Source organism: Xenopus laevis, chromosome 8L (assembly GCF_017654675.1).
Source record: "Xenopus laevis strain J_2021 chromosome 8L, Xenopus_laevis_v10.1, whole genome shotgun sequence".
Taxonomy (NCBI): Eukaryota; Metazoa; Chordata; class Amphibia; order Anura; family Pipidae; genus Xenopus; species Xenopus laevis.
Window position 1 is genome coordinate 71930406 of NC_054385.1, and position 72089 is coordinate 72002494.

Consider the following 72089-nt stretch of genomic DNA (forward strand, 5'->3'; position numbering starts at 1 on the left):
CTCACAGAGGAGTTACATACTTTCAGCCGTTAAGACAGACATTTTTTGGGACCCCAGAAGAGAACATACCCTGCCAAGCCCACCAGGAGCTGTAAGTAGAATGTGGATGATGATGTACATGACTGAGGGAAAGTAACCGCTAGAATCTATACACGTCCCTATAGATCAGCTGCTGGAAGCATACACAGGAAATAACAGTGCATGTCATTCAAATGATAAATAGACACCAAAAATTATCTTAAAAATATGTCTTTTATTCTTCTGTCAGGAAATGCCAAAGCAGCAGGTATGGTAGAAACTGGATGCTGCATTTCTGACATCTCTCCGCTACGGCTGCCAGTATAAAAAGGATGGGACACAGATTGTTACAGACTCCCTTATCAATAGGTCAGCAACGTTTTGTTTTTTTCGTATTTTTTTTTTTTTAAGTTCAAAGACAAGAAAAACTGCAAATATAGGTTCTGCTAAGTGAATATATATATTTTATCATAAACCCCCTAAATTAAGTAAAAAGTAACCCTCTTCAGCTTTTCATTCATTTCATTATCGTTTTTGGTCCTTAGGGAAAACAGGAAAAAGGGGGGGGGAGGAATCACAAGAGACCTGTATTTTTAAATGGATGATGTGGAATGTAACTCTTCAGCAGCATCCTAATCTACATGCAAAATGATTAGTAGTAACAAGATGACTGTTTAAAACAAGCAAGGGCTAGCAGGCAGTTTGTGGCCTAAATGCCATTCATTTACAGCATACACCCCAATTGTAACTTCTATTAAGAGTGACAAATTAGCTTTAGTTATGCCAGCTGCCTCTTGCAGGCAGATCTCTGGGCGGTGATACAAGGCTGTTTATAAGACAGCTCAGTAAAGCATGCTTGTTATGGATATCTCCCCTGCCTGCAGTTTGGAGCCCTCTTGCACAAGAAGAATGCTGCACTGACCTCACATAGGGAGGTAAAGGGATGTAAATCAAACTGTGATAATAGGGAAAAAATAAGCAAGCAGACAATATGTTGTATAAGGGTCCCACACCTCTCGGGGTAAAGAATCTACCACTCCTGGGTATAAAAGCTAGGGTGCTAGAGGACTAGGAATAAATAACCAAGGGAAGTATGTAAAGAGTTGTGTGAGCTTGTTGCAAAGAAATAGCAACTACCCAGAAGCAGAGTATACATGCCAGTTGTGTGTGGAAGAAGCATCACCCGGCCTTTCAGCCATTGCATAGATAACTTTGCAGAGGGGGTTGTGGTTAAGTAGCTAAATCTCCTCATCCTCCTCACACCCTGCAAAGATAATGGAAGTGTGATTCCCCATCTTCTGTTGGGGAGGAAGGTGGGGGATTAAGTTTAAGCCCAGTGACACCCACACACCTCCATAGCTTTGCCTTTACTGCCAAAATGGCACTGGTTGCTAGAGGGGAGTGACAGGGCAGTTGTAGAGAAGGCCCCCTAATCTATTTTCTGTGACTCCCTCACAAGTCGCTCTCGCCATACAAAGCAGTAGAGAAAGACATATAATCCAGTGCTCCAGGCACTGCGTCAGGTCCCTGGTAGGGTGCCATGCGAGCAATGCAGTACTCCGCCTGATCTGGGGGAAGTTCTCTACGCAGCTCTGCTGCAGTGATGTAATTCTGGAATAGAATGGAAGTGAGAGGAGCGATGTTAAAGGATATAGCATAATAAAATAAAGGATTCAAAAAGAACAATCTCCGATTGAAAATAGAAAAAAAAATTTGAAACACTCTCAGACATATCTCAGAGATATTACGATTATAAAAGACATCCAGGATACAGATGTAATGATGCTTGTAAAACTTACTTTATCTCCAGCCAGGACCTTAAAAGAGGCTATGACTTGGTCAGCTGTGTCGGTGTCAGTTGTCTCTCGGGACATAAAGTCAATGAATGCTTGGAAGGTAACCATGCCAGAGTTGTTGGGGTCAACGATAGCCATGATCCGGTTAAACTCTGCATCTCCCTAAAATGCAGAGAGCCCAGCAAAGGATAAAAAGGTCAAGGGCGTATTTTTTTTTTTTGAATGGAGAGATTGACAGGAAGAGCACTAGACAGACCAGTGGGAGGCACTGAAGGTAGAGAATCACAGAGAAGAAGTAGAGGCGCATACCAAGCTGTATCCAGTAGAGATAAGGAGAGCACGAAAGTCATCAGCATCCAGTGCACCGATTCTCTTCTTTCCCAGCATAGAGTGACAGACAAAACAGAGGAGAAAGTGGAGAGAAAGTGACAGGCCCAGCAGTGGATTGGAAATGAAGTTGAAATTATCATGAATGTTAGATATAAATGTAAAATGAAGAAAGCAGGAGGGAGAGAAATGAAGGACAGAAGATGTATGAGGGAAAAAGAGAGAGAGAGACAGATTAAGGGTTAGTTGATGTCAATTTTCTTTGTGTAGGAGGTCTGTACCTGTCTGTCATTTTCCACATCATATCCCAGACTGATCAGACATGCTTTGAATTCTTCAGGTCCCAATGCACCTGTATGATCCTGTTACAAGTGGAACAAAGAGAAAAGATACATTAGGGGATACACACATGAATTGGGGACATACGACAAATGGACTAAGTCAACCTACCCTTCCCCTAAACACACTGAATCGAGCATATTTATACATCTAATCAAATATCGTCATCCTTTATCTGTCACACAGCAAAGCCAAGATTGATGTATTCTGCAGGGATATCATTTGTAGTATTTTGCCATTTACATTTCTTGTTTAAAACAGTGGCTAATAACCAAACTAGGCATAATGTACTCTTTCAACCTTTACATAAAAAGACAAAATGCAAACTGTCTCCAAATGTTAATATTTGATCGCTATAAGCAGTCAGGCCTCTATGGTATGCAAGTAAAGTTCTATACATTATGAACAATATGTAATTTAGAGTACATATGACTGGCGCTACAAAAGTTACTCGTTCTTCTGAATGTAATGCACATGTAATTTGCATCTGGTTGTGAGCATTCACATGCGTGATAGCACTCAGTGCTGATAGAATGGCGGCGCTCAACTGCTTTTGAGTATTCTGGCCAATGACACAGGTATCAGAAAAATTTGGATAAATTAAAAAAAAAAAAATAGATCATACAGCTGGAAATCCTGCAAGTTATTATATAATATTGAGGGGTGGCAAAGCAGCAACAGGTTGTTCTTGGGTCTTTTTTCATGAGTTTTATAGACAGTATGTATAAAGCCACGTGTGCTAGTTTTTGGGGTTTTGTAAGATGTATGCAATGATCTAATATAATGCCTAATTACCTTAAATGCCTCTTGTCTGCTCCCTCAAGTTTGGAGGGACTTTTCTTAAAGAAGAACTAAAGCCTATGGTTGAATATGGCTGTAAATGCTGTATTTAATGTACAGAACTTACTGAAGCAACTTAGAAGTTTGGCAGTCCATTAATAATGAGACAGACCTTCAAAAGATGTTGACAGGAGCTCGCCATCTTGGATCTTTTTAGTCCATCTTTTGAATGTCAGTGACACTCACATGCTCAGTGTGCTCTGGGCAGCGGTTAAGAAGCTTAATATGGGTCATTAGTAATCATCAAGCAGAAAGGCGTGTCATAAAAACTGATGCTACAGCTGTTACATAGTTAAATTAGGTTGAAAAAAGACCATCAAGTTCAACCCCTCCAAATGAAAACCCAGCATCCATACACACACCCCCTCCCTACTTTTAATTAAATTCTATATACCCATACCTATATTAACTATAGAGCTTTGTATCACAATAGCCTTTGATATGATGTCTGTCTGTGATGTTTATATTATACCTATAATGTATATTTTGAAGCTGTTCCTAAGATTAGGCAATCCCAGCAGCCCAGAGCATGTGTTCTTAAGCCACAGAAAATAATTGAGAACCAATGGGCACCTCACACACGTTTTTGCCTTTTGTTAGTAAAGGAGCGCGAAACATACTTTGGAACTGTTTTCTTCCCAAACTCCCACACCTCCCCTAAACACACAGAAACACATTAAATAACTGTGTTGTGGCCATACCCAGGCGAACCAGGTACAATATCAGTTAGCGAAAAGATTGTATGAGGGGCCGTATAGGAAAGGCTGCCTTTTATTGTTCTGCTAATTTAACTGGATACTGGAACAATTAGAAGAACAGAAAGTTTAGATGAGCTGCAGCTCCTGCTCACTTCCTTATCTGCCAATGGTCCATATAATAGCAGATATGGTGAATCAGCAGATAAGATTTTCCAGACAGGCATGATATGCAAACCAACAGACACGGATATTGGTTAGCATTGTGGTGCCACTGTACATGCACCAAAACCAATATGAAACTACATCTCTTATGATTTAATTGAGAAATGTATGACCATCCTAAGTAAAACATTATTTATCCACTGCAAAAAGCAACCTACAACATTAACTATATATATATATGGTTTGATCTATAAAGATCTTCTCTGTATAACTTGTTTATAGAAACCATGTTTATAAAGATAAGCAAAGTTAAAAAAATACATTTTGTATCTCTGACATTCAATACAGTACATAAAGATCTTAAAATATAAAATAGTTGATTCTATTTTTTTTATTCTTTGTAGCCCCACCACAACCATGTCATTCTTACCCTATCAAAGTGATTGAATGATGCCCGGAATTCATGCATCTGCTCCTGGCTGATACCCTTGGCATCACGGGTAAGGATCTGGTTCTCCACCTCATTAATTGTGCGAGCTATTGTAGTAAGAAGATGTTCCCAGCCTACGCGGATGTGCTGAAAAAATAAAACAGTCAGGCCCAGATTTACTAATCAAGCGCCCCTAGGCTGGCTTCACTCGTCACCCCCTCTCCTTCCCCGCGTCCTTCCTTTGCGTGCGCGCATCTAACTGGTTCAGCTCAGCACTGGATTTGAAAATCTCCCATCTCCAGTGCTCTTATCAAATTTGGATGTGGCTTGGTGGCATGCCGCCCCTGAAATTCTGCTGCCCTAGACCTGGGCCTTTGTAGCCTTGCCTCAAATCCTGGCCCGACAACAGAAAAGGCCACCAAACATTATTTCACAAAAATGTGATCATAAAAGTCCATTTTATACATGTTTCTAACCTCCATAGTATAGTTAGTATGCTTGTTATCAAAGATCAGCGCTTCCTGGATGAGCTGATGCTGCTGCTCCAGTTTGTCGATGTTGGGCTGGTAGTTTATGACACTCTGTTCATACTGCTTCAGGTGGCTCATCTGGTCTTCTAGAGTACCATGCATCTCTATAGCAATCCTGCCAATCTCCTGCAGAAAGCAAAGCCATTATTCAATTACACTGACAAAGAAACATTGCAATGTTACAGAGATAATGTGCTAGAGACCACAATTGAAGCCTGACATTTTACTGTTTTTATCCATTATGGATCTAAAAAAACAAGACATGTTTAAACACATAAGTGAACTCTAGTGCTTAAATCTGTGGTTCTAGATAAGCCTAAACATTACTGTAACAATGCATAATATAGATCATTTAGTGGGCATAGCAACAATGCAAGAAGTTGTTTTGGACTGGGTTAAGTCCATAAAGCCACAGTATGCACCTACCTCCATCTTGGCCTGTAACCAAGGTCCTACCACATTAGCTAGGCCGGCAAACTGCAAGCGCAGGTGCTCATTTGACTGCTGTTTGTCCTGCTCTCCCTTCAATGCACCGTCCCTCTTGGGGACAAGCAGCTGAACCTGCAGATGTATACAGCATAGACAGACTTGTTATTTCCCCTCAAAAAATAAAAAACATTAGATGCTGAATGTTATAGTTTCTCCTTGAAATCTGTAACCAACCTTATCCCATTTTGAGTTAATAATTTGTGGAGTTACAGATGTATAAGGATTCCCACTGGCTAGTTTGATGTTGTTGTAATCCGCAATTTTCTGAGCTTCACTCTGAATGCCAAGAATGGCTTCTCTCTCGCGGTCCGCATCTGGAAGAGTGGACTTGAACTGCTCATGAGCTGCAATCAGACCCTGCAACAAAATGCTCTTATTTTAACAATATACAAGAAATAAGTAAGTAAATATCCTACATCCTATCTAGAACTTGACACACTGTACACATGAAGCCCCATTTAGTTTAGCCATTTCAACTAAAAATGTGCTTCTTTTTACAGCTAATTTGATTAAAACTAGATTGCACACGACAGCCCTGTTATCCATGTCTTGAAGATCCCTTTAAGCCGTAGCTTGCTTTGATCGGCCAGGGCTCCCCCTTGATGGCTGCATACGAGGAAGCCAGCAAAGTTTTAAGCTGAAGAAGTGAGGATGGCAAACTACCATACAACTGACACCGCAGTCTGGACTACCTTGGCCACTTCTGGGGTCTATTGTACTCCACTGCCTTTAAGCCATGTATGCTCACCTCAATCTCCTCAATGGTGTGCACAATAAACATATCTTGCAAATCTTCCATAGCTCCTTCCATCCAGTTGTTGAATGGTGCTGCTCGCTTGGCATATTCCAAGTACAGCTGGTCAATTGCTTCCAACTGTTTCTCTGTTACCTGTTTGCACACAAGAATTAATCAGAACACAACCATTACTTACAGTGTTTTTACAAATGTTATACAGATCATATGAGAAGAAACCCTAACCTCTAGGGCTTCTCTCCTGCTGTGTGTTAAGGAGCCCAGTAGATCCCACTGGTCGCATATCTTCTGGCAACGAGCGTTGACGCTGGGGGAGTCATAGTAATCCAACTCACTGGAAAAACAAATCTAAACTGTAAGGCACTCTTTTCTATAGAACTCATATAGACACACATTTACAAATAAATCGCTATTATTTTTCTATATCTTTCAGGAAAACCTGCATGTCTGTGCAAAGCTCCTCACACTGTGTCAGATATACTTCATATTTCACAGATGCTTTTTTTTTGCAATATGTAGAACATTCACATATAGGAAGAAACCATCCACTGATAAAAATACTTTTGGCTACTAGTTTATCATCGGATGGTTTCTTCCTAAACTTGAATTTTCTACATATTGCAAAAATGATTGGCAAACCTTCAAAAAACGTTTTCTTAATTTTTTCACTTTTTGTTTATTTTCTATTGAAAAGGAGACACACACCATTAGCTATGTGCTTTTCTTTGCACCACACACACACCATACAGCTAATAATAATGCAGTTTTGAGTTAAACAAATGGGTGAATAATGCTTATTTTTTGTAAACAACAGCTATTTTAGACAAATTGTATTAATAGCGAAGTACTGTTAAACACACACACACACACACACGGGAAGAGCTACTCACTTTAATTCTTGTGCAATGGCTGCTATTTGTTCTACACGGTCCTGGTGGGCTGCAAGGTCACTTTCAAATGCTTCGTGTTTTCGGATAAGTGCCTTTATGTCCGCAAGGGTGGCACTTTCATAATCTTTCTGCTTTAGCATTGCCTCCTTGCCTGCAATTAATGTATTTGTTAGAGTAGGGAATTGATCAAGCAAAATATCAAGCAAAATTAAATAGTTTAAGTTATAAATTGTTGCTTGAACAATAAACAGAAAAGATTGACAGAAAAAAAAGTAATACATTGATATAAAGTAAACTGTCCTAGCCCTAGGAGTTCTTCAGTCTGAACTACAAATTAAATAATCACTGCTGAGAATTGTTTCCGATTATATTAGTCCAGCCATTCGTATTTTAATGTATGACTTTTTAGGTACTCTTCTTTAATGCTGTAAGGCTGTGCTATCCAGCTACAGGAGTAGTTTGCATTTTGTATGCATGGAGCAGTGGTAGTTGGGGCTCACATCAGTTAGAGTGAGATTTGGGGATGGTGCAGATTTGCTATTGTAGATATGCTTAGCAGCCCCATCTTTTTGCTTCCCTAGAGGTTATTGGAACTATTGATTAATAACTGGCACTTCAATGATTTGTCTACTTATACAATATACAGGAACACACCTTCTGTCCAGGCCTCATGGATGGAGGCTTTCTGTCTAAACTTTTCTGCCAAGTGGTCCAGCCTCTCCCATCGTCTGATTTCATTCAAAAGCCACTCCTCATAGCCTTTCTCAGCCTGCTCTAAGTGCTGCCATCCATTATTAATATCCTAATGGACAGAAAAAAACAAGTAAGACAAAAGACTTCCTCACACCAACTTTTATTTGTAATGTGACTACACCAAATAAGAAAACATAAAAACATAAAATGGAACAATCCAGTGATAGTGTTCAATTTCTTTTTAAATGCTTTCTCACCGAAACCATCTTGCCCTCTGACGGCATAAAGGCAGGGCGATTGCTGAGCCTCAATTTTGTTTGCAGGGTGTTGAAGTTGATCTCTAATTGGCACTTCTCTTGCACCTTAGGTGGTTTGTGCACACGACGGTAATCTCTGAAATCCTCCAGCTTTTGTTGCATGTCATGCATAGTCTTTTCAGGTACACGATTCTCCAACCAGGGGATTGTGCGACTAATCCACTCCAAAAGCTAGACAGAAGTTTGTGAACAAATTGTTACATTTGATGGCACCTCTGTATTTCTATTACAAAGAGATGTTCATGATGTATCCTATAACCTCATTAGGACTGTTCCAACAAGATGGAAAAAAATCCTTCATTGCAGTCACTGCTAGAGTCCACTGAACTACTCTTTTTGAGATCATCTCAGGTCACAAAACCAAGAGGTTAGCAACTAGATGTATGCTACTTAACCAAACAGACTTTAAATTCATACCCATAATCGGTCATTACATTACGTTTTTAATATGTATAAAATGATTGTGACCTTTGCAAAAGAAATACATTATTTGACAATTAAAAACAATAGGAAACAATGTATGTACCTTTACCCGATTTGTTTCTGAGCCCTGTTCCTAACAAAATCAGTTCACAACGATTATCAAAAAACTTACATCACTAGCCAGCTTTTCATAGTCCTCCATTAGATGCTCATTTTCTTGATTTACAGCCAGTACTTTACAAATTCTGTTAGCAGCTGTCTCGGCCTATGAAAAAACACAGGTTAGTTAGAAGGCTGATTACACTTGGCAAAGAACCATTAAAGAATATATAACCCACTTCTCATTAGTGGTTGTGATTGTACTAATATAAAGTGAATATATTTTCAACTTATTTGAGAATATGCAAGACCCTCCAAGATGAAACATTAGAAAAAACAACAAAAAACCAATCTACTTGGTCTAAAGGGCAAAAATGCCCACCAGAAACTCAAGTCAGTGTTGGTCTGTTACAGACCTTATTTTTTGTGCTAGTGACAATTCCTTCTGACCGCTGACAAGTTAAACTTACATTTCTAGACACTGGTTACAAATGTTATGCTTACTGGTCAGGACCCAGATAAGCCTCAAAATGTAGTTTACCTCCCTGAAAATAATTTGAAAAGCTATATAAAAATATAATTCTCTTTACAAAAAAAACAAAAAAAAAAAACTGACAAGCTCAAATCTCATTTCAGCTGCTGGATATAACATAAACCCAGCTGAAGTCTGCCATCAGAACAACTAGTTTCCTCAATTATGATTGAGATGGTTCACTTGAGACCGTAGTACACTCAGTATTTTTTAATGTGCTGTGTAGTTAAAAAAAAAAATCACTACCTGCTATAATAGGGTTCTACTCTCCTGACCAATTATATTTTTTCCTGGTTTACCTAAATCCATTTTACTAAATTTACGCAATAGATGTTTCAATCAAGGTGTCTCAGTATGAAGCCACAAATCTAAGAAGTGTCCATGTTTGCATGAAAACAATCATTTTTTACTCTGACAGAACAATTGTTTATATGATGTCTGCTCCCACTGTAAGACTGTAAGGGTGGATGATAGGCAGAAACTTCCAGGCAGCATAAATGATACAACAAGCAGCAGCTCACCTTCTGAGCACCAGAGAAAGCGTGGTAGAAGCAGGAAACGTAGGTCATTATGGCCTTCTCATCAGGCCTGAGAGTGCCCACAATATCTGTGCACAGAGAGAGAGAGGGAAAAGAAAAGGAAAACAGGGAAGTGAGAGGGAGCAGGTCAAGCCAGGACCCAGAGGAGGGGGGTTTCCTGTCCTAGATCTGCACCTCTCTAACCTATGTATATGTCTGGAATGTTGTAGGATTCCCTGCACATCTAACATTCCTTTGATCTTATAGTGACTGTTGCACATGCTGGGATAAAAACCTAAATCCTCAAAATCTCTGCCCAATATTCAATCCAGACATATAGTAAGGTGAGAGCACACCAGGCAGCTGCAAGTAAAGCAAGAAAACGAGGCATGCTGAGGAGACATAGGGCACAGGTGGAGGCACTGCTGCCCTCCACAAACGCTACCTTCTGAGCTCCAGAGAAGGCGTGGTAGAAAGAGGACACGTATGTCATGATTGCCTTCTCATCAGGACGAGCAGTGTTGACAATGTCTGGAAATGAAGGAGATAAACTGAGAGATGGAAAAAAAAAAAACCTGTAAAGTAAGGTGTTGCACCCACGTCAAATGTTGCAAATTTTCAATGAAAAAATGTTATTTAAAAAAAAAAAAAAAATTAAAACACCTCGTTTCCAACAGACCGGGAACAAACATGCTGTAAAAGAATTAATGATTGTCCAAATCCAATTTTCTTTGTTTATGACAGAAGACCCTACTGAGCGTACAACTCACCTTCAGCATCCAACATCTTAGGAATGTCAAGATATCTTTCTGCTACTTCAAAAGCATTGTTCAGGTTAGTAACTGGGTCATCCTAAAAGAGAAACAATGGTAAACAAAAGTCTGTTCTGAAGACAAACAAAGCAGGTATAGGTACAGACATAAGCAATGCATAGGAAAGCATGAATACATTCACACATACTAAACTGGAAAGGATGTATATCGTTTAAAGAGAAAACTACAGTGAAAATGAAAATTGAATCTAAACTTCATTACACATAAATAAGAAACTTTATAAATATAGTCAGTTACATTTATACATTATTTACAATAATTCAATTATTGAATTCATTATTCACTATCCCTCTTAGCAATCTGTCTTTCTTCATTTTCTCTCCATACAAGAGTTGAAGTTAGACTGACTGACAGTTCGGTGGTTTCCACTTTTGCCTAGAAGATGCATCAGAGCTGCCTCTCAAACTAATGGATCCCATCCTAAATCCAATCCAAATCCCACCTATCTGTAAGTAGAATTTGTGTTGGGGCGATTTATTTGAAATTAATTAGCTCTAATAAAGTTCATAATAAATATTAATTTTCCCTATAGTTTCCCTCACTTAACCTTTAGTATGTTATAAAATTGCTAATTCTAAGCAACTTTTCTATTGGCCTTAGTTTTTATAGTGTTTGCATTATTTGCCTTCTTCTTCTGACTCTTTCCAGATTTCAAATGGGGGTCACTGACCCCATCTAAAAAACAAATGCTCTGTAAAACTAGAAATGTATTGTTATGACTACTTTTTATTACTGATCTTTCTATTTAAGCCATCTCCTATTCATATGCCAGTCTCTCAAATCAGTGCCTGGTTCTAGGGTCATGTGGGCCCTAGCAACTGCTGAACTTGCAAACTGAACACTGCTGAATAAAAGTTGAAAACTCAGAAACCACAAATAATAAAAAATTAAAACCATTTGCACATTGTCTCAGAAAATCATTCTATAGTTCATTCTAAAAGTTGATTTAAAGGTAAACAAGACCAATGTTACACAAATTAAGTTTTACTGGCCAGTAAAATAAATAACTTTAGTAACAGTAACAGATGGGCAGAACAAGTCCACCAGAAAATGGACATAGTATTTAAGATTGCAGTTCTGCTGGTTTAAGACCAAGCCCCTTCATTCACTGCCTTTAGCAGAGGGGATGGCTCGACAGTTTAGGCAACCCTCTTGTGAAACTGCTTGAACACAGTTGGCAAGCAAACATGAACATTCAAAATAGCAATATTGAAATATTTTTCACTGCAGAAAAAAGCATTCCATGACTTTTCTTGGTACATATCTGGTGTAGGGTGAATGGGCCAAGCAAAACTGTTATATATGATGTTCATCCAATGCAAACTCCAGGATGCCACACCAAAAGGGATAACATGTCTGATGACTTCCTTCTAGTAACTGCACTGCTAATTGATCTTTGTACTGCACAAAGCAATATTGGCACACAATATTTTGTGTATATGCAAGCAGAGATGCACACAGTTTTAAAGTTTTCAAGTTTATTAATAATGAAATAGATGCAAGAGGACAACTTCTGGTTTTAAACGGGGGGGGGGGGGAAACGAGTCAAAATGATCTATTCTGCTTTGATGACAAAAGAGAAGACAACAAAAATATCAACAGTTGTTAGAATACCAGTGCAATGAACACATTGCATCAATACTGTTGTTCATTGCACATGTAGTGAGTTTCCCTCTGGAAGAATGAAAACTTTGAAAACTAAAAGTTATGAACTACATCTCTCTTAAATCACAATGTGATTAAACCAGATTCTCATGCAGCACAGCAAAATAATTTTCTGGGTTCTACCAAATGAGCAAAATCTAGAAGGTTAAAAAGAAGTGCCTTTGGAAACATTAATTTTGCTTTCTACAAGCTTCTTATATAATATAACCCTCACATTTCTCAGTGGTTGTTATGGGTCACTGTACTGCTTAAAGGGATCCTGCCATGTGTTCAATTTTGAAATCTGACATGGGGCTAAACTTTTTGTCAATTTCCCAGCTGCCCCTGGTCATGTGACTAGTGCCTGCACTTTAGGAGAGAAATGCTTTCTGGCAGGCTGTTGTTTTTCTTTCTCAATGTAACTGAATGTGTCTCAGTGAGACATGGGTTTTTATTATTGAGTGTTGTTCTTAGATCTACCAGGCAGCTGTTATCTTGTGTTAGGCTAAGGGCACACTAGGCGATAGCGCCGCGATTTGACTCGTGGCGACTTTTCGCCGCGACTTTTAATCCGCAATCGCTGTGGAAACTTTGGCGCTGGCGTCTATGGGGAATCGAGTCAAATCGCCAGCGTAAAAACACACGCGGCGATCTTTTTTCTATTGTCGCTCGAAATCGCCTAGCGAGGCGATTTCGAGCGACAATAGAAAAAAGATCGCCGCGTGTGTTTTTACGCTCGCGATTCCCCATAGACACCAGCGCCAAAGTTTCCACAGCGATTGCGGATTAAAAGTCGCGGCAAAAAGTCGCCGCGAGTCAAATCGCGGCGCTATCGCCTAGTGTGCCCTTAGCCTTAGGGAGCTGCTATCTGGTTACCTTATTGTTCTTTTGTTTGGCTGCTGGGGGGGAGAAGGGAGGGGGGTGATATCACTCCAACTTGCAGTACAGCAGTAAAGAGTGATTGAAGTTTATCAGAGCACAAGTCACATGACGGGGCAGCTGGGAAATTGACAATATGTCTAGCCCCATGTCAGATTTCAAAATTGAATATAAAAAAATCTCTTTGCTCTTTTGATAAATGGATTTCAGTGCAGAATTCTGCTGGAGCAGCACTATTAACGGATTCATTTTGGAAAAAATGTTTTTTCTCATGACAGTATCCCTTTAATGTTGTGCCCATGTTAGTAAATAAGGCCATGAGTGATCAGCAGGCAGGTGTTATTATATTGCGATATCATTTTATTACAATTTTTTCACCTAAACCAAGTTACACACAGGCCAGGTAAAAGAAAAAAAAGAGCACACAGTTTAACACTCACCTTTCTCAACTTGTCATACTCTATCAGTTCTGGGCGATGTCTATGGATAAGGGCATTGAAAGCGAGCCCATCCTTCCAGCTATTAAACAGGAAAACAACATGTGTGGTCAGAGGTTGCTTTATAAGGCTTGTTTTAAAAGTCGTTTGTTCAAAAGTCTGCAACATAGTTGCCATATTTTAAAAGAAAGGAAATGAATACTACCTGATGTGGAAGTTCTGCACATTGACATTCTTATATGGGGCAGTCTTCCTCTGGCACCACAAAAGAAGTCCTTCCTTAGCGGAGGTTTCTAGGGAAGTAATAAAGAGAACTGAAGTAGGGATGCCAGCTAACAGAACAAAAATTCTAACAGATACTAGAATGTATTAAAAAGCATGAAGACAGCATCAAGAGATTCAACAAACCATATGCACTGGTTATGGTTTCCCTAGAAATTATTTCAATGTATGGGAAAGAATCAGGGTTTACAGAAAAGCTTATATTTTTTAATGTAATGGTGTTTTGAAGCATGTAGACATAAAATCACTTGATTGTCATGACAAAATATGAAGAGATGTTGCCAACACACAGGAGAATTTACCTTCTACAGATATATCCTGAATGGCAAACCGTAGGATAATTGTCCAGATCATTCCTAATGTCATCTTTGAATTGCCATCGACAATTTCTAAAAGGGGGGGCAGAGAAAAACTAAATTAGGGAGTATGCAGCTTAAAAGAAGAAGCTTGAATGCAGAGATCTGTACAATAAAACTACTAAAAATCTGGAGAAAACACATTATCTTTTTGAATTGAGCTTAGAATAGGATTCCTAAAAATCTACAGCTTTAAAAGTTTCCCTAGTAACACAAACACTGAATATTTCAGATAATGCATTAGCTGTGTTTGATCACATTCTTCCATTATGCGAGTCACTTGTTTTTCCCCAACAGCTGGAGTCCTAGCTGAGTAAAGCCCATTCTACACAATGCTTTGGTGCCTCAAGCCAAATTTGTAATCAATTTGCAGTTCCAAAAACGGTCAGGTGCCAGTTTGCCTGTAAATCATCAATAAAGCATGCCATCAGAACGACTTTCTCTGTTCCCTGTTGTTTAATGGCTGCCTAGGTAGTGGTGCCTCCAGGCTGACAGCTGCAAGTTTACTGCTTCTAACTTTGGCATTTTCTTTTAACTAATTTTAACGAACATTTGGTAAATTAGGCTTACACAGGAATTTTACAGATAGCTTTTATTATATAACTTAACATTTAACAGTGCGATGGTGTGTTTTCCGGTCCAACAAATTCTAAACTAAATCTTGTAGAAACAAAGCTTTAGGGCACACAGTAAGCTTTTGGGTGTTTATTCACTACGTTTTTCTTGCTAAAAATGCCATGTAGGATAAAATGTACAAAACTTCTCTTTATGTCATTGTCCGTAAGTTTGCCAGTGTTTTCCTACCTTTAGCATAAAATTAAACTTCAGCAAAAAGTTTATGTGAATGTAAAAAGATGGTGGTTGAATACATGGACGAATTTGCCTATACTATAAAATACAAATACTATAAAATACAAAGCAAGGATGGCACACAGGGAAAGCCCTCCAACAGTAGAATCATCTCCTGCTTTTCTATTAGGCAAATACAAACTAAAGATACAATTGTAGGTTTAGTGCAACTTTAAGGTATTGTTTTAATTATTTGCTCTAGGTCAATACAGCTGGTTAAAAGGCTAGCAGACCTCTAAATGCAAATTGCCCATGATGTCATGTATTCGGTCTACCTAGAAAAAACCTAATGTTGATGCTTTTTTCCAATGAATGGATGCAACATAAAGTCAGAAATGAGAAGAGCTCATCTTCCTCACTGCCATTCAGGTCTCCAAATACAGCCAAAAGGGCAGATACTATCTGGCCAAGCCTGTTTGCATTTCATTAACTTTTGCAGTTTTACAGAGTGGTAACAAACCTTCTGCTCCAATGGAAACCAACTTCACTCCTTTACTTGCAATGAAATCCAAGGCTTTATTGACATTATTGATCTTATGCACCCTCATCTTGCCTCTCTCTGGCTTGGCCAGCCGTTCTCCTGTAAATGAAAAGGCAAAGGGGTCCAGAACACATACAGTATCTACAGATCACAGACATTCATTTTATAAGGTTAGCCATGCCTCATGTTTGCCCTATTCGTTTAAAAATAACGAGTTGCTGAGTTTATTCAAAACTAACAAACTGAACTGCAACTTAATTCAAAGGAAAGGGCCTTTCACTGTTATTCACAGTCTTGATTACAAAACACAAAAATTATTTCCAGTATTTATATCAGTTAAACCAGTTTGAGAAAAATAAAAGCCTAGTTAAAATGTAAACCTTGTGGCTTTTTTTAAGCTGGTAGCTGATGTTGGCTATGGTAGCAGTAGAGGACCCATCACTAACTCACTGGTAATATATTATTCCACGCTTCCCCAACTCTTTTATATGGGCAGCTTTATATTATGCAAACAAATGCTTTAATTCGATAAAATTAAGCAGGTATCGCCAAACAATGCAGCTGTATACAGGAGGGCAACACCTTGGCAAATGTAGAAATGACTGTTGAATTTTGCAAGCTAAGTTGTCCACAGTCAAGTTGTAGGTTTTTCATGCAAATAATCTGCAACCAAATGTGATGTCATAATTTTATTGAATATATCAAACTCTACAGTATGATCAATTTTAAATTGCTTAATATGCTTTTAAAAATGCCCACCGTTTTCTTTCCATATTTAATGCCCCTTTTGTTCTACTCACGTGTCCTCTCTAACATTAAAAAACGTATATTATGACTTGTCATGATGGTCATTGTGGGGGACTAAACGTCAACTTTACTAATACACGCTCACATTTATTTGTTTGTCGTTGTAAATCCTGAGGGTGCTGTTCTATATGCAAGTTTATTTGAACAATTTTTGCTCTGGCACCAAGGTCTTGACATTGGTTTGTGGTTGTTCACACTAAATCAGACTACTCCTATATATTTTGCCATCACTTCTTACCGGAGATGACTTCCAGTAGTAACATAAGCTTCAATCCATCTCGGAAATCCTCATCGATATTTTCTATCTGCGTGCCGGCCTTTCTTAGATGGGAGTTGCACCATGCTGTGAAAGTCTGAAAAAGAACACAACATCAATTAACCACTAAAGTAAATGCACATCCAAATCTAAGAATTTATAGGTAGCAAAAAAAAAAAAAATTTCCCTGATCATGCCCCGAAACAATTGTGCTGGGGAAGAAAATCTGGAATTGCCTGCAGAGCTTACAAAGAAATGCCCAAAATCAGAGCTGTGGGGTCGGAATCATGGAGTTGGTGTCAAGAGCAATTTTGGGTATCTGGAGTCTGAGTCACCAAAAACATACAGACTCCTAATAAGTTTTAATACAAGCACTGAAAATAATCAAATCATATTTAAGAATTTCCATGAAGGAGGATATGGCAGAAGCAATTCTGTTTCTAAGAGCAATACTTGTTGCTCTTGGTATTTGGTATTGTATTTAATAGCTATTCTACAGATATATGCCATGTTCAATTAATATATAAGTTGTTTTAGGGTTTCCAATTGTGTTTGGTTTAATGTAGTTTAACTTTTGACTTTGTTTTACAATTACCAAAGGATATGGTTTATGTATGTTGTGTAATTAACTTTTTTCAGTCAACATGGAAATTACATTAGGAGCAATAACACCAAAAAATTAGTGTTCTAAAGTAATTAACATACAGTACAGGTATGGGACCTGTTATCCAGAATGCTCGGGACCTGGGGTTTCCCAGAAAATGGATCTTTCATACGGATCTTCATACCTTAAGTCTACTAGAAAACATGTAAACACTAAATAAACCCAAAAGGCTGGTTTTGCCTGCAATAAGGATTCATTGTATCTTAGTTTGGATCAAGTAAGTACAAGGTACTGTTTTATTATTACATAAAAAAGACAATTTTTAAACATTTGGATTATTTGGATAAAATGTCTATGGGGGATGTCTTTTCCGTAATTCAGAGCTTTCTGGATACTGTTAGCATGCACTGGTGAAAGCTGTGTGTTTGCTTCAGAAAGAAAAGTATTGTTTATATAAACAAGATGCTGTGTAGCCATGGGGGCAGCCATTCACTTGGCTGGGAAAAAAAGGAGAAAGGCAATCACTACCAATCACAAAGTCAGTTTTCTCAGCACAGATATGTGAGGCACAGTTACTAGGAAACAAAGGCTACTCAAGTGTGAGAAACATTGAATAGGATCTCAGTATATAGGTTTGGTCCGTCTCTACTATACATTTACAACTATACAAAGCAGTGGTGAAAAATTATACTGTTTAAACTTTTTTCAGATTAAATTCTTTCAGTACAAGCAATGGATGTTTTCACTACAATGATATTCTGCCCGTAACTCCAAGAAAGCTTTTTTTTTTTTTTTTCAAAAAAAAAAAAAAATTAGTGTGGTCTAAAATTAGCCTGCAGCAACCAGTGTCACTAAGGAACCTGCTGCTTACAATACTCACTGAAACTCCTACTCCTTTCCTGTCTGCAAGGTCTCTGGCTAAATAACCAGATTCAGAATAAGCAAAGATACTCCACACAGTCAATAGGCTCCAGCTCATTTATACATACACTTTGACAAAAATAACCTTCCTCTGCAATGTGCAGCAAATATCATGTATAGGTAAGTTATTTCCAGGCAAGACCAATTGTAGGCCTGTGCACATACTCAAAGCCCTTCTCTGCAGATCCACAAATAAAGCCATTTAAACCACTACAATGGTATGAATTCTCTGGGAAGGAGATACATAGTGGTAAATTCAAGTACCACAGTGGCTACATTATGCTCTAATAGATTTCCTTTACCTGGCCATTGTAGAAGATTATTCCATACCTCCCAACATTTTTGAAATAGAAAGAGGAACAAAAAGAAATTATTTTAACCACATCCAATTTTTGTGGCCACATCCACGAATTACCATGTTCATTTTACAAAATTTGGCAGGTTATGAAAGTTTGAATACATTTCAGTGTTTTTTATGTGTTATTACAGTTTTGCTAATGAAAGGGAATTGCCATTTAGGGTAAGGTCACACTGGGAGATTTGGGAGACTTAGTCGTCTGGCGACTAATCACCTCGTCTTTGCGGCGACCAATCTCCACAAATGCCTTACCTCTGTCTTGCGCCGGCTAAAATGGAAAGTTGCCTGCGGCATGGCACAAGTGTTGCTTAGCATTCTGAAGTCACCCGACGTTTCCCAGCGGTGCGACTTCGGAATACGAAGCAACGCGTGTGCCGTGCCACAGGCGACTTTTCATTTTATCCGGCGCAAGACAGAGGTAAGGCATTTGTGGAGATTGGTAGCAGCAAAGACAAGGCGATTAGTTGCCAGGCAACTAAATCTCCCCAAATCGCCCAGTGTGACCTTGCCCTTAAGCTGCAAACCAGTTTCCCCAAGAGACCTGCTTATCTTACATTGTTACAATTACTTATTTGCTTATCTTAAATTGTTAAAAAAGTATCCAAGAGAACTTGTACTTATATCTATTTCTGGCTAATTAGTGCAGGAGTTCAAAAAAGAAAGTCAGGACATTTTAGTAACAATCCGACTGCAGGTTAAGCTGTTAAAATGAAGACTGTCCCGCAAAAAAAAAAAAAAGGGAGACAGTTGGGAGGTATGTTATTGTGCAGTCCAAAGTTTTTGTCAAGTACTTGCAACATTCCTCAGGGGAAAAAAAAGGTGTGTAAATACACAGATGCAAACAGGCTGACAACTAGGTTCAGAAAAATGCAGCAGATTTCAATTCCCCAAACAACCCCCATTATAAACTACAAACACTACAAAGTGACAGAACTCTAGAACTAAAGAATATAGCACATCTCTACAAATACACAATGTTATTTGCTTCATCTGGGTACAGCCAATAAGTGGGCAGGAAGGGTGAGGCAGTTAAGAGATTGCTTGGTTTCATAAATAAATTGAACATAGAAAGTATATGACAGGAACAAATACTCTAGCATCACCAAGGAGTGTGCAGATGATATCATAGATTGGCCTGTGACAAAGATCCACCAGGACTTAATCATTCTGTGTTGGCACATTCTTTAACCTGCAGATAAACATTTCCATTGTTCGCCAGAGAATGGTGTTGCAAGACTTACTCTCCTGTTCACTAGCCCAGCCCAACAGGAACTGGCACACAGCCCAATTCCTCACATTCTTACACCTTGCTGCTCATAGTTTCAGATGTTTGGTGTTCAAGAAGGTGGTGTCCTTGAGAGAACAGGTGAGGAGCAATGGAATGTTCGATAGCTAAAAGCGTCCCGTATCTACACACTTTCTGTCGTACACACCCTGTGCTGTGCGTAAGGACTTGCCTATTTCATGCACACTGTCACACCTATTCTACTCATGTGCTCTTCAACAGCCCACACAGGAACATTTACTTTACATTAAGGGATACCTTAATGTAGCCATTTAAAGTTATTTGTTAATAAAATACCAAATGAACGCCGTTTCTGTCTCTCCTTTGCTATTCGCACCTTACTTTAGCAGACTACAGGAAAAAAATGTAATCAATAATTAACTCTCCTCAAGCAAATAACTACAATTCCTCTAGCATTTCTGTCATTCTACGTCTCAGGTCTGTTACCACAGAACAAGCAAGGTATTGCAGCAACTGTAGGTTTCCAACTCACTGGCTCGTGGGCCAAACAGAGGCATACCATACGAGAGGCCATATTTCTATTATTTTTTGTTCAGGCCAACAAGCCAAATGATTAAACAACAAGAAGCGGAGTTCGGCTTTGAAGCACTTCCTCATCTGCGGAGAAACCATATGCCGGCAGACATTACATTGACTAACATTTTTAGGATGTCCAAATGACGAACCTGCCAGTAATCAATGAACAAAGATATCGGTCGCATAAATGCACCAAAAATCACACAAAATGATTTTACGTAAAGGAAGCTTTATCTGGAGGAGAGTGGACTACGAATACAAACATTCAGTGCATAAAATTACACCATCATGATCTTAAGAGTCCTTTTTCACACAGCGATTTTTAGGTAAACAATTCAGGGCCACTGAATCTAAAAATGATTCAATATGAGTGTATATAAAATTGAATCTTCCCCAATACTCCAGGACCAAGTACAAAGCTGCCTTATTATATAAATAGCTATAATGCCACCTGGACTTTATAGTTGTAAACATATCAAGAATAAAAGCTCCGCTTTCACTCTGCTGCTGTGATGATACAGATATTCGATCTTTCATTCGCGCTGCCCTCAATTCCCAATTGCATTGTTGTGGTGCTTTTGTAGCACCATAGTTCAGAAGCTAATGAGATAAAAGTTCATGTATACAAGACAAAACAGTATCCTATATTATTTTTTGTAATGCAAAATGAACTAACCCATAAACGTGACATAATATTATAACGTAATGACTGTTTCGGCAACAATCCCTATTGTGAGGTCAGATTATATAGTGAATAAAGTACACCCTATTGTAAAATATAAGGATATTATAAGTTACCGAGGAGTTCCATGACCATATAAAAACACGAGGCCAAAGGCCGAGTGTTTTTATACAGGTCATGGAACTCCGAGGTAACTTCTAATATCCTCATATTTTGCAACTGGGGGTACTTTATTTATTATAATACACAAATTTAAGTGAGTCATGTGACAGAAATGACATCAGAACTCACCGTTTATAACTGATGACATCAGAACTCAGCGTTTATAAGGATATCATTTACAAGATATTCATGGCTTTTGTGTATTATATAAATCATAAACCATGCACTATGGGACATGAGTATAGGAAAGCCCTAAGACATGGACCCCCAATCAGTGGTTTGCATGTAACATGTTGCTCCTGTGGCCTCAAAGTATGTGCTTATTTTTCAATTCTTGGCTGGGAGGCAAGTTTTGGTTGTATAAAACCAGAAGTACTGCCAAATAGAGCCTCCTTTGGGTAAAAAAAAAAAGTTTGGGGACCCTCACCCTAGGAGATGATGTGAATAGACAGTGATATGTACCAATGCACTCCTCACCAGGGTATTGAGAAAAAGGTAAAAAAAAACAAAAAAAAAACAGAACACATGCAATCAAATTAAGATGCAAGATAACTACCATACAAGATTAAGATTCATGCAAACTGAAAGTTCCCAATGCCCAACAAGCAAAGATTGCATGAGGAGTGCTCATATGTTTCATGTCAGGGAATGGAACAGCTTTCTATTAGAATGATGTAGCATTTCCTGCCTTGGACAGGGTCCAGTGAAGTTGTACATATAGTTATAAATATTAAACTCAAAACATTCAGTGACATAAGGAATTTTAAACTGCAGCACAAGCTGACAAGACAGGAAGGAGACTGCAAGAATATTCGACAACGTTTGTCACCAAATTTAGTTTAATAAGGGGTTTCTGTGAGTGTGTGTGGGTGACACAATTTTAATTTTAGTTACTCTATTGTGTTACGTTGTGACCAAACAGCTATGTGGTCAGTTCTTTTTTTTATTTCTAATAATAGAAATAAAAAAAAGGAATTGAAGGTAAAAACCTGTATTTAATCAGTTGAATGTCCATAAAGATGTTCTATATAATAAAACTGTAGATCATCTAATAACATTCATCACCTGTATTAGCAACTATTTCAACTTTTGTAACTGTATTTAAATTAAAAAAGAATTTACCAACAGTAAAAACAGCGACAGTGGACTTTAGAGGATGATGTAGTCAAGCTTCTGTGTAAAATAATGCTCAGAAAAGTTGTGTTTTTTTCAAAGGGTTTTTCAGATATAACACAACATGGATCACTAAGACAGACTGTCAATCGTTTATGCCTTGAAGGCTACATTTATCTTAATATAATGATGCATATCTCTAAGTTATATTATGAGAAAACTGTTCAGCATATCACGTTAGCAGCAACAATTTCACATGCAAATCCCATCTTGCATGCTTAAAGATACCAGAGGGCTGAGATATTTCACAGGGGCTTGGGAGGCCTGTAACCATCTGGTCAGCATTCACAATCCCTGTAGAAGATCAGATGAAAAAACCTGTTGGAAGCTGCAGACCAGTAAATACATTTTATTGTTCATGCTTTGTACAACATCCAAACATTTCTTTTACAAGTGTCAGCTGGGGTGGGTGAGAACTTCAGTAAAAACTTTTTTTTCTCCTTACACTTTTTCGGTCTGAATGTCCACGTCCATTCATTGATTTAATTAAGATACTGGGATGTGAATAGGAGAGGGCCTGAATAGAAAGATGAGTGATAAAAAGAAATAATGATACATTTGTAGCCTTACAGAGCATTTGTTTTTAGAGGGGGTCAATGATCCCCATTTAAAAGCTGGAAAGAGTCAGAAGAAGGCAAGCAATTCAAAAGCTATAAAAATTAAATAATGAAGACCAATTGAAAAGTTGCTTAGATTTGGTCGATCTATAACATGCTAGAAATTAAGGTGAACCACCCCTTTATGGTAGGACGTGGGAGATAGGGTTGCTAATATCTATGCTTGGAATACATGTAAAGATCTGCTTGTTTGGCGAGGTTGCCAAACAAGCAGATCTTTGCCCCATTTGGACATCATTGTGGGTCAAATCAGGGTTATCTGATCATTTGGGCTTCTGGCTGTGCAGGCATGTTAACAAGCCTTTAGTCCTTGACTAAAGGTGGCCATACACGGGCCGATAAAAGCTGCCGATAGACCGAGTCGGCAGCTTATTGGCCCGTGTATGGGGCCCGCCCGACGGGCTTCCCCGATCGAGATCTGGCCGAAAGTCGGCCAGATCTCGATCGGACGGGACTAAAAATCCCGTCGGATCACGACCGCATCTGTTCGTTGATGCGGCCCCGTGATCGGACCGCCCATTACTATTCATTAGGATCTGATCGTTGAGCCCTAGGGCCCACGATCAGATCAGCTAGATATTGAGGTGGGCATAACGGGGAGAGATCCGCTCGTTTGGCGACATCGAGCGGATCTCTCCGTGTATGGCCACCTTAATGAGATTGTTAATCCTGTCAGCTATATGGCTGAACATTGGCCAGATATCTGACAGGCCATCGTGGAGGGCTCGTATGCAGGCAGATAAGCTGCAAACTTGGGTCAAATCGGAATCTTAAATCCAACCGTGCACGGGTACCTTATGGGGTTTGCTTCAGGAGATCACAGTCTATTGGGCTAGACTATTATACCACAGGCCAAAATCACTTTCAAAAGTAGGAAGAAAAGAAATAGATTAAAAGGGCAAGTTGTGCTTGAAATAGAGCAGACAATTATATTCTCCATATATTTTTTTTTAACTTTGTTTGTCTATGTTGGATCATCAGGTTTTGAGTGAAAAGACACCTTTTCATAGCATACTATAATTATATCTATCTATACACATACACATACCTAGCTATTCAACCCCCCCCCCCTCTTTATAAATAAAGCAAGGTCACACACAAAACAAGCAGAAAGACTGTGTAACATTAACATTTCAGGTTTTCCTAGTATTTAAGAAGCTGCTAAGTCTAGGAACAGAAAATAGAGACTGGACAGACACTTACAATCTGTTTGAGATTGGCAAGGTTTTTTTATTTTTTTTAAATCATGGCTGCCATTTGCATTGTTAACAATGGCAGATCTTGGGAGGAAAGATAGAACACTCCATGTACACTTGTGTGAATAGTGGGATATGGGGGAGGTACAGTGTGAGAAAGAATTTCCTCAACTAATACTTTAAAGTTTGCTAAAGCCTAATAAGGATGAAGAATGAAGAGAATTCCAAATGCCTTATTCTACTGGACAGAAGACCATATTTTGCAGCTGCATCAGGAAATGTGTACATGAAGGGCAATATCTGAAGGAAACAGGAGAAAAATCTCAGCCCAAACACTGCTGTGCAGAGCTCAAACTTGCAAATTTCGGCACTGTTTTAACGACGCCTTCCGGTAAGCAGCAGGCTTTAAAAGAATCTCCTGTAATTAGTCCAAACATGAAAGTGACCAGGCCATTTTAAAGAGTGCTGGACCCCCACCCCTTCACGGCCGATTCTAGTGGCACAAACAACTTTGGAGTTAAATTACCCCCTCATTGGATATAGATTTCTGCTCACTACACTGCAAGCAGTTAGTTATACAAGAAAATTACTTTGATTTGATTTTGACAAGTCTTTTGCCATTTCTTATGAGCGCATAGTAAAACTGCAATTAAGAGCCAAAAAGGCATATGCTTCAGAATCTTGTGCAGATATGGGGCCGGTTATCCAGAATGCTCTGGACCTGTGGCTTTCTGGATAAGGGATCTTTCCGTAATTTGGATTTTCATACCTTAAGTCTACTAGAAAATCATGTAAACATTAAATAAACCCAATAGGCTGGTTTTGCTTCCAATGAGGATTAATTATATCTTAGTTTGGATCAAGTTCAAGGTATGGTTTTATTATTAGAGAGAAAAAGGGACTCATTTTTTTTAAAAATTTGAATTGTTTGGATAAAATGAAGTCTATGGGAGAGGACCTTTCCGTAATTTGGAGCTTTCTGGATAACAGATCTCATACCTGTAGAAGCATACGCATCTATACTTGTTATTGGCACATGAGCAAATAGTGAATTAGAAGTAATACAGCACTGCTTCTATAATCACATTGATTAAAGAAAAAGCCCACTAGAGGCAGCAATAACCCACCCACCTTTACATTTTCAGACCAGTCAACCTATGGCTGAAGTGTTTGATTTAGCCATCCATGCAGTTGGTCAAATAACAATAATTTATTCGTTTGTTCAACCAAAGGCCTGAACAACTGGATCTGCAAGAAAAGTGAAATCGAGATGCAGCTCTTCCCTTTTTTTTTTTTTTATAGATCTGGTAATAGTTCAATGGGTCACCCACTCACGAAGAAGAGACACGATAGATCAAAATTTTAGATCTGATCGGATCACAGGACAGTCTGTCTGTATTGCCCCAGGAAAAAGCAACTGCATACCAGCCTCACAGTCATTTGCTCAGTCTGGGGGAAACTTATTCAAATGGTAAAATAGACTAACCTGCACACCATGACTAATGCACTATTAGTTCACATAAAATGTTCTGTAGGTATGTCCCTTTGATGATTGAAGGGACATGCCCTAAAACATTGTATGTAATCTAATAAAAGCAAGAGGAGATCCCTGTATTGTATAAGTCAAACAGAGCTAGTCAGTCTATTTCACCTATAAGCAAGGCCATCCAACTACAGACCGAGAGGAAGGATAAAATACTTCTATGGAAAAGTTGAGTGGCTCCAAACAGGTAATTGTCCCATTAAAAGGAAAGAAACACACAAATATTAATGAACAATTTATCAACCCACACCCTTGAATAAATGCAATTATCATTAAAAACAGAACACCAGAGTTGACTTCAGATAACCCACACCATTACAATCTTCTTTCCAACAGAAAACCTTACTAAAAACAAAGTCAGAAAAGACAGATGATGTTCTGTATTAAATTAGCAAGCATCAATCTCCTCTGGGGCATTAAAAGCAATCAGAATGTTTATCTAATACTTCTAGCAAGGAAGTGCTGGACTTCCGAAATGCATTCAGTCCATGAGAGTGAAACAGAGATATCCAGACAGGATGGAGGGAGGAGTGCTTAAAATAAGGGTAAGGCCTTGCCTTTTCCCCAGTAGTGTGCAAAACAGGCTTATTAAAAAAAAAAAAAAAAAAAATCTGCATTGCTGTTCCCAATTATTTAACAATTTAATTTTTTCCTCCTATTTCTGTGTTCTGTTTTGTGCAATATTTACTTGCAAAATGCAGAACAGTGAACTGAAGAACTGTCTCCCTAGAAGAGCATTAGGAGCCACTATTCAGTTACAACACACAATTCTAGAGCAAATGGAAATCCTGTTCAGTAAAAGGGGGGGGGAGTTGAGGGTTAGTAATAAACTCCCATAGTACGTTTGGCTGACAAACTCAAGTGCTACTATCTGTTACTACCTACTAACCCCACTGCAAATGACTTGAAACAGCTGTGCCTACATAATATCACACTCAGCTTGCCCTTATTGGTTATTTAGAGAAAGCACGAAAGAAACAAATATTTGACCATGGATTCTCCCTCCCCTAAGTGATGAACTTCTGATCTATTCTATTTAGACATATGCCCAATTAGGTTCATGAATATTCGCCAGTGGAGAAAAGCCAATACGCTGCCTACAGTCTTTCATTACAGCTATAAGCTCTGTTGTGTTCAGCCATCTTAGGGCTCAAAGCACACCAGACAGTTTCTCCACAGAAGTACACATGTCGAAGAAACACCGTGCATGCATTGGCCTGTATTTGTAAAAAAAACATCAACTGCCCCTAAAAGCCCTACCTAAAAATCTAAAGGAACTTTCAATTGCTTGAGATCAGGATTCCTAGAAATGGGTGCAGAACATAGATTGCTCTCTGTACACTTTTTTTTCTTGGAATTACTAGTCCAGAATCTGCTAAATTCAGAAGTTTGGAAGGCTGTTAAGTGTGTCTTCAAACAAAACAATGATCCTTTTACTCAACAGATAATATCAACAGAGAAAATGTTCTTTTTGAATAAAAGGAAAGACAGTGAAACCTTTCAAAAAAAGATAATCCTATTTACAATGTAGATGTAGGTCCAGCTTGTGGGTAGGGTAGATCTCCTTTCATAGCACTGTGTTTATTACACAGCCTCACTAATGAAAGAAACTTCAGTTGAGAACTACAGCTAAGCTGCTGACACAGAGAAATAACCTGGCAATCTTGACAACCTGTGGTAGGCCAATCAGGTTGATCACGTGGGGAGAGGGTCTACAGACCGGCTGGGTAAGGATCCCATCTATGCCAAGATGCCTTCACTGCGAAGAAGTGGCTGCTTACTCTGTGTGTAGCCCAGTCAGTAGCCAAAAAATCTGCCCATTTATGGTAAAATTCTGCAACCAGTGAGGTACTGTGTATGTGGCAGTTCACAGTCTGTATGATTTACATATCAGAGGAGTTATTCCAATTCAAGTCCCAAATACACTAAATGGAGCCTGAACAAATCCAGATAAAAGAGTAAAAGCACTACATTATGCACAATAGTATACGGAAAATATTCAAATACCACAAGAGAGAGGAGAAGTAGTGGTTTTCCTAAATTGAGAACATTGCACCCAAAGGGGTTGAAATTGAGGCCTACTGGAAATTTTTATTTTACATTTACATTTTAACAGTAAACTTTAAAACAGGGATGACAGAGTAAAATGTCAAGCAAGTCAACCAAGCTTAACTATAAGGTGTACCATGGAGCAGACACACTTGAATGCTAATGTGAGTCTGAAGTCCACACTGATGGATGAGACTGCACTAGGCAGTACCTTATGAGAAGATATTTTTCTAGATTCTAGACAACAGAATCATTACTTCAGATGTTAAGAAATGTTAAAGAACTGCTGCAAAACATTAAAATGGCCCTAGAAAATGGGCACTGTCTACATTTTCATTCAAAGGATTCTTGAAGTGCAAGAGAACTTTTAGCATAAGTGAAATTCTAATCATATAGAAATTCCAGTCAAAGTGTAAGTAAATAAATGCATGTCTGCAGCAGATTGAGAGGTTAACTAGATAAGACTGCAACTGTGCGCTCTATGTGAAGGTGTGAATGTAATGAATTCTCAGGGTAAGATGTCAACAAGCATTGCAAAAAGTTGCCCTACCTGTCTGACAAAGGGAATGGGAGAGGCAATAAGGAACACGAACAAGTCCTTACTTGGTAAAAATGGGCTGCAGGAGCGTCACAGGCTAACAATTTATCAAAATCTAGATCAGCTGAATTTAAAGTCTGTTCTATTTACAGAGTATTTGCACACAACAAGTAGAACCACAAGAAAAGAAAAAAAGGAACTTTATATATGTTTCTGTATAAAATGCTACCATTAATAAACCAGTTATGTGGCAACCGGAATATTGTGGTAGTAAACCAAATGCAGTCACGGAGGGAACACAAACATTTAAGACACTGCCAAACGCTCAGAAGGAATGGATAATTACCAGCCCTCTGTCCCAGATCTTTGCCCAAAAAAATAAATAAATAAAGTTTGTGTTTAGTCCAGAACAGTTTCAAAAATTTGGAAAAAGTGAATTTTGCTCTTGCACAACAAAGTAAAACCAAATGTTTAAAAGGGTAATTAAAAACATACTAAAGCTGTGTTTTAATTCCACTAATATCCCCTCCAGATTGATCTCCTGTGTTGCCCTATGGTTCACTGTATTTTATATACATACACATAGTGAACCACTCATTATGCGCATGAGCACCCATAAACATGGCCGTTAAGGGGCATTCTTTTAAAAACTACTCTTGGTTTCCCCAACCGGAGTGCAGGCTTTATAAGCCCACACTTCCAGTGAGGGAAAAAATTTTCGGGGGAAAGGGACTCTTTAGTTGCAGAACCTAATTCAGGGATGCAAGTTTTAAATAACATAGCTCACTGTATTATCCCCCAGTCAGTACACACTAAAGACACAACCTTCTCCACCACACCCTGGAAAGACTTGCTGTTCCGCATTTACTTCAGTACTGGCAAGGCTTGAACATTCATCCAGCCCAAGGCAGGTGGAAGGCAGAAAGGAGAGCAATAACGAAAGAATAAAAGCCTTTGACAAAAAAAGTCTATTCTGAATAAGCACAAGATACTAGCCCGTATTGCGTATTTCTAAGGAACAAAGTAGCTTCCTGAGCCAACAGAAAAGCAAACCTTTTATGCAGCTTAACAATTTAATAATGCAGGTGTATCTTAGTTTAGATACAGGTGTACCTTAGCAAGATGTACAGTAGTTACAGTAACAATAATTTAGGTAAAAAAATGACCTTTTTGTCTAAATTAAATGTGCCTGCTAGCTGATCCAGCAAAAAAATCCTTCCTAATCCCAAAATGGTAATAGAACAGAAGCCTAGAATAACTTTCTACTGAGAGCTAATTTACCAGACAAAAGTGAGAAAAAAGTGGCCAGGCTAAAACTAAACTTGGCTCTCTAAGTACTCAAGGGTGTATTCGATTAGGCCCTGGTAACTTGTTAACACTTAAGTTTGAGTACATATTTAAGTACCATATCCTGTGGCAGCCACTGACTTGATTAAGCTAAGCCACATGTGCCTCTACCGAGTGGGTCCTGAAATTCTGATTGTATACACCATCATCATTTATTTATATAGCGCTGTCAAGATACGCAGTGCTTTAATACACTGAAAAGACCATTAGGCTTAATTGCTTTATCTTAGTGCTTTATAACAAAATTATTTCAATTTATTAATGGAGCCACACTCTCAACTCACATCTTTTTACTACTGAGATTAGTCTATGCCTGCAAAGTAATTTGTTCCTCATTTTCTATCCATGCCTTTCTGATTGTACCATAGTAGTTGTAGTATTTATATTCTTTCTAAGAAGCTTTGGTCCCCATCCTATTAAGTTCCTTACAACTGGACCTTCAATTGCCACTGAGACAGTGAATTATGTGAACAATGAACAGATGAACAGTCTCTGTAAAGCGCTGCATAAATGTGGTGGTGGTATAAGAGATTTGTATATGTATGTGTATATATATATATATATATATATATATATATATATATATATATATATATATATATATATATATATATATATATATATATATATATCTATCTATATCTATATATCTATCTATATCTATATATCTATATATCTATCTATATCTATATATCTATCTATATATCTATATATATACACACACACACACACACACTTTACTAAATATTCTCTAATATTCTTATGTTTTTCCAGGTGTTGCTGGTCTTTTCTGGAAAGTATACAGTATATATCACATTGTATGCTGAAAAATTTATAGTATCAGCTGGTACATACTTAAGCCACCAACAAGTTGCGGTTGTGGCACTTGTCTCCATATAGAACAACCGGTCTGTGGGTCAAAATAATCAGTCCATAAAAAATCATGTGATTGTATGCTCTACATGCATATTGTTGTCAGGTACCAGATTCCACATCAATGTTTTTTGCTCTGCTGTGGGAAAATCACTACTAGCCCCACTGCCCCTTCCCCAACTAATCTGCAGTCATGTATACCTAATCAAATGCAGAAATATTTAAAAACAGTGCTATGTTTCAACTATCACACATTTTGTAAACAGTTATCTGTTCCAAAACACGTTCTGCACAACAAAATACTCTAAATGCATCAGTAGCCAAGTTTCATAATCCATAATCAGCTACTTTGGTAAAGTCAAAATATCAGTGTGTTATTTATTCTATTTTCTAGTGCATATTTTTAGATTCCCTCTGTCCTATAAATATATAAAATCCATGTATCCTTGTAATGAAGAGTGCTCCCCAATATCTAGTTTTTTTTATTTTTGCTATATGCTATGCAGAACACACACCTGCCCAAATAGGCCTGCAAAGCAAGTTAGTTGCAGTCAGTAATACAGAGAGCAAACTAGGTGTAAAACCTTAATATGAAATGATGATTTATACAAGAGGTTTGAAATAGCTAATGTGGTGCAAATATTCACAATGAATTTGGTTCTTAACAAAGTAACTTATAAGCCTATTAGTATGACAACTGAAATAGTAAAGGAATTCCTAAACTAGTAACAGGAATTAAACCATTAACTTACTAAAAAAAACAGCCAAAGTTGTTTTGTCCCCCTTCATTTATATCGCTGAAGGCTAAGCACATTATATAGGGCAACCCACAAAACTTTTTTGGGATTTTTAACAAATTTGTAAATATAGAAACACAATGTTATGATAGAGGATATGGACAAGTTTAAAGTGCTGCTGCAGCTACAGTAGCTGAATTATAGAGAACAACTGTGGGAGGAGATGAGGAACAATTTGGCTAGAAAGACAATGATGTGATCCTGTACAAAACTGAAAGTGTAAGAGAACTTATTAATTTCTTTGTAACGGTATTAAACTTAGATACACTAATTATACATTATATCCCTCAATCCAAAAAGCTTTATAATTGACATTCCTTTTATGCTGCTACAACCCTAAAATAGAGAAACATGGCAGCATTTAGGTTCAGTCTCAGCATTTGTTATTTTATGGAATGAGATGCAGGGATTTCAAGCCTACTGTATAGAATTCATTACAATTGCTTTTATAGGGTCTTGAAATAAAGAATTATTTTGGGCTACTGTTCCAGTGACACCACATTCCTGTAATTTGCGGGATATGAGACAGCAGATTATCTGGGGTTATACACACATTCTAGAGAAGGAAATGCAATATTTCTGGCAGGGCTCTAAATTCTGGTTTGTTAAAGCTTGAGAAAAACATAAAAAGAGCTCAGCCATTTTCTGCTTGGCAGTTTAAAAAAAAAATGCATAGTTCAAATTCTTCCACAGGGATCCAAGGAAACAAGCCCTCATCCGAAAGTCATGGTATCATGGATACTGGACATTGAACAGGCATTAAAACAAGCTATGCAAATATGTTATGCTACATGGCAGGTTGGATCTGAGAGGAAGAACAGAAGTACACGACACAAAACACTTACTACATAAGTTGCCATATTTCGGACAGCATTGCAATATATCCCTAGAGCATGACAGTATGAAAAGCACGTTAACAATGTAAACCATAGAAATGCTACATTTCCACCTATATTTCCACACACACATATATATATTATCCCAGAGTACCAGCACTCAAAACGAGGTTATTCCAGCGGTGCACGATCAAACAGTGTATAAATGGTATAAGGAGGATCAGCACACACTGTCTTGTTGGTGAAGAAAGTTTTCTTTTATTGTGAACAAAATTACATCTCAATCCGACGTTTCGGTCCCACCTGGGGACCTTTCTCAAGGATATTGTGTATTAACAATGTGTTGATTAAATACCCACCCCCCATTAGTGTATTCTGGCGCCCTGACGTCATAAGTCACATATATATATTTCCCTCTAAAACATGATTTAACACTGCATAGGACTGAATAAAAGCTAGCAGCATTCGTTTTCTATAAACTCAACCCCCAATACCACACACACATACAACTGAAAGGAAGATCAATCTTTTCATCATCCTTTTCAACAGTCTAGTGTTTTTGGATCAAATGAGTTTTTAACGTTACAGAGTTATCCATCAAATAACAGCACACACAGAGGAATTTGGGGCTTGGAAGACTTAAATCTGGGCTTCTGCTTTTCATAGTAGGTGGTGCACAGATTCCCTAGAAAGCAGAGGGCCTTCAAGGCCCAGAACCCATCATATCACAGAATAAAAAGGTGTGGCATGGCATGTGTCACTGTGAGCCTAAGGCAGGTAGTGAACATCAATGTTCTCCGCAGGGCATTTTTGCTGGGTGCACCTCCAAGCAATATTTTGAAAGTCGCACACAGTGGAAGCAGACCATTGCTCAAAAATAATCTTTAACTTAAAGGTAAACTATCCCTTTAATCTTGGGATGATGATTCATATACCCCCTTATGTAATAAAAGCGTTGTTTGCCCAGGTGTAGTAATGCATAGCAACCAAAATAGGTTTGCTTTTAAAGAGTTGCCCAGTAAATGCAACCAGCAGATTTGTTTCTATAGGTGACTAGACCTGTTGCAGACTTTACATCTGTTATTACATAACCCCAATAGTGTTTTCTATGACAAAAACACTAGTGGAGAAAAGGTCAACTAATCCCCCGTGTGTAGTGACAGGACTGAAATACGATTTTGCATATGGGGTGGATTTGGACAGAAAATCCGAGCGGAATCTACTCCATGTACACAGTGACAGGCAGCTCTCATTCATTCTTGTCACTATACACATATGGGACAGGTACAACATTTTATCTCCCTACGTTTGTATGCCATAGGAGAAACTGCCATGTGTGCCAGTAACCTTACACTGCCTGTAGGCACAGCTGAAGGAATCAACTGTTCTTGTCAGAGTTCCATGACAAACAACAACTTTCACTTAACCTATTCCCTCCTGTTAGTCCTTGCAGAAATGTTGTTAATGATTAGAGGAGTAGAAGGTTAAAAGTACAATCCCACAGAGGTTGTATCAGCAATGGCAAGCTCCCTTAGGGTATTAATCTGTAGGATATTTGCAAAAACCAAAAAAGTTAAAAGGTAACTTTTTATCAAAAGTCTGTGTCAGTATTGTGCTTAGTACAGGGGAATGCTAGGCATAACTTTATGGTGAAGTCTTTTTCCTGCTGCTGCCAACAATATTTTGCAAAGCAATTTTCCAATATACAAGTATGGGATCTATTATCTGAAATGTTTAGGACCTGGGGTTTTCCAAATAAGAGATTTTACCATCATTTAGAACTCAATGCCTCAAGCCTGCTAAAAATAATTTAAACATTGAATAAACCAATAGGATTGTTTTGACACCAGTATGGATTTATGGAGCTTAGTTAGGACCAAATACAGGTATGGGATTCATTATCCAGAAAGCTCCAAATTACGGTAAGGCCTACTCCCATAGACTCCATAACAATCAAATAACCCAAATTTTAAAAAATGTTTTTTTTTTCTGATAAAATAGTACAACGTACTTGACCCCAGCTAAGACAGAACTAATCCTTATCAGAGGCAAAACAATCCTATTGGGTTTATTTAATGTTTCAATTCATTTTAAGTAGAATTAATGATCCCTTACCCTGAAAACCTCAGGTCCCAAGCATTTTGGATAACAGGTCCCATCCCTGTACAATATACTGTTTTATTGTCACAGAAAAAAGGAAACAATTTATTACGAGAGTCTATTAAAGATGGCCTTCCCATAATTTGAAGCTTTCTGGATAACAGGTTTCCAGATAATGGATCCCATAGCTGTACTATAGTTTGCCTATTTACAAACACATAGTACACACTCTATGTGGCGCTCCCTTCCTTTTTAATACTTTCAACTCTGAAGCAGGCATAAGCAGTGCAGTGATGGTGAGGCCGTTTGCTTGTATGCAAACCATAGGAAGGAGTAAACCCGCATCTGACTTCAGCGTTTTCCTGCAAGGAAGGATTAATGCATACATCTTGCTCCCAAATCATGAAGCCTATTTACTAATTTTTGGGCTCAAGGAAAAATCTCCAAACTCTACTTTTTATAAATGGCCCCTATGCTTCTGATTTGGCCAATTGCTTGGCAGGTCATTTCAGACCAGGTCTATGGGGAGAAGTTTCAGGCGCTTCATACTGTCAAAACATTTCCCATACAAAGTTGTGGTACACTTGTGCTACTTCCCATGGTATGTAGCATTAAGAACAATGAAAAGTGACACAAGCATTACATAGCTTGCAATTATCTCTCGGGAATGTGGACAGACCCTTTTTTCAATTGTTAATGTGGGGGATGTGCACTGCATTTTTTCAATTAACAATAAGCAATCGATTTGTAGTGAATCGCTCCAGAGCCCTAACATAGCCCCGAACAGAAGGAGGATGACAAATAAAGAACTGCATGTGTGCAGTGAAGGCGCTGGAATTAATAATGTACACAATTATATCAAAATACTGTACTTCCAACTTTAAACATAAATACATGGCAGCACTAACCATCAGTGATCTGTGGATCAACTACATTGCATACTGGGGAGAGAAAAAAGTTAATTACACTGTAAATTGTGCATTGAGAGTTTAACAGGTACACCTAAAGAATACTTTTGCACGTTGCTGCAGCATGTGGATGGAAGCCTGTAAAACCTGACACCACCGGTCTGGCCAGCATGTGAAGATGGAGAGCACAGTGTATCTGTAGTTATTGTCTGACACAAAAAGGCGACTGTATTGAGCTGAAACGTCCCTATAAAGAGGCCTTTCAGGCTTGGTAAGAGGGCCCGGCCACTGGGAATTAAAAGCACAAACATGCAAGGTTTCCAGGCTCTCAGCTAATAGGTCACTGGATTTAGTTTCAACTGGCACACCAGGTTTGTAAGCAGCCAGTTTGTGAGAAGAAATAAAAACTAGAATTCAGCTTTGAATAACTTAGTAAATAAGGAGGCACACAGTTTTAACCACAGACATTCAGTCTTTCAGAATGTAGTCATCATCTTACTCAATAAGCAAAATGTGTGCAGCCACAAGTTAGTTTTTATTTGGGCAAAAAACTAACATGCAGATTGTGTGTTGCGTGTGGGGGGTTAGAATGCATAAAAAAAAAAAAAAGTTACACCACAAAAGAAAGTCGGACAGATACTATAGTTATGAACTATGAGAAGACCTGGACTAACATGAAAATCAGGTCACCGGCAACAGAAAATGCATGTTTCTCTACATTCTCGGACAATGACACCCTTCACATTATTATCCAGCCATGATCTAAATGAACTTCCCCCACTGTGTCAGCTTTCTCAGCAGGGTGCTCCCATGTTCTGGAACATGAATCACAAACCAACAAAGGGGTGGAGGAGGAGAAAATTACAAGTGGATCACTTGTATTCTGACAGAAAATATACCTAGAGTTTAATAGGCGTGACTCAACACTCCCAGTCGGATGAATTACTGATCTTTTACCCCACCCTTGGAACACTCTGTATAAAAATATATATGTATAAAGGTCTCCACCCAATAAAAGTGAACAAGTACAAGCCTGGAGATAGCCCAAAAAATCATCCACTGCACAGACATTTATCCGCATACTGTGACCTGTACAAAAACAAACAGAACTTGCAATGAGAGGGGAGATCTATTCAATACATGGGTCTGTACCTACTCATGGTTCGCCAGTGAACAGATTCTACAGCATTTTCAGTTGTGGGGTGCTAGAGAAAAAGTCACAGTTGATAAATGTCGACAAAAATCTTGCACGACGTAATGGTTATATTGGGTATATTTGTTCCTATAACTCACTGATCCCATCTCAATGAGGATCCTGTTTATTACAAAGCTAGATACTGCATCACAATGTGTATATTGAAATATAACAAAATGTCATTCACTGGGCAGAGGTAGAACAATAAGGATATCTAAGGTCCTTTATCAAACCTGAATTGTGCAAATAGGTAGGTCATAAAGCTTTTCCGAGGGCATAAGTGCAGCACATGCAAAACTGTGCATGGGATCATTTCCAAAGGTTATCATTAACGAAAAATACACGCACACTTTTTGTGTGATCAACTATTCCCAAACTTTGTTCTCAAATTAAGGCAAACAAAATCATGCTCAGTTATTTTTCCAGTTGATTTTTTATGTTTAATAGCAGTAGGTCAAACCAAACAAAAATAACTCATACAAAGAAAAACTGCTGTTTCCTAACCTTAGCAACATAAATCTACAAACTACAACTTCATGGATCCACTTACACAGAATAAAGGGTCAGTGCCTTTGTTTACTCCCAGGTATGACCCTACTTAGCAGCAATGTTTTAGGCCTTAAAGGAGAAGTAAACCCTAAAAATGCCATATTTTATATACTGAGTATATTGCACCAGCCTAAAGTTTCAGCTTGTCAATAGCAGCAATGATCCAGGACTTCAAACTTGTCACAGGGGGTCACCATCTTGGAAAGTGTGTGACATTCACAAGCTCAGTGGGCTCTGAGCAGCTGTTAAGAAGCTAAGCTTAGGGGTCGTCACAAATTATCAATCAGAAAATAAGGTTGTACTGTAATATAAACTGATGCTACAGGGCTGATTATTAGATTCTCGTACCAGTTGCACTGGTTTCTGTGCTCTCTTGTAGTAATCTATTAATTACTAATCAGCCTTATATTGTGAGATTTATATTCTATGTGTACTGTATATTTGAGTGAGTCCCTAAGTTCAGTAAGTGACAGCAGCACAGAGCATGTGCAGTGAATCAGCAGAAAAGAATATGGGGAGCTACTGGGGCATCTTAAGCGGCACAGATGGTTCCTGCTAAAGGGCTGTGGTTACCTTGGGCTGGGACAGGAGCCCAAAACAATGTACAACATTTCTAGCCTACTTCTTTAGTTATGGGTTAGTTATCCTTTAATTTGGCCAAACTCATTAAGACATGCTCATTTGGCAAGGTCACCAAGTGAGCGGAACTTTGCTTGATTTGGCACACAGGTCTTATGAGACCATTTGGCCCAATAGGATTTTAAACCTGCCTATTGGTATCTATTGGGGGGGGGGGGTAAATAAAACAGGCAAATTAACAGCCAATTGTCAGCTTATATTGAATGCTTCTACCTTGCTGTGTGTGGCTAGCTTTACTCAAAGACTGCACACTAAGGGAAAGCAACTAACTTTAGAATTCAGTGGATGTATTTACTACTAGCAGTGAGACCACTTCGCCCCAATGTACACTACAGGCAGTCTATCACATCAAACTCATTTCACTTTGAACAGCACCTAGGCAATTGCCATTGTACAGATTGTAAAAAGAGCAGAGCATGCTGAAGAACGTTCAACCCCCATTGTGCATTTATACACTATACTGCCAGCAGGAAATCGGGACATTTTACAGCTATGACATCACTTAAATCATGAGAAACAATGTAAACCCGGACTAAAATCTTAAAAGGCTTATACATTCAAAGAAACAAACATGCTTTGAGGGCTTCTGTATGTAATTTTACCAGTTGCCTTACTTTTCGATTTTGAACTGCATAAAATATTTAAGCAGTTTTATGTTGCTTAACAGGACTGCTGGGCCAGTGGTCTGTGGGTTAATTAAATATGCAGATGGCATTGCCAATTAGTCACACTATGGTAAACAGCACATTTCTTCTTAGTCCCTGTGGAATTTACAGCTGTACCGACAGCCAGAGGGAAGGAGCTGCTTCCCTCCAGCTCTGTCCTGCTTCAAAAGTATTGGTCCCCTCTAACTCACATTAGATTTCGGTTAGCAATTTGACATAAGGCTAGATGCTTTTACTAACTTGAATGGCTGTCCCCATGGCTACACAGCAGCTTGTTTTTAGAAATTATAGTTCTGTTTCTGAAGCAAACACACCAGTTTTACCATTGCAGGACAACACTACATTACATTGTCATTTTTTTTTTTTTTAAAGGTAATGTCTGAAACATTGTTTAATAGTTACCAATGTTACTATAGTTTCCAGTGGAACTAGTGCGATGGTATGCACAGTGTTTTCACTGTGTGATAAAAACACCAGGAATTTGTGGGTCTCTTCCCCACTGCATCAACTACAGTTGCCCAAGGTTGAAAACCCAGTGAAATGTTTGAGCCGGCTATGACCATGAAATGCTTGGGAAGATTTCCTTTTAAGTCAATAGGAGGGCATCCTTCCTGTAAGCTTTCCTCCATAAACCCCTGGTATCAAACTACACTCCAGCTCATTCCCCTAACCCAAAATGTAACTGCCCTAGACATGATTGACCATCCCTACAATAACTAAAACAAGTTATGATTTCAGAATCATGTGGGCTTTATAAAAGCATGATCATTTCATTATATAGTACCAGCAAGTTATGCTCCAATTTATATTAATTTAAAACAAAACATGGGCTTTAAAAAAATTAAGCAAAGGCTACAGAAAAAATGGGGTCAGAGGGACTTGCTCACCAGAGCTTACAATCTAAATATTCTTCACTTTATAAACCTAACAAATGTTACTAAAGATAATGTACACACAACTGATTTTTAAAAAAAAAAAATAATAATAATAAGACTAGACTGGCCATATATAACAGAACTGTCCTGCAGTCAAAGAAACCTTTGAAGGCTTGTCCTTATAACTTACAGGGCTGAGCTGGGAACAATACCCCAATTGTATACAAGTGTGTTTACAGGATATTGCACCCCCTACAATAATTTATTTACAATCACATTTGGCACACAGCTAAATTCAACTCTGGGAGCTGTTTTGGGCCATGGAGCTCTTAGGGTAAGGCCACACGAGGAGATTCGGGGAGATTTTGTCGCCTGGCGACTAATCGCCTCATCTTTTGAGCGTCTATCTCCCCGAACTGCCTCGATTTTCCCCATAGGCTACAAGGAAAAGTCGCCTGCGCTAATGCACACACGGCGATGCGTTTTTCTATAGACGCCCGAAGTTGCCTGACTTGGCTCACAGCATTTATATCTAGCCTCCTTGATCTAATATATCAGCCTATGAACACAAAAGCCACTTTGCTTTGTGATTCTTAATTTCAGTTTTTAAAAGACAAGAATAAAAATACAGAGGCATTGCCTGGATGTAGTTTAGAGGGTATGGGATTTTGGGAAAAAGACCAGTGTATTAAGGGTATAGTGCGGTTATAGGGTGAGGAAGAATGCAAGATAATAGCCAAACATCCCAAATTCTAATCGTGGGAAATGTTATGGTCTGTCAGTTCCACTTACATTCCACTCAGAAAGCTGAAGACCGAATCCTGAGAGCCAAACAGCACAGTGACAGACTGGACACCAGAAAAGTATTAAAGGAGTTGTTCACCTTCCAACACTTTTTCATGTGAGTTACTATCAGATAATTCACCAGAAATAAACATTTTTCAAGGACTTTCTATTTTTTATTTTGCGGACATTTTTCTAATATCAAAGTTTAAAGTTTAATTTTTCACCTTCTTATGAGAACTGTAAACTAGTCTAAGGGCAGAGACAGACGAGAAGATTCGAGGAGATTTAGTCACCCAGGCGACAAATTGCCTCTTCTTCGGGCGGCTAATCTCCCCGCCGGCTAGAATCAAAATCCCCGGCGGGATGGCACTCAGAGTGCTACGTTTTCAGAAGATGCCTCACGAGGAAACTTCGGGCGACTTCGGAAAACGAAGCGCTCCGAGTGCCATCCCACTGGCGATTTAGGTTCTAGCCGACGGGGAGGCAGTTTGGGGAGATTAGTCGCCCAAAGAAGAGGTGATTTGTCACCAGGCGACTAATCTCCCTGTGTCTCTGCCCTTAAGTATACATTATTTGATCGATACATTTCCTATCCTTGTCCCTGCTGAGCAGAATCCCTGAGTTTCATTAAAGGCAGTTGATATAATCGATACAATAGTTGCTAATATTCCACACATGCTGCTGAGAAATGTATCAACTAATGTAGCAAATTGTAACAGCTCAGAATCTACACTTGGATTACTGAGCTGCCAGACTCAACCAAAGACAGGAACATTTAACTTTACACTTCAATTCTGGAAAAACTTTAAAAATAAGACATGGAGACCAACTGAAAAAAAAAATAAAAAAAAGTTTTCATTTCTGCTAAACAATCAGAAAACAACTGAAGTTTTAAAAAAAAGTGTTTAAAAGGTGAACAACCACTTTAAATAAGAGATGCTATTTCCTAGTAAATTGTTTTTCTCTACTTGTAGCTCTTGTGCTTTTGGGCAGGGCCCACTTTGCATTTTATGCTGGTTATTTGGCTGTCTTTGTATGGATTGTATGTATGTATTCTAGTAGGAATAATGTATACACACATTTATTGTACAACACAGTGGAATAGTTGGTCATTTTATAAACATGTTAATAATTAAACATATGAAAAATATGAAACATTGAGAATATAAAAGGACATTAGATGGCACCAAGGAGTTCTATATATACTAGTTATGGAACCCCATGGGGCTTCTCACAGGACTCCAAAGTAGTGAAAGTATAAAAGTATAGATTTGTTAGGATACATAGTTCTGTGACATAAATGACACGACAAAGCACCGTAAATCAGGATATATAGGCAGAGGTAGGAGCTGCTTAAAAAGTGCTGGCCATGCGCCAGATTGTGAGGAACTGCTAGAAGCAGAATGGAAGCAGGAGAGCTCAGGAGGGATACAAGAGGATCCATTCTATTGCAGGAGGCATGGAGACGTCCATTGCCAACATAGGTAGAGAGGGCAACAGAGCCATATGCGCTTTACCTTCCTCTGCTGCTTTTCCCAGGCTGGGTCCAGCAACAGGTCCCGGTCCCAGTCATCCTCTTGCTCCATATACCGTTGCTCTTGTCCCAGCTGGCCCCCTCCGCCGGTCATGTGATAATCCACCATGGCGGTGCGAGACGGAGAAATCAAAGCAGCAAGCCTATGCAGAACGGGAGTGCAGGAGATGGAAAGAAGCGGGATGCGTGCACGGGCCGCGGTACTCTAACAGCCTTGCACTCCACCACTACCCCCTGGGAGTAGTAATACGTGTGACCGGGCGCTGTCTTGCCGCTGTCCTATCTCTGCTGTTAGCGACTAGATGTGCGCATGTGCAGGGCACCTCCCTCAACCGCTCACCTCAACTCTGCCAACCAATAGAACCGAGGTTGCTGAAGGGGAAGAACGCGCCCGCAAAAATCTAGGCCAATGGAAGAGGAAGGGAGATGTTGCTCTCCAAATCCATTTACTAGTTGGATAAGGAGCTCTGCAAAGTCTGCGTGTAGAAGCGCTGCGGCCAACGCGTCCCACAGGCAACATATTTGTGCCTTTCACGAGCATATTACTGTTCCCGCCTTTTATGGACTTCCTGCTCTTTACCAAGGACAAAACAGACGGGTTATTATAGTCTTATGGGTGGTGCATGAAATCGTAGCAGAATGTAGTACTGTTTCGGGTGAATGCGCTTATAACAAAGTTGTCGTTTTTTGGCGTATGTTTTCTCGTGTTATTTGTCCCCGAAAACTCAGTTGTGTGCTTACAACCTATCCGCAACAATACATATGTGGGTGGGCTTATACGGCAGACGGGTCTTCTGAGATGTCAACAACTACACTCCCAAGTTTTTTCGGGAGTCCACAATTGAGACACGGGGGTTTGGGGCGTATCTGGGCGTGGTCAAACATCTATATCCTGTTATCGAAACTGCTTATTTCCTTTGCTCGCAGTCGCAGCACCTGTAACCTGTGGATAGTAAATTCGCAGTATACAGTAATGGCCATGGCCCACCTGAGTTTTATCACTAACCCTACAAATTATGTACTCTTCAAGACAGAACTTAGTACAAAAATTAACCATTATCTGGAAACATTTAAAGCCAGTGTGAGGAGAGACCTTCACCAGGACTGATTTATAATTTGTAAACTTTCAGACATATTCAGGCACTCACAATGGACCTGTGTAAATTATTTGAGTTCCCGAATCCGTTTTAGTCCCGCTCCAATCCGGCTTCTTCTCCATATACTTCTCAGACTAAACAGTTGAAGTCCCTGGGCTGAGCACAATATTGACACCTATTCTTTGTGTGGTTAAAGACACTGGGTGGAATTCAGCAAAAGAAATTACACTATATATATTTTATCTTGTTTCTCATATGGCTCTTGTTTTGAGTACTCAATTTTTCAAACTCACAATGGATCACCATGTAAAAGAATTGCAAATAGCTTTATACGTTTCATGCATTTCATAGGCTTTTCATGCTCTCCTCAGGCCCGAAAAGTGTAAGGCTATTTGTATGTTTTTCTTGTGAATACATTCCTACCTTTTTATTCAAACTTTGGCACGGCGGTCCATTGTGTGTATCTGCCTGAATACTTCTAAAAAGCTTGCTAAGCATTATCTGGAACCCAGAAACTCCATACAATGTACTTGTATTACCATCCCATCCACCCATAGCCAGCATAAAGTACAGGGCAGAGTTCTTAGCACATTGTAGCCTTCTGTAACGATACATGAGTCTGTACTGTGTGTTTCTGTAATCCAACAACTATAAACCTCTCATATACATGTTTCCCTAGGAAAGGACTTTTGTTCTTCCTTGTATATAACACCTGCTTCCCAGCATGACAATTTTAGGTAGGGAAACACATGATGATATTGTCCTTAGGATTTGCCTTACCCTTCAGATGTTCTGCTACAACTCAAAACACCTCAACTATAGTTAAAAACTGCGTGGGGTACTGGGAGAGCTTTAGATTACCCATCACCGCCATATGTTCTTCTGTTAACCAACTATTTTTTAATGGGACAGCTTGTCCTGTGAGAAAGGTGAAGCAGCTACAGTGAAGAGAGGTCAGAACAACAGATCTCCCAAACATTTACTGATTTATGAGCCACTGACCAAAAGGGCAGGTTAAAGAAATGTTTACTGACAGAGTTGCTGGGGACTCTAGCTTGGTTATATTTGGTGGAATAGACCTGCACACATGTATATTACATTGTCCTGCTGACAAATTTGTGCAGGTAATTGTAAAAGTGGAATAAGTAACTTGTGTGGAAGACAAACTGCTCCAACCTTTCCTGTCTAAAGGTGGCCATACACGGGCCGATAAAAGCTGCCGACAGACCGTGTCGGCAGCTTATTGGCCTGTGTATGGGCCCCCCCCCCGGGCTTCACCGATCGAGATCTGGCAGAAAGTCGGCCAGATCTTGATCGGATGGGACGAAAAATCCTGTCAGATCGCGGCCGCATATGTTCGTTGATGCAGTCACACGATCCGACCCCCGTTTCCCATGCGTTAGGATCCGATCGTTGGGCCCTAGGTCCCACGATCGGATCAGCCCGATATTGCCCACCTCAAGGTGGGCATATCAGGGAGAGATCCGCTTGTTTGGCGACATCGCCAAACGAGCGGATCTCTCAGTGTATGGCCACCTTTACAGATGCACTTGCTTGTTTCTGCTGCACAGCACTTCCCAGCATCCTTGTCTTTGTGTAGGGGTAAAGCTACTTTCTGTCTAGACTGGCCTTCTGCAGATTTACACGTTTTCCTGCATTTTCAAGTGTGGAGAACAGACTATATCCCTCTGTATATTAATCTGTTGTCCTCTACTAACAGGAGCATACTCCCCTTGCTGCACAGCTTGCGGAACACTAGTAGGGGAACATTATCCTGTATAGGCCCTGTCCCACATTTTCTCATGCTGTGGGTCAGTTTGCTGTAGGGTCCTAACGCCGGCCCAGAAGCACTGGGGAGCTTCGAGTCCCCAGTGTGCCTAAGGATGCGGCTGGGTGGCATGCCGCCCCTAAAATATTGCCACCCTAGGCCCAGGCCTTAGTTGCCTTGCCACAAATACAGGCCCAGTGGTAGTAGGCAGCCTTGCTCTATTTAATAATGTGCATCTGTTAAAGGTCACACAGTAACTGCATGTGATTAAATCGTTTAGACAAGGAATATAGACTGGGTTGTGTTACTGATTTTGTGACTAACACGTAAACTACAGTTTTTTGTTAAATCCGTACTGCGAGTATATTATGCTTTTCACTATGAAGTTGTGAAACCTCATATTGCCTTTCTTTGTTGCTTTGTGAGCTCCAAGATGGTTCTTACTGAGCGCTATCTTGAACGTAAGGATTTTCTTACAGGATGAGTATCAGGAACAGATGATGTATAAACCAAGTTTACACTTACTCATCAAACATTTGGGCTGTTTTTTTTTTTAACACATATGGGGTTTTAATGTACTCAATCTCAATATTTTTCCTGAGGTCAACATAAGTCTGATAATTGAAACTTGTTTTCAACATTTTTTCAACTGCCTTTTCTTGAGTATTTTTAAAATAATAAATGCCAAAACATTTTTTTCTTTCTTGCTTATATTGAAAATGCATTCTTCAGTCATATCTTGTAGTGTGAATAGATGGCATAATTCTTCTTGCAACAAGTCTTCAGCCTTTGAAGCTGTTCTGCACTAAGCTTGCGGCAATACCAGGTTGATGGTATATAATTTTCTCTAGCATGTCTTTTTACAGTCTACTATGTTAAAGCATAAATAATCATTTTAATTAACCCCGTCAACTATGTAAGGCCCCATTCCCTATTTATAAACATCTGACCATACAAACTTTTTTAGTTTGCCTTTTTTTTAAAGTGCTGGCTCTTTCTGAAAGCACATGACCAGGCAAAATGACATGAGATAGCTGCCTACACACCAATATTACAACTAAAAAAATACACTTGTTGGTTCAGGAATGAAATTTTATATTGTAGAGTGAATTATTTGCAGTGCAATCTGTAATAATACCTTTATAATTGCAAAAAAAAATACATATTGAAAACTAGATTACTTTTAGGCATAATACAGTAATTGTATAACTTTACATAACCTTTAAACCTGCCCCTAGGAAATTACATTTTATGGCACCTTCTTCTCAAAACGTATGTATTTAAGGGCATGTTTCTCAGAAATCTACATAAATATTTACTCCATGGTACTGAGAATTTAAACATGAGCAATTTTCAGAAAAACAGAACCACTTTTTGGAGTTCACCGCATAGGGTAACCATTAGATTAATCTGTGGTAAGAATTATGGAGAAGTATCTCCATTAATGAGACTCCGTTTGGTTGGTAAGATTTCACTGGCATTTTCTTCCTAAAGATAGACCCACGTAATTATTTCTCATTGATGGTTTCATGCGACTGCGTAATTGTAATGGTTGGCACCCTAAAGTCAGAACATATGGTTTGGATGCAAGTACCTTTGTGCATAGTGTGAATACACAGGTACTTAATCAACACTAAATAGCCTCATCTATTTACTTTTCTGAGAAAATGCTCACAGACATATCAGACCTCAATGAGGACAACTGGTTAAAATCACATAATCGTGCGAAAAAAAAAATGGCAATAGGCAATCAGACCTGTACTGTTAATCTGTACATTCTGGCAAATGCCAGAGGGGCTGCAGGAAGATGGCATAGACAGTCACTATTATTGAGCCTGTGGGGGGCTGTTTGTGCCTCTGTGTATATTTAATGCCAGGGCCTGTTTTAATCCAGTCCAGTCAGTCAGTCCAGACCGGACAGTAATAATAAGTCTACTTTAAGCATGTTCATCTCATTATTGTGTCCAATACAGATCCTTATTTTTCTTTTCTTTAGAGTCGGACAATGTTATACCTACTCACCCTGATTTACAAAACATTTATTGCTGTGCTGCTTTTTAAAGTTGAATATTGTTCTCATAGTTGGGAAGCCTTCCCAATGTTGTGGGAGTAGATGTGTATAGAATGGCAAAATGTCTTTAAGAGTATAATAAGTGGCATGGGCGGTACAGTTCCACAGCAAAAAAATTGCAGTTGCAGTTCAATGCACCAGGAAAAAATGCAGACACCATTATTATCTGCCCCTTGCCTTCCACAATAACCAATGTGATCATAGATCTTCCCAGAGCTCCCCATGTATATTTAAGGAGCTGCCTGGATGCTGTGTTTAAGAAGAAATAGATACATAATAGTCTATTTTTCTTCTATGAAGAAAAAAAGTGGAAGGGAGCTTCTCTAACAAGGTAGGGCAATGTATTTGTCGCTGTAGAGTTAAAAATACTTCAACTGCAATTTCGACTTCCTATCACTTTGCATGGTATACATTGTCTTCAACTCAGTATTATTAGATGCAACTCTTTGCAAAGCTGCTCAAACTTTGTCAGGTTGCCTGGGGATCATAAGTGAACCTCCCTTTTCAAGTCCAGCCACAGATAGTCTATTGGATTGAGATCTGAACTGGACATTGTAGCTTTGGCGTTATGCCTGGGCTCATGGCCATGCTGGAAGACAAATCTTTTCCCAAGGCTCAAGTTTCTTGAAGACTGCATCAGTATTTCACTGAAATTTGCTGCATTCATTCTCCTCTCTACCCTCACAACCCTTCTGCTACCATGGTTCATGTTATGTTTATGCCAAACATTGGAAACAAATTCGAGTCAGCTCAAATTCCCTAACTTTACATAGAGATAGGTGCATGTACCATCAGTGGTCCATCCTCTACCAAGATCAGCAAAATAGAAATTCTTTGTACAGCACCACGTTGTTTAAAAAAAATGCCTTTATTCCAACTTCCATGGCAGAACCTGGTCAGCAATGTTTCAGGCCTAAATATGGCCTTTTATCAACATTGGGGCAGATTTACTAAAGGGGCAAAGTCGCCGGCGCTAGCGAAAATTCACCATAAATCTAATCCGCAGAGACATCGCCAATATACTAACAGGAGTAGGCGACAATTCGTTCACCCAGTCGAACAATCGTTACTCAGCAAATTCACTAAAGTGCGAATTTTACAGAATGTTTCACCAGTTTCCTTCACCACCTTAGGCGAACTGAAAGTTGTAAAAAACGCTGGTATTTATTAAAGATTTTTGTGTTAATTTTTTAACCAATCTTAGTGTCATGCCACATTTGTTTTAGGATGGGATGAGTGGCGGAACTAACGGGGGAGCAGGGGGTGCGAGCGGGCCAGGGCCCGCACCCCCTCAGGGCCCCACGGCAGCCCACGCGCCACTGAAATGCAGGCCGTACGGAGGGAGGCAGGGGCCCGGCTGCGCGTCACGCACCAGGGACCGCCCCCCTCTAGTTACGTTACTGGATGGGGTCATGTCTAGGGCATTAGATGATCACTTTAGTCTTTATTTTGCTTCCTTGAAAATTTGTAATAACAAGTAGTCACTTCAAGCATTTTAACCAACATCTCTAATAAAGAAGTCTATACAACCTACTGTATATGTACCTGCCCTATTCAAATTGACCTAAGCGTAAAAGTACTAACAATGTTTTGCTCGGCAGAATTGAACGCTAGCGGAAGATCTCTAAGAAATACAATGTCGAATTAACGATATAGCGAAACCTCACCAGCCTTTGGCTTCTGAGACACAACTTTGCATTTTTAGTGAATTAGCGTAGTGGTAACGAATTTACACCTGTTGAAGTGGCCCGAAGTGTGGCGGAGCGTTCACTGGCAAAAATTCGCCCTTCATTGAATTTGCCCCATCGTGTTTGTGACGTGAAAGAGCCTCTTTCTATTGATCAGTGTAAAAAAATCAAAATGAAATCCACTGTGATGTAAGCATGAAAACTTCCAAGGATGAATACTTTTTATAGGCACTGTATCAACAAAGCCAGCTCTGATCAAGATTTCTCAAAATGGGGTGTGTGTGGCCCATAAAATAAGGTTGCATTTTACAAATTGCAATGTAATTCATCCTGTTTATCACACGCAGCTGCAATAAACCAGGAAATGTTTAACTAAACCTTAGAGCCATCCTAAACTGTAGGATGTGTTTTCCTGAGGGGCATGAAGCTAGGCACAGGCTTGCACAATAAAAGCTGCCAAAGGGGTGCAGGGCAACCCAATGAAATTGTAAAACAGACGGGATTAATCATATGCTAAACTGTCTGGGACCCAGCAGTGGTGGGGAATTTAGCAGTACATGTTAATTAGCATAGTCACTAAACTAAATAACATGCCGCTAGATACTATACTGCTCTGCTACTAATGTGTGGGTTGCCCTGCACCCCACTGTGTGGCCCATCATGTTATAAAATGCTTTGTGTTAATGTAAAGTTTATTTAAAATGGAAGGTCTTGCAAGTTAGAGTGGATAAAATAGTTGAGTGAGAAAAAAAACCAAATACAAATGCAACTCATATCAATCCACCTTTTAAGTGTGGGCCTTTTAACTGTTTATTAACTATTGGCACAGTGCTAGGGGCAAATATTTCCCCATCTATATAAAAAAAATGGCATTGAGCAATTACCATTAATAATATAGATCCTAGTGCATCTATGCCTTTGAGTCTTTAGTTACGGTGGTTTAGGCAGAATAACACTATGGGCACAAGGCAACCCTGTACTTTGCAACCTGCTTTTGACCAAGCATTTTGCTTTTGTGTTCTTTGCCTATTATACTTATTTCATGCTGCCTGAATAGCATGTAAATGTAGGGTGTGTAAGAGAAAACTTACACTTCACTATGAAGCCCATAATCACATGCTTGCAGTTTGTACATGATTTACAATTCTGAACTTATATTTGCCAATTACTTGTACCTAGTAGTAGGTGTAGAGGTGCTGGAATTCTGGGGGGAAAGGTTGTGTTGTGGGTAAAAACCATGGCCAATTGCAATGATTTTTGCACTTGTACCCAGCTACTAAATAATACCATCTATGTTGACAGACCACAGAAAAAATGACAGAAATATTATTTTGGGGGTTGTTATACTGGAAAGGTTAGAGAGAAAAGGAGCTTCCTCTCCTTACTGACATAACCATATAAATTGCTGTACAACAGGAAGTAAACTGCTCACCTAAAGAAAGAAATACATAAAATATATAGCATGAAGCAAAGTCAGAAACTGAAGTTACAGAACAGTGGAATTAATGTAGCAGAAAGGCTCATTTAAAATTCAGGGTGAAAACCACAAAATGAAGTGAGAAGAGACTAGCTTTTATTAGCAGAGTACTGCAAAAGGATAAGTAAGATGAGTAACAGGTAAGTATTATGGGTTTTATGAAAAGAAATGTTGGTAGAAACTGTATAAACAGAATCTGTATAGTGAGGAGCTCCAGAAATTGTAATTTTTGGATATTGCTGTAAGTGTGCCCCAGCACCCATTCCACCCTCACTTGAGCCTCCTTTTCTTGCCTGGGATGAAGTATATTTGCAAGTCACACAAGTATCTTTGCCTCACAGCACATGTGTTTAGCCCCAGATAAGGAGGTCAGTGCAAAAGAATTCATTAGGTAACTGTACTTTAACAGTTGGCTGTGAGATGACATTAGTGAGGTGTGCTGGCCTTGACAAGGAGAACAGCTCTCTGGAAGAGATTTAATTAACAAACGATGGGATATATGCAATAATAAAAGAGAAAGCTCTTATCCAGAAGCCTATAAGCCAGAAAGTTCCAAATTATGGGAAGACAATCTCTCTTGGGGGCAAAGTTACTTACTTTGTGCAACTACATCAGATGTTATTTCATAGCGAATACGCGTCAAAATGCGAAACTTCATCTCGGTAAATGAACACTGGTGTACTTTCTCCAGCAAAAATTTGTTAGCTTCCTAGTGAAACTTCGTTAACATACTTACTCTTACGTCAGCTTAAATATGGCGAGTACATACAGGTCATATATACGCATACGTACGTATATATCATTAATGTTGGTGAAATTGCTGGAAGTGTCCACTTATTATTAAAAATGTCCAAGGAAGCAAAATAAAGACCAAAGAGATCCTCTATTGTCCTAAACATGAGCCCACCCTAAAACAAATGTGGCATGAGCAAATGGTTAAAAGTGTCAATGACTTTTTTTATGACTTTTTTGGAATACAGGATATTATGTAACTGACATAATAATGTTGTGAATTCCCCCCCCCCCATGCACTTTATTCTTTAGTAAATTTGCTCAAAAGAGTCAATTTTAAGAGAACAATTCCAATTTATTTTTCTCTGTAATAATAAAACAGTACCTTCTGCTTGATCCTAACTAAGCTGTATAAATCCATATTCGTGCCAAATCTATCCAACTGGGTTATTTAAAGTTTACATTTTTAGCAGATACCAAAATAATGGAAAGATCCCTTATCTGGAAAACCCCAGTTCTCAAGGATTCCAGATAGTAGATCCTATATCTGTACAACAGGAAAGCTGGATTGAATCGTAAACCAATGTCAATTTTAGAAGTACTTAGCCAGTAAATCATACTGATTATAAACTCTTGAGGGCAGTTTTTATTCTCCAAGGAGAATGATGTCTTGGCCCATGTGACAGACTCCACAAAGTCTGCTCTAAAGTGTTTTGTAAGAGGGCTATAAACTCTGATGAGGTAATTTTATACCTTTCATTTGCCCTACCCTATCAGGGAAAACCAAGCCCATTTAGCAAGGCCTGTCACGTTACATTACCTACCAACTAGGCAAAAATCTAAATTTACACAGTCCCACCTAACCTAATGCAATAGCAAGATGGAGAATTACCATAACCTGGCCCCTCCGCCGTGCACTTACCTTTTTGCACTTGAGGGGGTCCAGGGGGCGGCAGAGAGGGCCAGTATGCTAGCTGAGAGAGCCTAACTGCGCTCTCTGCGCTAGAAGAGCCGGATTTCCAGTTTGAAACCAGAAGTTTGGCTCTTAAATTACCAGGAGCGGTATTTTGCTGCCCCTAGTACCTAGTGTGGCTCTGCCCCTGCTCTCACGCCTCTGGCCTTTATATCTCTTGGATGCTTTCTGGAGGTGACTTCATAGTCTGTGTGACTTTAAACATAAGGGAGCAGTTAGCAAATCTTGTAATAGGATTGTGTCAAATCCAGCCAGAGCCCCATGTTGATGAATGTGGCCCAGGAGGTCTGCTAGTTTTCTGGGACATCCTTGTTTTTATCAAAATTTCTATATTCTGCAAGGATCGGGGCGTTAAAAGCAGAACATGCAACTCAACTGTAACCTGTGTTAGTATAAGAATCTATAATTTTATTGCGGATTCTGAGATATTTTAGGATAGATTAAGTAAAATGTTCACAAAAAATCATGTATAAATTAATTTCAGTTAATTGTGGCATGTTCACAGGTTCCAACTTGTGTCAATATAATGCAGTTCCCTAATAAGCTACATTTCCACCTCATAGAGCAGTGTTCCCCAACCAGTAGCTTGCGAGCAACATGTTGCTCACTAACCACTTGAATGTTGCTCCCAGTGGCCTCAAAGCAAGTGCTAATTTTTGAACTCCAGGCTTGGAGGCAAGTTTTGGTTGCATAAAAACCAGGTGTACTGCCAAACAGAGTCTCCTGTAGGCTGCCAGTCCATGAAGGGGCTACCAAACAGCCAATCACAGCTCTTATTTGACATTCCCATGAAGTTTTTTATGTTTGTGTTGCTCTCCAACTCTTTTTTTTACATTTAAATGTGGCTCACGAGTAAAAAAGGTTGGGGACCTCTGTCATAGAGAAAGGTTGTGCTAACCATTATGTTCATGGTGATTCAACTAATTTCACAGCAAAGCACATTTCTGTAAACATTTAACTCTGAGGTACTGATGAAGTGCTTTTGCAGCATTTCTTTAACTGGACCATTAATTAACGACATTCCTCACATAATGGAAGGAAAAAAAATCCATGTGCAATTTGCCATCTGACTGTGAGATAGAACAGTCCTCTTAAAGTCCATGTTAACATGAAGTTCTTTCCTCGCTCTCTCTCCTTCTAGTCTGGGTGCATAAGGCTCTGCTTGATTACAAGGTCAACTGTACACAGCTAACTGCAGCCACTGCCAGGAGAATAAGAAATATTAAAACCAATTAAAACCTTCACCTTAAACCTCTTCAGAAATAACAAAGAATTTTGGTTCTGACCTGATGATAATTTAGTGATACAGTGCCAGAGTGAGTAGAGTCTGCAGCCTGAAACATTCCTGTAAAGAAAATAATCATACCTGTAATGTACATTATTATATTTTGTTATTTTATGTTAGTTGATTGTGCAACAAATCAGATCATTTCATTTAGCTGGTAGTAGACTGAACAAAACTAATAGTGGGTTGGTTTCTCTTAGTATCTGCACCGGTGCAATTTAGTTCTTATGTTAGTAATTAAGTCGGAAGAAAGAACGGGAAAAGGTGATATGATAAAAATCAGGAAAGAGGGTGACATTTTGTTTGGGGAACCTATCAAAAAAAGCTTCACATTCAGCACTTATAAATATTGATATATAGCAGTTTATCTCTTTTTGGTAAGGCTAAGTCTTCCTAAATCTGGTTCTGACCAGTGGTAAAGTGCTAAAGTTCTTTGAAAGCTTAGTTTCTTTTTTCAATGCTTTTGATTATTTTAAGTGGTAATGCTTTTAAAATGGCAGACTAATATTTTAATTGGGAGTGATTTATTGGTTTAGCGCCAACCAACGGTTGTTTATTTGCCCAAATCATATTTAAATAATGTCAAAAAAAGAAGTCTAGGGAGCTACTGGGCATTCTTGGAGTCATAAAATCATTTAGAGGATACATGATCGGCATGCTTCCAAATAGACAGTCCTATGATAGCTCACCTGTTACAGCTTTTATTTTCAGGAGGCAGCAGATGAATGCAGAGTAACTTAGTGATCCATCCTTATCTGCATATCTCAGCTGGACCAGTCTCACTAGAAAATCATCTGTTATGAGGCCTAGAAAGATCACAGAAATTCCTGTAAGTATGCTTAAGGCTAATGTCACACAGGAAAGGAATAATTTGAAGAGAACCATCAAAAATGTTTAATTTACATATTCTCATACCAATATGAAAGATGAATACATAATAACTTATTTTCCAATGTATATCTTAGAATCAGATATAAAATTACATTCCAAATGGGAGGCCATGATTAACTTGTGTTGTGTCTTGTGTAAAATAATTAGATTGTGTGTGTCACTTGGAATAATTAATGCCTTAAAATTTTTTTTTTGAGGAGTGAAAATAAATTCGTTCAAAATAAATTCATTGGGGGGAATTCACAAAAGTGTCAGGAACGAAAAAATGTCTTTAAAATGTTGTAGAAAGTGTTGTAGCAACAGGATGGACAAACTGTTTTTACCTCTGGATGCTGGGTTCTGTTTCTATATGCACACCAACCTCCACAAATACTCTTACCTGCAGACTGTAGAGCTGGTCCAATTTGATCCTTGTCAAGGTTTCTGTCTTTGTCTCTTTGCAAATTAGAGAATATAAACTGTGTGCACAAATGTAAAAACAGTGATGGACTATCCTTTGTATTTTAACATGAATGGAAAGTATGTCCTAGGTTTTTCAACTCACACTTCCAGTGATGATATTCTTCCAAAGTTTGTCAAACTGCTCCCAGCACAAGGATCCTTCAGCGCTGGTCTTTTCAGAGTCACATACTCACAACAATAAAATTAAAGTTGACGGACAAAAGCACATTTGTAGCAAAAGAGGAGGCTGGGCTATCATTTAATTTCATTACATATCAAACTGTAAATATCCACCCTGTGCACAAAGGTTGTAAACCTAATAAATGTTTTGCATGCACGGCCTACAAGAAATGAGAAGATCCAATGCCCCTGAGAATTACAAAGTCAGATTATTATATATGTTTATGATAAATCAGGGCACTAACAGTGTTTTCATTACATAACAAGCTAAGTAAAAATCCACCCTGTGCCCAAAGGTTGCAAACATAATAAAGGTTTTGCATGCAAGGCCTACAAGAAATTAGAAGATCCAATGCCCCTGGGAATTACAAAATCAGATTATTATATATGTTTATGACAAATCAGGGCATTAACAGTGTTTTATGGTTTCTTTCAGGATACATCCAGCGAGGCTAGTAAGCAGCGGGAGGACTCCATTGTAAATCCTGGTAAAAGAGGATCTGCAAGTATACAGTCTAATATGTTACAAGCTATTTCATTATGTGCCAGAATATACCTGTAATTTACAGATTAAACTACATTTAAAGCCCTTTTTAAATAATACCCTTCCATTTCATGTATGTATAAAACATTGTTTAGTTGTTTTTTTGAAGTTTTGAGGTTGGGTTTGTCCTTTCAGTGGCCAGCCTATAGAATATAACAGGATTTTAAAACCAATCCGATCAATATATGCCCAATTTTTTAGCCAGATATCAGTTTTGGAAGCCAATCAGAGGGTCCCATACACTTATTCTGTCGTCAGCTTTTAAAGGGCCTGACTATGGTCATCTTAACAGTATTTTCTTGCTGCAAACTACTATGTTATGATGTGAGTTTCAGAGTGCAACAGTAATTTGGACTAGACGTGAATCTCAGAGTGATGGCAAGAGCAATGGGTTGTACCAGTGTAAAAGTGTTACTTTTCAAGAATATTTATCAGTTATTGATATTTCATATATGCAGATACCACATGACTCATCAATATGAAATACACAACTACCAAACAAATTGTTGAACTGTTTGCAGTAGAGAGGCAAGCTTGGCTGAGGGACCCACTAATATAAAATGTAATATTTCCAAAAAAATAAAACCTATGTCAGAAACATCAGAGTTATAAAACATCAGACATCACAGTGACCCAAATGGTGGACTGCTTTTTTGTGCAATACCTACCTCGATCTAAAGTGCATGTTGCTGTATTATTTACAATGTAAATTTAATCTTTGTCTCATAAGACCTACGGCATAATTCTACTTGGTAGATACTTGTGTGTGTGTGTGTGTATATAACTTATGAGAATGTTCACACTTGCAGTCATCACGAGGGAAAACAAAACAATCGCTAAAAGGTGTGTTTGCAGCATTTACCAAAATCCTTCATCATGGAAGTTAAAAGATGGTGGAGCCCTTCATCGGTTATTCTTCTGTCCTGTACAAAATTACAAAGCAAACAAGAAATACTTTCATTTAATAATACAATCAAATGTTAAAAAACAAAAAATTATAATTTCCTAGTGGATGGAGAGAAAGGGGAGATACTATATGGCAAAACCAACAGACTGTGATAAATGATAAAGATGAGAGAAGTGAAAGCGCGCACAAAGGTAATAAATAATAATGTTATAGTAATATGAATTTAAATAAGGAGGTGACAAAGGCCAGACACAGTATTATCACAGGACATAGTGAAACACAAAATAGGAATATATGATATTTATATTACCTGGTCTGCAAATAATAAGAACCTGCTTTTACACTGCTCATCTGTAGGACTCGCATTCTGTGCCTATTAAAAAAAATGCATTATGTATAGGTCATAACACTGAATTTGAATGCAGACTAATATATATCATACAAAAATTCATAGATATTTATTGTTTATAAATAGCAATATGAAATATACAAAAAAACTGACTTGTGTATGTAAAGTACAGAATATGGCTTAAAATATATTGGGTTGATGTGCCAACACATAAGGTTTGCTGTGCCACTTCCCATGGCTAGTATATCTACTCTTCTTTTGTTACAGCCCAATTAACTACCAATTGCTGTTCCTGTTCCATTTGTGTGTTTCTTCCCTGAGTTCCTCTTCAGAGTCCTGTTCATTGTTCACTGTTGACTGCACTCAAGTAGTATTACACTTCCTTACCACATCCCCAGCAATGCCAACCCCCTCATTTTCAGCAAAACATAACTTTTCATTTAATATTGTTTTCAACTGAGATGGGTTGTGAGGTTCTTCTGTCTCATTTGCCACCACTCAGCACAAGTTAAGGAGGTCTGTGGGTTGCTTCTTTATAATCTTCATCGCCATTATGTAAAAGTTACACAAAAAGGGGTGATAGACAAGCCTTTACTCCAGTTACCCTGTATTCGATTGCAATGCCTAAATTCTATTTTCATTGATGGAATTTGGTTATCTTCTCTTTGTCTCACCTAATGTCTGACATAATCCTGCTTTATCTGTACTCTGGCCCCTGCCAAGTATACCTTTTGCATTACCATAGAACATCTGCAAGCATAGCCTCTCTCTACCTTCATTTACTGGTCTATTTATTGAAACAGACACAACATTAAAATCTGTGCAGTCTTTGCTGGCAATTTAGTGAGATTCTTTAGTATACAATTGTGGCCACATAACTGTTGCCCTGCTGCTACCTGCCCATTCAAGGATGGGACATTAACTACATCAGCATGTGAGGGAGAGGCAGACACAACCTTCACAATATGATGATTTACTGGCACAAATATCAGCCTCAGCTGAAGTAAACGCTGGCTGGGATTTAAAGATTATTTACATGACATATAATTTTAGTCTGCATTTCACACTCCATATGTGAGCTGTTATACCAGTTTCTTTTGAAGAACAAAGAACACCATATGCAGTAATTAAATTAATAGTAAAAAAATACATGTAACTTCCTAAAGTATAAACAAATATGAACAATGAGGAAGAATCACAATGAATTGCTCATTTCTCAACAGAAACTTATGACAGATGATTTGCTACACTTCCTTAAAATGTTAGGCAAATGTCTGCTTGTGAGGATGGTCATGGAATTTTTTGGTCTGGTATTAGTGGCAACACGCCAGCTTGATCACATTTAGTCATAATGCCCAAAAGAAAAAAACAAGCATTGCTATGATCATATCATAGTATGAAGGATGGAAAGTTTTGCATAGAAATGGTCATGTTGGGACTGGAGAAAGGCTATAACCAAAGGCTATATGATTTATGACTTGAATGATGTGCAAATAAAGGGGCGTTACAGGGGAAGGCAATTTTCTGCCTACTACCCACCAACAGCACTGCATCATCCATGACTCTGTACACTTGCTTTGGTGAGTGCAAAATGTTGTGTTTAGGGTGCCAGGACCGCCATCAGAAATCGGAGGGCCCCATACGACAACATTTCCTGGGCCCCCTGGGCTGCACCCACTGCAAGCCCCACCTACAGGTCCGCCCTCCCCACCCCACAGGTCCGCCCCCCACCACACAGTAAAAAGACAAAAAAAATATTGGTGGCTAGGGTTCCCACATGTTAATAAAAAGATATTGGTGGTCAGGGCTCCCCATAAAAAACATTTGTGGCCAGGGCTTCCCCATTAAAAAATATTGGTGGCTAGGACCCCACATGACAAAAAAAATTGGTGGCCAGGGCCCCCCCCCACATTATGAGAAAATTGGTAGCCAGGGCCCCTTAAACGTCCATGCCTTCCCGAAGTCAGCAGCTCTCAGAAAGACGGGGGGCATAGCTAATCAAGTAAGTGTGGCGTGGCCAGGCCCCCTACAACTCTCCACCCTGTCCCTCCGTGATGGCTGCCCTGGCTAGATGTGCACAAGCTGGATACAAGGTGCTCAGTGCAAAGAACAGGACCACTTGCACCCATTTTGCACGTTACACCTTGCCCAGAAATGATACATGAGTCATTATATCTTAAAAACCTCAAGTAAAAATTATGAAACCTTTTTGGAAACAGATTTATCCACTACAGATTGATCCACAAAAGTAAAGATGGAAACTGAACAGACATTCCTTGGCAAATCGGTGCTTGAAGTTTTCAGGAAAATTACATTTATGCAGATATTTTCTATAGTACAAATTTAGATTAGTGTCTAATAGATGTTTATGCAGCCAGTTTATGCAGTATTGCAAATGTATTTTACTCCTTGCTTAATTGTATCATTACTACAATTTTCCACCTATTTCAACGTGCTTCTGTCTCTCTCACTCTTGTCTTTTTTTATATTTTTGTTTCTGCTATTATATGTTACTTTTATCAACTGTAACATCCAAACTTGCCCTCAGTCCTTCCTTGTGAATTCCTGTTGTTTTGGCAGGAAGTACAGCTTCCTGTGCCAGCCATCAAACCCTTTAGGTATTGCAGACAGAACAAAAAAAGGATAAGTCAAACTACAATTATACTATTTATGACTCATTCTTTGTTGTAAATCCAAAAACACTTACCGCCAATTCACCACATGCTGCCTTGCTGTCCATGGGTCTGAAATACAACAGATAAAAATTACCAATTTTGTTACAGAGTTACTGTAGCACCCACACATTTTGGTAATTACCCCAAATTCTGCCCCTCCTACAGGTGTACCCTTATTTTGACAATTATCTAAATTTCTATTTGTGATTTATGTTACACTTTTGGCTTTTCTTTTCACTGCTTTTTCTATCTTCACCCCACCTGCCTGTTTTACTTTCTTTTAACTTAGAAAAATGTTACCTAGCACAGCTGCCCTTTTCAGTTAGAATTCTGATCAGGAACTCGCCCTCATCACTTGTTCTTTCTAATGATGGGATAATAACATATCTCCCTGGTGGCAGGTTTGAGGAGAGAACTGCCTCCCGGTGTTTATCACATGAGCTAACACTCAGCATGGGCTGGGATTGCTGGAGTATCTCCTGGGAGAGATAGACATGGTTTTCATTACCCTACAACAACAAAAAAAAATTCTGAGCCAGAAGCGTTATATTTATACAATTTCCTTCTTATAAATAACGCAACATTTTCTTCCTGCAGCTAACCTGCATGCCCAAGCTGCAGTTTGTTTAAAAGAGCATTCCCCAGAAATCACCCTTATTCCTCCCTAGAAAACAGAATTCTAACAGTTGCTTAGGGCTAATTGCACAAACTGCAATTTGACCACCGAGGTGCTGTTAGAAAAGACAACCTCAGCTGGCTATGTAAAAAATGTCACAGTTTGATATTTAAAAGATATATGGTGTGTGAAAATTAGAAGAGCCAAAACACCTAATGGAGGGCTACATTTTCAGCAACTTGAACCCTTAGGGATCCTCAGACCATGGTAAGGCAAACTAAACATAAGGACATCACACTTTGAGAAACTGTTGTTACTTTGGAACACGTCATAAAGCAAGTGAAATGATACATTGGTTACCTGAAATATATAACACATTACTCGCATGTCCTTAGCCTTTAGGCGTTTGTGCTTCAACATCACAGACACAATAATGCTACATGTAATGTTGGGGTTAATATCCCCTGTGACAAGATTCAGTGAGTACTGGGGATTCATCCAGAAATGATCTGTGAAATCACAAACATTAATTAAAGCAGCAGAATAGCATAGAAAGAAATAGATCTACAGAATGTGTGACTTTCATTCAAATAAATGATTGTTATTATGATTTTAACTGCATGGAGGAAGCCAACATGAACTATGTCTATCTAATTGAGGTGGAAGGCTCTGCAGTTCACTAGTGAAGAGGAAACACAGTAAAGTTATCTGACATCCCATTCCATGGCATAGCTAATAGCCCTATACATGACTTGTCACACAAAATGAGAGCATACTATCTGTGCAGCCGACACTATACCAGTGTATAAACCTTATTTAGCTATGTCTTGTTCACACCAATGTTCATATATTTTGTTTCAAAACATTAATCACTCTAGTGTACAGTTGTACAAGCAACAATTGCAAAAAATGTAGAACTGTGGATAAAAGGCCAGTATACTGTATATGCATAAAACATATGGGGCCATGTGAAAAAAGTGACCCTACTGCTTCAAATGTGGCATATGTTGAGTGCTGACTTATTTGACCTTCATCTAGCTGGCACTTGCTATTTCAGTGAGGTGCAATGGCACACTAAAGGAAGCTGTGTGTTAGGCAATCTCTCAATCCCACTGTAGGTTGATTCCCTGACAGATAAATAAAGTAGTTTAAGGCCAATTACTGCATCTGTACAATCTGTAAGTTATCTAGAAAACAGAGTGCTAGTAACACAGAAAGATGCCTCTTTTTAGACTTTATGATTTACCTTTGTATTCAATGCTTCCACCACTGGAAATGTCTTTTGACCAGCACCCCTCATAAGTCACATACTCCCAAGGTCTGGCAGCACCTCCAATTTCTGATAGACTTTCAGGGCTTAAGTGACAAATTTCCATGACCTGAAAATTCTTTTGGAAATCTTCCACTTCCATCCTAAATTACAAAAGAGATGGGATTATTGAGTATATGAAACACAAGAAAGATAGAATGACAAGTACATAGAGATTTACTGTGCGATCACAGATTTGATGATCTTACTGGAAAAAAAATGGGAGTTACTGGAGCAGAGTACCAGACAGGGAAGAATGGATAGCTGGTACAATGTGTGGCACACTATAAACGGGGAGGGAAAAACATAAAACTGTGAACTAATGCAATAAAAATTGGTGAGGAGAGATGGGATTATTGGTAGTCAGACACACAACATAAAGGATTATGCACACTGGCTAGAAGTGTTGATGGTAACCTGTATAGCACACAAGGAACAGGTAATTACTAGTACAGTGTGTGGCACACAAGATATGTTGAATTACAAGAAAAGTGTGTTCCTTGTTTAAAATCTACTATAAAGGGTTGTGGTAAACAAGTAGAGATTATTTCTACAGCGTCAGAAACAACAACAGGTAGGCAAGGGTATTGGCAAGGACACTTAAAATTTATATTCACCAAAACTCCCCATCTTCCAGGTTTTCAACCTCTATTTCTTTGCGGTCTATTACAGACAGCCACTCTGAGCCCCTGTGAAAAAGAAACAAATTAGAAATTAATTAATTATGCTGCAACATGTATTAAATTAAACATAAAACGATGTATTAGTGCTCACCCATCTCTCCAAGGCCCAGACCACTCTGTGTGTCCCCATGGATTTCGAACTCTAATCAAAGAGACAGAACCCCGTAATACTTGAACCTGGAAAAAAGACCAAAATAAATTACTTGGACACAAAGAAAATGGTACACAACCACAGCGAATAGGTTTACTATCAGTTCATCGTTAAAATGCCCACAGACCTGACAAAGGCATATGCATAGCATTACCAATATTTTAATAATGTGGAGATTACAAAAGGGCTATTTCTGGAGCCAAAGAATAGAATTATAACCACCCAAAAAACAGCTAATGGTCTAACCCCTTTCCCAGGTGTCTCACCTGTTTAGTCCCAGTCACCGAGTACATGTGTTGACTTAGAATCCCCAGGGAGTTAGCTGTCTCCAGTTCACCCTGCAAAAAGTAAAGAGGATAGATGGCAGGCACCTGTTGTATTCTGTAGTTACCAGCATCACTAATATTCGTAAAGCATCTTAAGAATTGTCTAGTGTAGTTTTAGTTTGATCCTGCTAATGTGTGAATGTTAGTAGAAGTCCTTTAAAAGTTTTTCATTTTTTTTAATAGGACTGAAGCTCAAAAAAGAATTACACTAGAGATGCTAATTCCAATAGGTTTTATGTCTTTGTACCACCCCAATGCCACCATAGACATTTGGCAGGACCAGTGCCTCAGAAAATGCCCCCATAAGCTCCCTATCTTCTTTCTGTTGACCACAGCACATGCTCTGGTTTGATATCAGTTACCTGAGATCGGGGACTGAAAATATACAGTATATATATGAAATATAGAAGGCATGATACAAGGCTGATTAAAATTTGCTGTGCCACTGGCACTTAAAAGATGGCCTAACATGATCCAAGAAGGGGATGTTTCTGTGGAAAAAGGAAAATACTTGGATCAATAACATTACAGTACAACCTGTGTTGGTAAAGTAAGTTCAGTATATAATACAGAATGTGTAGCCAGATTCTTATTTTAGGAGGCATTGGTTGTTTGTTAAGTTTTAAATCAGCAAAATAAGTTTACTGCTGTGAATATTTTTGTCTGCAAGTTTCTAGTATTGGCCACCACTGTGATTGTTGATAGATATTTTTAATTTTTGGTCACTGTTAGTCCTATTTTTTTGGCGATAAGAAGTCAGCACTCACCAACGAAGCACAATATAAAATGTGCACAAAAAAACCTTTGTTGTAGATATGGCTTTCTTACATGTTAAGACAATAACGCAGTGCAGTTTCAGGCTTGCAACATCAAGCTGAGGAAAGGCTGTTGCAAGCCTGAAACATCGCTGCGTTATTGTATTAGCATGTACGAAAGCCCTATCTACAATAAAAGCTTTTTAACCTTATCCTGTATGGTGCTGTCAACATGAGTTCTGTTTTTTTTCAACATATCTGTAATAGATAAGAATGGTAGAAATCGAATGTATACATTTTTCTAATATTGTGTGAATGTTAGAAAACAAAATGATGTCGGAAGACTTGCAAGTTATGAGTGAGTGATTGTTAAAATCACCAGCACTGGTGAAAGTATAACCACTACATCGTTCATCTCATCTGTGACTGGGAGAATGAACAGTGTTGCACAAGGCCTTTCAAGCAGTAAGTTGCTAAATGTGTGTCTGTTTTAGCAACAGTCTGCAGTTATTTGAATGACCAGGGCTGGTATATATTGTATGCTGTGACAACTCACCCCTGTGTTTCCACAACAAATAAGAGCTCCACGCTGTAGAAGATGGTTTAGATTGACCCATAAAACGTCTAGGGGACCATTTGTGTAACATGTCTGTGCCACTCCACCTGTCATATCTACTAAAGCTTCTCCTGCAAATCCCAACTGAAGAGCAGAATATCCACCTTTCAGCCTGTAAGGATAACGGTTATAGTGGCAGATGCTGCACAATTAATTGACACATTATATATAATTTCTGAAAAATAGCTGGTCTTAAATTGAACATTGCAGTCAAATCTATATACCTTTCTTTAATTCATTCAAGCTCAAAGTGTTTTTCTTAATATGTTTACCAATAGCCATAAAATCCAAAAACATTTTATCTTACAATGCTGATGAACCACTCTAACATCCAATCAAACATCAGATATGTTATCTCTATAATATACCACCAAACAAAGCCTGTCCAGATCAGCAGTCCAATGCTATAGCTCCTCACAATATTATGGTGAGTGTGGGTGATATGTTTCCAGTGAATTTTGCATTCAAGGGATTCTCCTAAGCTATGAATGGTGTATTCAAGGGTCGCCACTAAGAAGGCTGCTTTTACTCCTGTGAGTATTTTGTGTGTTGGGTTACTGCCACCAGAAATGTGTATTAAGTGTTCATTGCTAAAGAGTTAGGCCTTGTACAGACCTGCATTTTATATGTGATTATAACCACTCCATCTGCTTGAATATAACATTGAATAAAGGGCTTGCTAGGGCAGAGAGAGCTCACATATAATGACTGATATAGTCATGACAAGTATTCTAAGTGTGCAATTAGACAACTTTCCAAATGGAAAGTATTCGCAGAGTAGAAACTCACCCAATCGCAAAGTTAAAATATGCACCATTACTCTGATTGAAGACAAATGAAGTGTTTCCCACCATGACCCTTGGGGCACTCACATCTCTACTTAATAAGTACGTAAATACAATGATTTAAAGGAACAGCAACACCAAAAAATAGAAGTGTGTTCAAGTAATGAAAAATATAACATTGTGTTGCCCTGCACTGGTAAAACTATTGTGTTTACAGTACAAAGTTTGTATAAACAACCTGTTGTGTAGTTATGGGGGCAGCCATTCAAAGCTTTAAAAGCAGAAAAGGCACAGGTTACACAGTATATAACAGATAAGCACTGTAGTGTACAATTGGATCCTTCTAAGTGTATCTGTTACCTACTGTGTATACTCTGCTTGAATGGCTACCCCCATGGCTACATCAGCTTAGTACTGTTTCTGAAGCAAACATACCAATTTTAGCTGTGCAGGACAACATTACATTTAACTGAAATTCCTTTAAAACACTTTTAGTACAATTCCTGTTGAGGGAGAGAACTGAAGAGAGAAGTGTCAGGTCCCATTACTGTTCTGCTCTGGCCAGAGGCTGTAGAGCAGGGGTCCCCAACCTTTTTTTACCCGGGAGCCACATTCAAATGTAAAAAGAGTTGGAGAGCAACACAAGGATAAAATAGTCCCTTGGGGTGCCAAATAAGGGCTGTGATTGGCTATTTGGTTGCCCCTATGTGGACTGGCAGCCTACAAGAGGCTCTACTTGGTACTATACTTAGTTTTTATGCAATTAAAACTTTCTTCCAAGCCTGGAATTCAAAAATAAGCATCTGCTCTGAGGACACAGAGAGCAACATCCAAGGGGTTGGAGAGCAACATGTTGCTCACGAGCTACTGGTTGGGGATCACTGCTGTAGAGAATGGTAAAAGCTGAATTTATTGAAGCAAAGATGTGTAAAGGGGCGATTCCTGAGTCAATAAATTAAGACTTTGTACAGTCCCTGCCCAGACAAAACAAAGATGGCCTTCTGTTACATAATGATAATATTAGCAATGAAAACTACTATCACAAAATCTAAAAGAAAAAGTAATGTAAATAGCAAAAGTGTTCAGAAGAACACTGTGTGCAAATTTACATTAAATTTTATGAATGGGTATATGTTCATTTTAGCATGTATTCTTTTTCTCCTTCAAACATCTTGTAGTAAATATATTGCAATTGACTATCTCTTTATATTACTGTTTCCCTGTCACTTTAACCCACTAACCCAAAGATATAGCTACATTCTGATATACTTTATGTTATCACTTACTCTTTTCCTGTTTTGATCATTATAACATAATGCAACTCTGCTATGAAAAAAACATATTACATACAGCATATACACACTACAAATGCCATATTTGTCTGGTGCCATATTTACTTAGAAGAAAGACAGTTTTGACAATCATTCTTAGTAGAAAAAAACAACATCTATAGGGGATGCTTCTCTTTTGACACATTTGCCATGCCTTTTGCAACATCTAATCTCATTATTGGTAAGTAATAGAATATGTTTAATTACTCATTTTTCAATTATACTTTTAATCTTAATTCTTTTAGTTTCATTGCTAATGTTAAGATGTTCCTTTACATTGGTTTTGTCTCATTTCTCACTTGGCATATGCTTTCTCCAGAAGAGAACTCCAGAACTCATCTTTTTCCCAAGAGTGCATGAACAATAATTCATATTCCTCTCTCCTATGTGCAGGCTCTTCATTTCTTTGGATATGAACAGTGGGTAGTCGGTCATCTACCTCAATCAAGACCCATTGCCCATACTGCCAAAACTGCCAAATCAGAGAGAAATAGAAACCATGAGAGACACAGTAACAACACCCATTTAAGAGTACTGCACATACTAATTTAGAACACAGGAGAATATATAGTCTAACCTGAAATCTGAACTTTCCATCATAATCACCTACAAAGTCCTGCCCAGGGAGGACTACCTTCTCCAGAAGTTGGGGGTACAGAGACAGACAAGCAACAGCTGACAGAAACCAGCAATTACCTTTACAGAAGAAAGAAACATTTACTTTACCATGTGCATTTAACTGTAACCCAGCATAAAATATACAAATAAACATCCTATGCCAATAGTAAATTTTCCTATGGACAATCTTGGTGGAATTCTGGTGTGGCCCTGCAACCCATAGCAAAACATTGGGCTGATTTCTCTAGTACACAATAGACACCATAAGAGGATATTTGCTTGTCCACCCATGAAACACACAGATTCATCAGACAAATACTCACTCAGCTTCCCCTGGCAGACATCCATTCTTGTTGCTCCATCTAAAATAAACTTTGGCTCAGCACAGATCTCCTGTGGGAAACAGAGAGAGTGATGATTACATGACAGGATAAATGATTGGCAGCGATCAATATAATTACCCTTTTGGTTAGGGTGCCCCATAACAAGGGTACTGATATAAGAAATGGCGTATCAGTCCTTAAGCCACAGGTGCAAGAATATTTGGTACAGCCAATAAGTTTTCACCGCAACTCTTACTCTAACTGACCTTCAAGCTGGTGAATCTTGAAGAGCAAATAGACTTTCCCCCAAATCTCACCCCAAAAAAACCTTCAGGCTGAGTCCCCTCAACTGCTCCGGGGACACCCTAACAGTTTGGGAACCACTGGAAAAAGAATTATGTCTACATACCTGTGGTCTCCTCCACTCAACACATCCTACATGCAGCTCTTCCTCCCAAGGAAATTTACTGTCAATGAAGAAAGAGTCTAAAGGTCTAGAGCGGGGTTCCCTAGCACTTGGCTGATTCTGTTCACACACCAATAAAGTTCTCTTTGCTGGAGGGGGTTCCATTCTCTTTTAACTTTGCATTTATCCAGAGTCTGCTTTAAAAAAAAAGGCTCCATTAGGAAGTCAAAATTAGCATGATTGGTAGAACAATTAAATGTTAGGAAGCGGGTAACAATAATGTTTAGAGACTAAAAGAAAGGAAACAACTGAAGTAGCTGAAGATTTATCTGGTCATTATTACAGGAAATACAGTAACAGGGCCTACAGCATTGTAATCATATCTGACAAATACTGCATAGTTTCTACTGTTAGAGTTGTGAGAATCCCCACAACAAATAAAGAGGATCTCCCCAGTACACACAACCAAAGGCAAAGTAAGCAGAATAAGGCAAATTCCCTTGCATTTCATGTGTATGACAATCATAGAAGAGGCGGGCTTTTCCTCATACCACCTTTGTAGCATTTTTTAACAGGATAATGTATGTTACAGATGTATCAAAACAGAAATCACAGACACAACTTCTCATATGTTGTTGTAAATGTTACATTTGTGACCTACAACCTGGTTCTGAAAAATAAGTCCTGCCATTTCAAGTACATAGAGGCGCAAACAGCCCCAATAAATAGTGACTGTCTATGACATCATACAGCAACCCCTCTGGAATTTGGAATTAATTTATAGATTGCCAGTAGAGGCCTGCCTACAACACAGCGGTCATATACAGCGCTAACAGACACAATTAACATTTAACCTGTTTCATCCTGTAACACCTGTATGTTCATTCATTTATCATTTTACAATATTATTGTAAGGGGCTGTGAAACATTTTGGAGCTACATCACAGCACACTGTATGACATGCATAATGGCCCCAAGCAACATGGATCAGAATCACAACCATTACCTACTGTGGAAACATAAACAAGAAGCTCTAGCACTCTCTACCAAAAACTGACATTGCTAGCGTACAAATATTAGCATAACCTTCGTGTTATATGATGTACTTATCATCTAATTGCTCCTGACACTGTTCCTGTGGCTAGTCCCCTTCCCCCATAAGCAATAAAAGGCACGAAGTTTGCCCCCAGGAGTAGTAACCAATAAGATGTTTGGTTTAAACAGGTGACAGGTAAATTCTACCTGCTGATTGGTTGATACCAGCACTGAGGGGCAAACGTAGTGCCTTTTATTACATAATCCATAATGCTGTGCCAATACATCTAGCAAAGCCAGGACTGCCACTGGCTGGTCACAAACTCTCTGTCCTGTAGAAGACTTCCCTGCAGTTGTATGAGGGATGCAAACATAAACATGTCCTGCACAACCCCTCACACACTCCCCACAGTAAATGCTGCCATACTGCCTTGCCTGCCTGGAGCCGAACAAATTACAATTACCTGAGAAGTCGGGGCAGAACTTATGCTAATGCCTATCTCAGCGCACACAGACACATCCATACGGAACACACAACCGGAAAAGCTCACGGCCTTTCTGAGGGAGGTGCCGCGCCTATAGGTGTGACAGCGCCCCGCCTAACTCTGTGGAACAAGTCTACACTAATATACGTTATTTACTTAGTCACTTGCTGTGGCTTCTTCCGTGACCTTACATACTCGTGTGCGCAATTCCCCTACAGTTCCACTAGATGGCGCTGCATTTTCTGTATTTAGAGCATTGATTAGCATTTCCCCCGTCTCTCCACCTCTGACGTCACTCTCAGTTTAACAAGCAGGCTGTTTGTACTGTTTGTTGACTGCTGAAGCTGGTGGTAACTCTGTTGTGGGGATTTTCCTACAGCTATGGGTTGCCTCATGCTACATTTTTTAGGCAGTCTGTTCAGCCGAACATAATACAGCAGATATTGTTTAGCCTTAGCCTGTAGAGCGTGACATGTGCGTGGCAACTGTCAGTTTATTTCAGGGTTTTGTGTAGAATAAAGAAAGAACCGTGCTGGCGCTCGTTGTTGGGTGCGTGTTATGCTGCACACACATTTGCTCCCATTAGTGTGCAATACAATATAGTGCTAGTGGCTAGCAGTGTTGAACTGGGACACCAGGGGCCCACCCAAAAATCCTAGACCAGGGGCCCACCCAAAAGACCTTAGATCAGGGGCCCTCACTCAGTACTATTATAATTCCTCTCCTCATGGAACCCCTGTTCTGCTAGTCTCTATTCTTTACATACTATAATCTATTATTCAATCTATTTAGTCTCTTTGTTCTCATAGAAATAGGCAATGGCCAAGAAATATGCCAAATATTTTGACGCAGGAGGGCCCACGGACACCTGGGCCCACCGAGAGTTTTCCTGGTATCCCTACAGGCTAGTCCGACACTGGTGGCTAGGCTTGCTGGAGTAAGGGTAAGGCCAGACGAGGAGATTCGGGGAGGTTTTGTCGCCTGGCGACTTTGGGAGACTATTGAAAACGCATCGCCGCGTGTGCATTAGTGCAGGTGATTTTGCACTGTAGCCTATGGGAAAAAAACCGCTGAGGCAGTTCGGGGAGATAGTCGCGCAAAAGACGTGGCGATAAGTCGCCAGGCGACAAAACCTCCCCGAATCTCCTCGTCTGGCCTTACCCTAAAGGAGCAGTGTAGGCTTTGTGCCAGTTGTGCATTTGTTTGCACAGCTAGTAGTGCAAGGTACAGAGTGCAGCACTCCCATGCACACACTTGAGCTCTAGATTAACACCTGCCTTAAGCAGGCACCAAGTTCATGGCTCCCGGAGTGCCTTGTTACTAATCTGTAGAGTCTGGCAAACCCTTGAGGGGCTGCTGTAAGATGCCATAGAGAATCATTATTTATTGGGCTGCTTGTGCATCTGTATAGTTGAACTGCCAGGGCTTCACTTTTCACTTAACTTTTAATATTTTATAGAATGGCCAAGTCTAAGCAACTTTTCAAATGGTCTTCATCACTTGTTTTTTTATAGTTTTTTTTCATTATTTGACGATTCATTATTTGACTCTTTTCAACCTTAAAACAGGGGTCACTGACCCCTTTTAAAAAAACGAATACTGTGTAAAGCTACAAATGTGTTGGTTTTATTTTTTATTACTACTTTTTATTACTTATCTTTTTATTGAGCAACGTCAGACTGGGCCGGCAGGACACCGGAAAAAACCTGGCGGGCCCCATGGCCCAGATCTGCTCCACAGATCAGCCACCCATTTAAGAAACAGCTGAAGTGCTGCAATGTGCGGCGGCATTCAAGCATGCGTGTCGGCTGCCGGCGTTCGCGCATTCACTCAGAAGTTTGCTAGTTGGGAAGGGGCCTTGGAGACTGCTAGGAGGGCTATTGGTGTCGCAGCCCCCGTGGGCCCCCAGTATTCCAGTCTGACCCTGACTGAGACACACTTCTATTCATATTACAGTCTCTTTTTCAAATCAGTGCATGATTGCTAGGGGAACTTGAACCCTAGCAACCAGCTAAAATTGCCAACTGAAGAGCTACTGAATAAAAAGCTAAATAACTCAAAACCATAAAATATTAAAAACCAGTTGCAGATTGTCTCAGAATATCACTTTCTACATCATACTAAAAGTAAACTCGAAGGTGAACAACCCCTTTAATACCAGTCCAGACCTCTTAACAGGCTTTTCCAGTGTTCATCTAGAATGCCTTGTCCATAAAGGATGTGTATGTGATAATGTGCCCCACCCTATTTATAAGTCCATGGAAATGGTCCCTCGTGGCTGAATTTGTGACTAACTGTATTGCTTGTACTACATAAAATAGATCATGCATTATTTAAAGAATGTTTAAGATAGCAACTATTTGCCCTCAGAAGAGGATGACCCACTGTTAATTAACAGTGTTAACATTTTTGAACAGATTTGGGTGCCTTTTATTAACATGTATTTATATAGCGCCAACATATTGCGTAGCACTGTACCTTCAAGGAAAGGAGACAGTAAACGCCCTTTAAATCTCTGTGAAGAATTTTGGATAATTACATTAAACACAAGGGTTCGTGAAAATACTATATGGGATATTACCTCTCTCGTTTAAGTAGTTCCTTTATAAGCGTCCATCACAATGTTATTGGCACCCCTAATGCATTTTGGATGCTTTCCAATGGTTGTTATTTGTGTATTAAGATTGGACACGTATCCTAATGCTTTTAATTTAATATTTATAGGGAATATAGAATGGTGAGATTTGATCCAATATGTTCTATTTCCAAATGTTTTTAATGTTTTCCTTTAAACATTAGAGATGTCTGATAGGCTATTTTGGGGTTATGTAATAAAAGACGCTTATTTAGTAAATTAGAATTTACCTCATTGTCCCAATAAAAAAATCTTGACCAAACTCCCATACCCATAGCTTATTTATTAATAAAAAAAACTTAATGTAATCAGATCATGAAAAAAACTCGATAAAATCAAGAGAAAACCTGAATCGTTCATTTTCCTGGCTTTCTTCTAGAAAAGCTAAATTTTTTGCCTGAAAACCCCGAAAAAGTTGGATTTTTGGGCTAAACCCAGCACAGACCATGAAAACTTCAAATTGAGATAGGTGCCTCTCCCATTGACTTATACAGGACCTTGACAGGTCTGAGATGGCGGATTTTTGGATTCGGGCTTATTGCAGCATCTGTGTTTAATAAATCTTGAAAAATTTGCGTTTTTTTCAAGAAAAATTTGAGTTTTTGCCCCAAAAAGCCCGACCAGATAAATTAGAGGTTTAGCAAATAACCTCCTTGATTTGCCCAGGAGCAGTAACCCATAGCAGCAACTAATCAGCAGGAAGCATTTACTGGTCAACTGTTTAAAAGCAAACATCTTAATGGTTGCTACTAGTTATGGCCCCTGGGCAAATTTAGTGCCTTTTATTACATATGGGTTGCCTCTAGTGACCTAGCCTATAATTGAGGGCACATGCTACTTAATTGCCCATAAATGTTTTTAATATGAATTGATAAAGGTCTCTTTTCAAGATGATTCTAGTTTAATCCTCAGGTTTCTGCATGATCTGTGGCTAAATCGTCAGATGATTTGACTGAACGATTGGCGGTGGAGCAGAAGACGGGTGAGGAACACCTCTTGTGACAGTTTTCTTTTTTACTCAGAATAATGTTAGCAAACATTTGCTTGATTGCTGTGGATTGCTGGGTTGGCAAACTTTGCCTAGGCTACTATGTGGGCATGGTGTTCACATGTTAGTGACAGCTTTGCAATTTGCTAAGCTCACTTATTACTCACTGTAGGCCGCATGAAAAAAAAAACATATTAGGTTATATTTGACTGCCCAGCTCAAGTAAATAAGACATTGGTAGCAACAGTTCTGTTTTGTATGACACATTTTTTCAGAGAAACATAAAGGCCATTTGAGCTTCCTCCATACAATTGATCTGTTATGTACCAAGCAAATGAAGGTACTAAGCCCAGGTAAAACTGAATGACTGCCTCCATGGCTACTTAGTCACTTGTTTACATAATCTATATTAAGAAGCACACAAACATCACCACTGCAGAGTAACAAGTATTCTCCTGTATACAATACAATTTCCTTAATTATGTACTGTTTAGGTATCTC

At 39.0% G+C, this 72089-nt stretch overlaps 2 protein-coding genes across 11 annotated transcripts; both read right to left on the bottom strand.

The window, feature by feature from the left end:
* Positions 1-233: 233 nt before the first annotated feature.
* Positions 234-41918, bottom strand: actn4.L (actinin alpha 4 L homeolog). 7 transcript variants are annotated; one of them, XM_041572161.1, is made up of 22 exons: positions 41432-41918; positions 16662-16776; positions 15596-15715; positions 14233-14319; positions 13854-13941; positions 13652-13730; positions 10626-10707; positions 9859-9944; positions 8879-8971; positions 8224-8454; positions 7928-8075; positions 7274-7424; positions 6609-6717; positions 6378-6518; positions 5804-5986; positions 5567-5701; positions 5087-5266; positions 4611-4757; positions 2423-2503; positions 2124-2189; positions 1818-1976; positions 234-1629 (listed from the first exon to the last, which is right to left on the bottom strand). In XM_041572161.1, exons 1-22 carry the CDS (start codon positions 41555-41557, stop codon positions 1471-1473), a joined length of 2766 nt encoding a protein of 921 aa, XP_041428095.1. In that variant the 5' UTR covers positions 41558-41918; the 3' UTR covers positions 234-1470.
* An 8697-nt stretch (positions 41919-50615) lies between these two features.
* Positions 50616-68094, bottom strand: capn12.L (calpain 12 L homeolog). 4 transcript variants are annotated; one of them, XM_018230303.2, is made up of 21 exons: positions 67945-68094; positions 66449-66639; positions 66040-66109; positions 65676-65794; positions 65398-65570; positions 62923-63094; positions 61552-61623; positions 61226-61311; positions 61069-61140; positions 60389-60555; positions 59503-59651; positions 58827-59005; positions 58559-58595; positions 55813-55875; positions 55458-55518; positions 54493-54551; positions 53975-54043; positions 53810-53888; positions 53229-53345; positions 52541-52599; positions 50616-52455 (listed from the first exon to the last, which is right to left on the bottom strand). In XM_018230303.2, exons 2-21 carry the CDS (start codon positions 66608-66610, stop codon positions 52429-52431), a joined length of 1992 nt encoding a protein of 663 aa, XP_018085792.1. In that variant the 5' UTR covers positions 66611-66639; positions 67945-68094; the 3' UTR covers positions 50616-52428. The 4 variants fall into 4 exon arrangements, with proteins under 4 accessions (XP_018085792.1, XP_018085788.1, XP_018085790.1 ...); XM_018230299.2 differs by having other exon boundaries at positions 58827-59035; XM_018230301.2 differs by having other exon boundaries at positions 58827-59035; positions 66449-66642; positions 67945-68088.
* Between the last annotated feature and the right edge of the window lie 3995 nt (positions 68095-72089).

What these genes read in the sequence shown, in the direction of transcription:
- actn4.L (XM_041572161.1), bottom strand. Translation starts at nt 41,557, where the DNA reads ATGGTGGATTATCACATGACCGGCGGAGGGGGCCAGCTGGGACAAGAG. An exon ending in TAAGATGTTGGATGCTGAAG is followed by an intron (nt 9,945 to 10,625) that starts GTGAGTTGTACG and finishes CTCTGTGCACAG; the next exon opens with ATATTGTGGGCACTCTCAGG. An exon ending in GCCATTGCACAAGAATTAAA is followed by an intron (nt 6,718 to 7,273) that starts GTGAGTAGCTCT and finishes TTGTTTTTCCAG; the next exon opens with TGAGTTGGATTACTATGACT.
- capn12.L (XM_018230299.2), bottom strand. Translation starts at nt 66,610, where the DNA reads ATGGAACCCCCTCCAGCAAAGAGAACTTTATTGGTGTGTGAACAGAAT. An exon ending in TTTGTTGTGGAAACACAGGG is followed by an intron (nt 61,624 to 62,922) that starts GTGAGTTGTCAC and finishes TACTTTTTGCAG; the next exon opens with GGTGAACTGGAGACAGCTAA. An exon ending in TAATGTGTTATATATTTCAG is followed by an intron (nt 59,036 to 59,502) that starts GTAACCAATGTA and finishes TTGTTGTTGTAG; the next exon opens with GGTAATGAAAACCATGTCTA.